General features: G+C 35.9%; 1 protein-coding gene across 1 annotated transcript; it reads right to left on the reverse strand.

Annotated features, from left to right (window-relative positions):
* Positions 1 to 28,178: 28,178 nt before the first annotated feature.
* LOC149207264 (putative disease resistance protein At1g61300) lies at positions 28,179 to 31,113 on the reverse strand. The gene has a single exon (XM_089397986.1). It carries the CDS (start codon positions 31,111 to 31,113, stop codon positions 28,186 to 28,188), a length of 2,928 nt encoding a protein of 975 aa, XP_089254112.1. The 3' UTR covers positions 28,179 to 28,185.
* Between the last annotated feature and the right edge of the window lie 40,976 nt (positions 31,114 to 72,089).

Raw genomic sequence — 72,089 nt, forward strand, 5'->3', positions numbered from 1 at the left:
TATCCTAGCTTGGCGATCATGCGAAAAAATTCATGGAACTGGAGTATTGGTTATATCATTTCTTTCTATAACAGAATGGGAAATCATTCTTCTATATTCATTACAACTGACCAAATTCTTCTTCGAAAAAAGAAAATAACATTTGTAAGAACAAAATATCTAAAAAAACATCAAATTTATATTAATATAACAAAAAGAAATTTACATTTTCTTCATTGTTGCGTTGTCCATGTGATAGTGGTCGAACTTATATTTATTGCGTTTCTTGCAAATTTCTTTGTTGGCCATTATTCAGCTGAACAAAATTCTGTGAAAACACATCAACAAAGACATTCATAAAGCAATATAAATTTAACATTGTCAACCACTAAACCTTTGAAAATAAATATGCATTAAGAACCTGTGCTCAGCTAAGAGGAAAACTATTCTCATATTCTTTAGCTTCAACAATATTCTCTATAGAGCTACGCCGAGAAATATTGGTTCCAACATTTACCAAATCATCAACCATTCTAGCAAGCATATTACTATCACTAAAAACATTATACACAACAACTTCTTCTCTGGAATCTGATTCCCTATCTTCCATTATAATATTTTTTACACCATTTCCATATCCCCCAAGGTTCTCATCTCTATCAAGGGTACCTATGTAAACACAATATTTGAAAACATAGAACATTTGAGAAGATATATGGAAGAAGACCAAAATTTTGAGAGAATCAACAAAAAAGCAAACAAAAGAGCAAAAAATATTATGTTATGTACAGAAGAAAGTTTCTAAACTTATGATTATTGTTATTGTACATTTCATCATTTCTTGAAGTTTGACAAGTTGGTTGTCGACCCTCTTATTCTGGAAGAAATAAAGTTTTGATTGCTTCAAAATCTATTTGTTGGTTACTAATGATTTTGACACTGTCTAAAAAAAGTAAAAAAAGAATAGTAAAAAGTTTAGATGTAGGAGAAAAGAAAATGCAAAAGAAAAAAAAATTGAACTCCCTACATTGTTCCAACAAACACATTACATACAGATTCAATAGGGGTAGCTATATTAACAATATAGTCCCTACCAAGAAACACATGACCCTCTTCACCAACACAATCTCCCAAATTTTCAACAATTTTAGGAAATTCCCCATTCCTACAGTTCTCATGAACCCCAAAAACTGCATTTCTTTCATTTTTTTTCATAGGAAATACCATTGTTGTTCATATGAAGACACTCTTTCGAAACACAATATTCTGAAAAAAATGGAAAAGTTATTGAACCTTAAAAAATATAAGTTCTTCCAGATGATAAACATGTAATGAAACAACAATCAAAACCAAATTTTCACTGCTCTTCATATTTACGATTTACAGGTCCTCCTTCTTCATCATTCACTAAATATCTTTCCTTTTTTTTGATATGCAACTCTTCTCTGTGCTTTAATGGCTTCCTTTTTCTCCTGATACCACTGTCGTTGGTATTCACTTAATCGTTGTAGCAGCACAGGGAGGTATTTCGCACCACTCCTACTTCTTTTTTCACTCAACATCTCTATGATAAATTTAAAGTCAGTTGAAAAGTCGTTTCGCAATTCTGTTTCACATTAATATGTACTCTACAATCTTAAAATAACAAAAAACTAAGAAAAGCGCAGAAAAGAAATATTTGAGAAATTATGTTTCCCACGAGAAACTTGGAACACATACAAAAATGTTCCCCTTACACATAATCGATAGAACAACAAGTTTAAGAAATTAAAAACAAAGAAATACAAACCGCATTCAAAATTTACCATACGTATGTCATTAATATAACTTTAGAATTTGAATTACAATGATTTTAAAAAAATATTTCAAAACATACATAAGGTCTCCTACATTATCAAAAAACAAACATGTTCAAGCCTCAAATGCTAAATCAATACATCCACACGTACTGCACCTATGTGAAGAATACAATATCCATTATGAATAACCAAAAATACATTTCCATTCTTAATGACATCATCAAAATCGTCCACCATTTTTAGATAGAAAAATGAGGCTATCTCCTTAATATAACTTCAAAATGTGAATTACAATGATGTTCAAAAAAAAAAATTAAAAACATTAAACATACATATGGTGTTCAGTAATACACAAAAACATAAAATCTTCATGCCTCGAACACTAATTGAATACATACATATGCAGTGGAGGTATGTCAACAATAGAATCTGCATTAGGAATGAGTGAAAAAAGATTTCCATTTTCAATGACATCATAAAATTATTCAACCATTTGTAGATAGAAGCATGATGCTTCTAGCACGGATAATCCATCAAGAATTGTTGTTTTTCATATTCCACTCAGTAAATCATACAAATTTAATTGTACTCTATACCAACCGAGCATAAGGACCTTTTCTCCAACTATGCGCAAAGGTATGCTACCTGCACATTTAGTATTTATATCCAAAGAGACAGATTCAATAAACGACCATGTGTGTCCCCAATCCTCTTCAAAATATTCCAAACTTTTCTCTTTCGACAGTCAACCAAATTCGAAATTCTCTACCTTTTCAAGCAACCAAACATACGTACCACCGTTATTAACAACACAAACAAGTTGATTCTTATATAACCCTAATGGCATACATTGTATGTCAACAATAGGAACAAACAAATAACCCCAAATATTTATGTTTAATTCGAACCAGTAGATAGTTTAACCATAAGTAGGGTAATCTTCATAATCTTTGTCTAGATATACCCAATAAAACTTTAATTCAAAGAAGATATGATCCTTTGGTGGAGTTACATAACCATATTGAAGCTCTGTCCTCTTCCAAACATTTTTAACACTACTACAAATGAGAAAATGTGAGTCTATGTTTTCACAAACATGTTTCAAAAACACCCATTCATAATTTCCTGGACTGTATTTTTGAAATAAAGAGAAGAATCCTCGCTCCCCAACTTTAAGAAGTCCAACATTTCTAAACGTCTTTGTAAAAGGGTTGACAATGAAATATTTTTTTGTATGCAAATAACTTCCAGGCGTGTTGAAGAGTGTAACACCTTCCTCCCACATCTACCCAAGAAACCATGCCAACCAGGGTAAACTTGAGACGAGAGGCTAATATGATTAGATTTGACCTCCTAGGTGACCTTAAGGAAGTGGAATCGATGGAATATCACACATAGTCATCCAACATCATCAACATAACCCTTAGAAGACAAGTCAACCACTCAAATAGCTTGTCCCTGGGTTCCACTATTTTTTTGGACCTCTTAGGTCATACTTTCTCTCATGCTATGGGAAAGGGAGCAACCAGAGACCTAAATTCGCTCTCATAGTTCTTCTTGCTAGCGATTGTAGACAAAAATTTCCATTTATGTGCCACTGACCCTGGGTATTAAGCCACTTTTTCAGGCCCACAGCCCAGGCCACTGCCCAGAATGGAATGAAAGCTCAAAATCAAGTAAAGTACAGGGAAATAATGAAGCATAAGAAATAAACTCAACAAGACCTTAACCCGACTCCTACTAGCCATGACAACCATTTTGTCAAACATATCATCGACATGTAGCCTACATGTGTAAACAATAGAATTAAGTGTAGGGATCTCATACTTATCTGAGAATCTCTATGAACCATTGTTCCCTCATGCCATTTTCTACATTATCCTCTTTTAGGTCATAGACATATTATCCATTCATATAAAAGTAAAAACATGCTGAGATCCATACATAGTTGTTGTCATAAAATGTGCATATAACCAACATAATAGGAACAGAAATACTATAAACATATCAACCATCAAAATCCATATATACATCAGTACATTTTCACATGAAAATCAAGGGAATTAATTTCTCATTATCCAATGCAATCAACCAACCGGAGATGGGACTACCACATTCCACCCAACCATAGAATGGCTGAGCCAAATTTCTCTTCATCCATTCACCCCCATGCCATATTCCAAGCATGAATGTGGGACTCAAATAAAAATAACTCAACTAGGTAATACCAAAGCTAAACCACCTCACCCTCATCAATAAAAACCAGGCTTTACAGTAATCCATCTCAGATCACTAGGCCAACACAATGAACACATCATAGTCAACTTTACCATGATCTCCACCCAATCACTAGGCCAAAGAACTATCGGTGCCACCAGATTTCTCCACCTACACCCTGAGGAATTTTCCTGTCTCTCAGGCTTTATCGCAATCCAAACCCAGATCACTAGGCCCTAAACAGAGACCTACTCTCTAGGATTTACCTCATATCCCAAACCCAGGATTACTAGGTTCAACAGAGATAAAACAACATTTATGCTTTACCGTATATCCTGCCATTCACCGGCAACGATTCATAGGCCATCTGAGGCAACACAAAATTTGGCTTTACCGCAACCCACAGTCCAGTTCAGGGGTTACTAGGCCATGTGTTCTATCATTTTAGAGATCCACCTCACCAAGATTCGAATCCATTCGACAATCTAGCTCCACAAAACATGACAACCCATCACACCATGGCTATCCAGAAATGGCAAGGCTAGGCTGAAAAACACTGTCACACCTGGCAAAATCCATGCCATGAAAGAAAAGAACCACATACAATGTCATGCATGCCAAATCTAGCAAGGAAAATACACATGCAAGTCGATACCTGCAATGAAGCCTGTTGTAGCTGCTTGATCGTGCCTTTCCTTTCTTGATCTTTGCTTCCTCTTGCCTTATTTTCCTTTCTTGATCCAATGCCAAAGTGTTCCAAGAAAAACTTTAAGCATCCAAGAGTATGAGAGAGAGAGAGATAATAATGAGAATGCTCCAAAACTAAACTGAGAAAAGGTTACCAACTGATCCTCAGAAGCCTTTTTTATGAATGACGCCTCTATTTTCTTCATTTTCCATTATTTTCCTTCATTTTCTTCATCACATGCAACCTGTGACCTTTCACCTCCCTTTTCTCCTAATTTCCATTATTTTCATAAATAATTGTGCCAAAATTGCCATTTTTCCTTTCCAAAGCCTTAGCCATTGCCTTTGCCAATTTCCTTAGCCATAAACAACTGAATGAACACCCCCCAGGATGTCTTGCCCAACATTCAACTTGGAATAAGTGTCCCATGGTTATTGTTTTTAACTTTTATTACATTGAATTTTCATCAGGGCTATTACAGAACACTCCCCCTTGGGGGACACCATCCTCTATGTTCAATCACACATATACCTCAACAACCTACTAAAACAATGCATACTTCTTATGGAGCTTTATAACACATCTATATGTAATGTTTACAATGAAATAATTGATCAAGATAAAAACATCATGACAACATTACAACATGCGGCACAGTGGAGCTTTATAACACAACTCATTACGGTATTTACAATGATCATCTTGTTGAGTGCCAACTCATATAACATCATAACATCATGATAAAATAACCACAATGATAGCATAATAACATGACACCCATATCACATAGTGGAGCTTTATAACATATCTCGTTATGGTATTTACATCCATACAAGTGTACATATAGAAACATCATAAAAAATATAGACACCAAACGTATGCCAGATCATATACCAAAAAATATATCAAAACATATACTAAACACCATGTCTAAGCATATATCAAAACATCATAAAGGAAATAACAAACCATCATAAATAAAATACCAAACCACCATAATAAAATATAAAACCACCATAAGAAAGTACCAAGCCACCATAAACAAATACCAAACCACCATAAGGAAATACCAGTCAACCATAATCAAATATCAAACCACCATGTTAAGTTGCTTTGCCTCAACTGGCAAACAAGGAAGGATGCATGGCCCGCATCTGATCCGCCATCTCCCGTGTAGCTTCATCAGGCCCAAAGTGCTTCCATTGCACTTTACCTTGCTCGATTGCTCGGTTCTTGAGCATGAACACCTTTTTCTACAATATACATTGAGGCTCCTGCTGGAATTCTCCATCTGGTTCCACTTGTAATACAAACCAATCAATCACATGATTAGCATCCTTAACATACTTCTTAAGCAAAGATACATGGAAAACATCATCGACTTTCACTGTCAGAGGTAGTGCAAGTCGAGAGGCTACTGGCCCAATCCTCTCAATGATACTGAAGGGTCCACAAAACCGTGGTGCCAGCGTGGTACATGAGCCAATATGCAAGGAGCTCTTCTTTGGTTTGATGCGCAAGTACACTTGTTCCCCAACCTGCAACTAATTGAACACCCTGTTCCTGTTTGCATAACTCTTCTACCTATCCTATGTTGCCTTAATCTTTTTCTTGATCACCTGCATTTCCCGTTGCATGTATCCTAACATATCTAGTCCAATCAATATCCTACTAAGCAGATCACTCCAACTGATAGGAGTGTTACAACTCCGCCCATACAATGCCTCAAAAGGACTCATCCTCAGTGACTCCTGATAACTGTTGTTTTACGTGAACTCTACCAAAGGGAGATACTCTTCCAACTTCCTACGCTGATGCATCACATACATCCTCAACATGTCTCTAATATCCTATTGAACCTCTATGTCTGTCCATATTTCTATGAATGATAAGTTGTGTTGAAGGCCAAATATGTGCCCAAATCTGCTAATAACTCCTTCCGAAACTTGGAAGTGAACTTCACATAGCTATCTGACACAATCTTCTTTGGAACACCATGTAGTCTAACCACATCTCGAATGAACACCTGTGCCACATCACTAGTTGAGTACGTAGAATTCACTGGAATGAAGTGTGCAACCTTTTTTAACCTATCTGACCATGATTAAATCATGTTGCTTCACCTCTTCGGCAACGCTATAATGAAATACATGGAAATGACCTCCCATTTCCTTTCTGGAATTGCAATCAGCTATAGTTGTCCACCTAGATGTTTGCACTTTTCTTTCACTCGCTGATAGTCGAAACATCTTGCCACGAAATCTGCTACATCCCTCTTCAGATTTAGCCAATAGGAATATCTCTTCACTTTTGTTAGTGTCTTCTGATAACCTGGGTGATTTGAATATGGTTTCGCATGAAACTCTCTAGATATCACCTTCTTGAGCTCACTATTATTCGGTACATATATCCTATCTCGAAACCTGACCAATCCATCTACTATAAGACGATAGTCCATGCCCTGTGCACCTACACCTGTACCTGTATCTCTATTGCCGCCTATACCTGTACCACTAAATGTAATTGTACCTATAACTGTACTTGTGGATGTACCATGACATATATCCTATTGCAACCTGTACACAATCTACTGAGAGCATCTACCACCCTATTTTTCTTAGCCTTGATGTAATTGATCTCGAAGTCCAACTCGCTAATTGTGGCCAAACATCTAGCTTGTCTGGCATTTAGATTCGGCTAGTTAAACAAATACCTCAACCCAATGTGATCACTCATAAGCACAAATATCCTGCCAATAAGATAATCTCTCCACATCTTCAATGCATATATATTTGCTGCTAGCTAAAGATCATGTGTTGGGTAGTTCTACTCATGGTTGTTTACTTTCCAAGACTCATAACATACCACCTGTCCATATTGCATAACGACTCCACCAAGCCCTCTCTTGCAAGCATCTATGTATACCACAAACTCTTTGTCTGAATATGCAATCTATAGTACTGGTGCATGCTTCAATAACTTCTTAAGTTTCTCAAAGCTAGCTTCACACTCCTTTGTCCATTCGAACTACGCAATCTGTGAGAAGTTCCTGATCAACCTCCAATAATAGCCTGCCAGACCCATGAAAGATCTCAAATCATCCACATTCTTAGGAGCTACCCACTCCATGATGGCCTTATCTTCTCTGGATCTACTGCAATTCCCTCCTTAGAGACCATGTCATGCCCAAAGTAGTGTACCTCAGTCTAAAAGAAGATATACTTGCTGAGCTTAGCATACAGCTGATTCTCCCTCAACAATCCCAAAGCTGTTGCTAAATGCTCGGCATGCTCTTCCTCATTTTTAGAATATACCAATGTATCATCAATAAACACAATAACAAAATTATCCAAATATGGACAAACCACACTATTCATCAAACACATGAATGTAGGTGGAGCATTAGTTAAGCCAAATGGAACAACAACAAACTCATAATGCTCATACCTGGTCCTGAACACAGTCTTGTAAATGTCCTCCTCTTTGATGCATACTTGATGGTATCTGGATCGCAAGTCAATCTTCAAGAACATTGTTGCTTTGTTTAGCTGATCAGACAAGTCATCAAACCTCGGCAAAGGGTACCTATTATTGATAGTCACTTTGTTCAACTACCTGTAATCAATGCATAATCTGAGAGTACCATCTTTCTTCCTTACAAACAAGACCGGTGCACCCCATGGTGATAGACATGGCCTAATGTACCCCTTGTACAACATGTCCTTCAACTGAAATTTTAACTCAAACAACATAGGTGTGCTCATCTTGTAAGGTACTTTAGATGCTGGAGCTACCCCTGGCACTAGCACAATAGAAACACATACCTCCTTGTGAGGTGGCAACTCTGTAATGTTTTCAGGAAATACATCCTAAAACTGCTGCAAAACTGGGTACTTATTCAACACATATGCATCCTCAACCTCTTTACCCATATCTCTAGAAATGTGTACTGCAAATAGATTTCACCCCTTCCCGCGGATATGATTTGCTTGCATATCTGTCACCATCCTAACTGATGTGGCTTTCTTCTTACCTTGCAAGACTCTTGGTTCTCCATTGTCATCAACACACTCAATAGATTTGTCATAGAAGTCAACCTTGGTTCTATGTAGATACAACTAATCCATGCCCAATAACATACTGTATGAATCCAAAGGTAAAATATTTAAACGTGTTGCGGTAGGCATACCATTCAAATCAAATGTGCAAACTCTTACCCAATGATGCATTCGCTTCTTTGTACCTATATCCAACTGCACTAACCAAGATTCTACATGCAACTCCTTATTCAAACTACACTTATCCACAAAGTTGGGACTAATTAGATCCAGGGTCAGTCAAAATAGAAATAACTTGATCACAAAGCCTACCATCCATCTCAATGATATATTCTTGGTGTTATGCTTTCACGTTGTCTATTACTAAATAGATACGTGGAATACTCTAACCAACATCCCCAATAGTCTACGCCTCATGTGCATTGTATATCTTAGGCTTTCCACCTTGATGTTACGGACAATCTTTCCTAAGGTGTTCCTCACCACATGTCCAACGCTCCAATTGACTAGTGCACTCACCTCTATGTTTTTTCTACTGCTGTTGTGACCCATGTCCCTGTCTAGCTGCATTAAATCTCTTTTGTGGAGCCAAAGTTTCTTTCCCATTTGCATGTTGAGGCCTTGTCCTCTTAGGCTACCATATACCTCTACCTTTGTCTTTTCCCTTCCATCCATGCTGAGATTCATTCTTAGGATTTGATTGCTCATAGCAATGTTTCAGTTTCCAAATAACTTCCTCAAGTGACCGAGCCTCATCATACTCAATCTGATCTCTAAATGCTAATTGAAAACCACTAACAATATCTGAACTTTAGCCTTCTCATCAGTAATATAGGGTACATACCTCAATAGTTCTAGAAACTTTGCCATGTATTCTTTGTCTTTCATTGATCCCATCTTTAACTCATATAATTCTTTAGCCTTACTCTCATAGTACCTTTCTGACAAGTACTTCTTCCTGAAAGGTCTCTTGAATTCCCACCAAATCAAGTCATCTGTCTTGATGTCTCTAACCCTCTTAACATCTTCCCAGCGGATGTTTTCCTTACCTTTCAAGTTGAAGATAGCTATCTGGGCTTTCATGTTATCTCTGTACTTATGCAACTCAAATAATTTGTTCATACCAAGAATCCAAGCCTCTGCATCTTTCGCCTTCTTCACATATCCATCAAAATTAGGTGGTTTTGCTTTATTTAATTCATTCAGTAAGTACCCTCTGTCATTCCTCCTACAAGGATGATAGCGACGATGATCATGATGTTTATCAGAACCAGAACTAGAATAATAGTTGTACTCATCGCCCCTCCTTTTGGGAGTGTCCAACCACCTACCATCTCTCATTGTATCAGATCTATCTGACCTGTGCCTACCAAGAGATATACTACCATATGCTCCATTAGTCCCATCCTCATGTGCATGGATGATCTGAGGTAGTACTTGTCATTTCAGTTCTCACAAACTTTGAAGAAGTATAGAATTCACCTCTGCCTGCTTTTCTTGTGCCTATATGATCCGACCATTATCTAACTTACAATTTCTTATATATTCCTTCAAGCTTCTCAATGTATCAACCAAATCCGAAGTATGCCACACACCACACTTCTCATCTGATGCATAAGGATATTCTATGTAGTCTACCACCTTACTAGACATTTTTACTTTCTCTTCCTGCAATGCATAATATGTTAGATAAACAAAATCACAATAAACCAACGTACCTTAATATAGCTCGGGTAGGATACCATGTCTGTAAGATCATCAAATCAGTGTGATACATGTATAACATAATCATAACAACATATCAACATACGCAAGTAAGTGTATCAACACATAATCATCACTCTAGTTAGGATCCAACGCTTAATGCAAGGCCATATCAACAATGCATGTTGTGACCTCATGCATGACAACAACCATTACTTCATTGTACACATTGCTACATGCTACTAACAACATGCATAAGCAATGCCTAACCAACTACAAATATGCATAACCGCATGTCGCTGAACATAATCGATGAGTTCTTATGATCAACCTACAATACTGATACATGTAATCAAAATATTCAAACTGTGGCCTAACATATAAGGATGTAAGTAGGCGACATAAAATCAACATGTAAGAAAAAAATATCCATGTGAAATCAGTCACGTACTTGTGAAAAATATGTTCCAAAAATCAACATCAAATTCTTGATGATAACCATACTACAACCCTAATATATCAAGCAATTGCAACAAGTATATAAGTGTAAAAGACACACATGAAACTAACATGCATGCATGACAAACGCATTCAACCCATCTAGTCCGAGAGTTGAACCATTCTCTGATACCACTCTGTAACACACTCCTCCCACATCTACCCAAGTAACCATACCAACCGGGGTAAACATGAGATGAGAGTCTACTATGATCAAATTCGACCTCCTAGGTGACCTTAAGGAAGTGGAATCAACAAGACATCACACAAAGTCATCCAACATCATAAACATAACCCTCAAAAGACAAGTCAGCCGCTCAGACAACCTGTCCCTGGGTCCCACTGTTGTTATGTACCTCTTATTCCATAGTCTCTCTCATGCTATGGGCAAGGGAGTGGCCAAAGACCTAAATTTTCTCTCATAGGCCTGTCTGCCAGCGACTTTGGACCAAACTTGCCAGTTCTGTGCTAGTGACCTTAAGAACTAAGCCATTTTTCAGGCCCAGAGCCCACACTACTGCCTACAATCGAATGAAAGCTCAGAATCAAGTAAAGTACAAGGAAACAATGAAGAAAAATAAATAAACTTAACAAGACCTTAACCAGGCCCCTACTAGCCATGACAAACATTTCATCAAACATATCATCAACATGTAACCTACAGGTATAAATAATAGAATTAAGTGTAGGGATCTCATATTTATTTGAGAATTTCTATGAACCATTGTTCCCTAATGCCATTTGCTGCATTATCCTCTATTAGGTCATAGACACAATATCCTTTCATATACAAGTAAAAACATGTTAAGAGGCATACATAGTTGTTGTCATGAAATGTACATACAACCAACATAATAGGGAAAAAAATACAACAAAACCTATCAACCATCAAAATCCATATATAAATCAGTACATTTTCACATGAAAATCAAGGGAATGAATTTATCATTAACCAACGCAATCAACCAACCGAAGATGGGACAACCACGTTCCACCCGACCATAGAATGGTTGAGCCAAATCTCTCTTCATCCATTCACTCCCGTGCCATATTCCAAGCATGAATGTGGGACTCAAATCAAAAGAACTCAACTAGGGCATACCGAGGCTAAACCGCCTCACCCTCATCAATAGAAACTAGGATTTACCATAATCCATCCTGGATCACTAGGAAAACATAATGAACACATCGTAATCGGCTTTACTGTGATATCCACCTGATTACTAGGCCAAACAAGCATGGATGCCACCGGATCTCGCCACCTACACCGTGAGGAATTTTCTTGTCTCCTAGTCTCTCAGGCTTTACCATAATCCAAACCCAGATCATTAGGCCCTAAACCGAGACCCACTCTCCAGGCTTTACCACATATCCCAAACCCGATAATACTAGGATCAACAAAGAGAAAACCACCTCTAGGCTTTACTATATATCCTTCCATTCACCGGCAAGGATTCGTAGGCCATCTGAGGAAACAAAAAATACGCCTCTACCGCAACCAACAGTTTGGTTCAGGGGTTACTAGAACATGTGTTCTATCATTTCAGAGATCCACCACACTCAGATTCAAATCCCTCTGGCAATCCAGCTCAAACAAACATGAGAACCCCATCACACCATGGCTATCCAGAAATGGCAAGGCTAGGCTGAAAAACATTGTCACACCTGGAAAAACCCATGCCATGATAGAAATGAACCACATGAAATGTCATGCATGCCAAATCTAGCAAGCAAAATACACATGTAAGTCAATACCTGCAATGAAGCTTGTTGTAACTTCTTAATCCTACCTTTCCCTGCTTGATCTTTGCTTCCTCTTGCCTTCTTTGCCTTTCTTGCTCCAATGCCAAAGTGCTCCAAGAAAAACTCAAGTATCCAAGAGTATGAGAGAGAGAGAGAGAATAATGAGATTGCTCCAAACCTAAAATGACAAAAGGTTACAAATTGATCCTCGGAAACGTTTTTATGAATGAGGCCTATATTTTTCATTTTCTATTATTTTCCTTCAATTTCCTCCTCAGATGCAACTTGTGACCTTTCACCTCCTTTTTCTCCTAATTTCCATTATTTTCATAAATAATTGTGCCAAAAATTCCATTTTTCCTTTCCAAAGCCTTAGCCATTGCCTTTGCCAATTTCCTTAGCCATAAACAACCAAATGAACACCCCCTAGGATGTCTTGCCCAACATTCAACTTGGAATAAGTGTCCCTTTCATTCATGTTTATTGTTTTTAACTTTTATTACATAGAATTTTCACCAGGGTTATTACAAAGAGAATCATTGATCCCATTGTACATTCAATTCTGTATGCAGAATAAAGAACCTGAAACACCATAGTCGAGAAGCGACCACCATCGTTAAGGTATGATGCTAGGAAGAAATCATTACGAAAACGAGTGGACAAAGAAATAAATCCTAACTCTTTCTCACAACATTGATCACAAGCCACAATAAAAAGAGAGTTTTCCAAAACAAGACACCATTGTCTACAAACCAACTTAAATTTCATCAACACCAACAAAGGAAGCCCATGAAGGAGAAGCTCGATAATGTCAAAGGGGAGAAATTTCCAAATAGAAGTATGCATACCAAAAGAAATAACTTTAGTTGGCAACAAAGGAAAAGTTGTCTTCTGTATTTCGAAGAAAAGAAGAAAAATGTTAAATGACAATAGGACCAACATTCATTGATTATTTTAATCTGAAAATGGATTAGGAAAACAATCCATTTTCATTTTTACTTGCTTTCTATATACTTCAATATTAGACTAAACAAAATAGTGGAACTTAAAAATCCAAAATGATTGAAATTTATAACCACTGCGCAAAAACGATTTTTTGAAACATTTTTCTCAAAGATGGGCAAGTTAAATATATGATAATTATTGTCATTGTTAATTCAATTATTATATAAAAATAAAATAAAAATAATAATACAAAAGTTCATTATTCCAATATAATACAAAAAACAATAGTTCATTATTTCAGTATTAATAATGAATATAATACAAAAATTCATTATTTGAATATTAATAATCTAATAATACAAAAGTTCAATATTTCAATATTAATAAGGACAAATCCCCCATAGTAAAAAAAATGATTTAGATGAACACATGATACAAAACCTTTTCAATATAATATTAAAACAGACACTAACGATAAATTCATATTTGTGAAATCCAAAGTTTGCAATTTATGAAGTTATCATAAGTTTGACACAAACATAAAAACTTTGTAACTATATTTAAGTTATCATAAGCTCGACATAAATATAAAAACATTGTAACTATACATGTTGAAGGTGGCCTATTTTTTAATGATAACTACTTATTAATAGAAAAATTCATTATTTTAATATAATACAAAAAACAGAAGTTTATTATTTTAATATTAATAATCAACATAATACAAAAGTTCATTATTTCAATATTAATAATCTAATAATACAAAAGTTCATTATTTCAATATTAATAATCTAATAATATAAAAGTGCAATATTTCAATATTAAGGAGGACACATCACCCATTTTAATATTAATAATCAACATAATACAAAAGTTCATTATTTCAATATTAATAATCTAATAATACAAAAGCTCATTATTTCAATATTAGTAATCTAATAATACAAAAGTTTAATATTTCAATATTAAGGACACATCACCCATAGTGAAAACATATGTAACTATACCTTTTAAGGTGACCTATTTTTTAAATGATAACTATTTATTAATAATATAATAATACAAAACTTCATACAAAAGTTCAATATTTCAATATTAAGAAGGACACATCACCCATAGTGAAAACATAATATAGATGACCACATGATACACATTTTCAATATAATATTAAAATGGAGATTAACGATAAATTTATATTTCTCAGAGCGATACTTTGTAAATATATTGAATTTGTCATAAGTTATATTGAATTTATCATAAGCTTGAGAATGTGCTTGTACTTCCTCTCACCCACAAAGGTATAAAAAATGATTATTTATTAAAAGACAAAATTATAATTATAGATATATGTCAAATTAACATATTTCCTCTTCAAATTTATTTTTCTCTAATTTTTTTTTATATTTGTCCCCTTCTAATAATTGTTTAATGTTATCACCACCATAAATTAATGGAGCATCTACCTGCATTTTTAAAACTCAAACTAAAAACAAAAAAGATTTACTAACAATGTTATCTTCAAACATACACACTTCAAGATGTGATTGTTTCCTTAAAAACCCCTTTTAAGTGTTTTTAAGTGTTTTGTTTTCATGCATATCTCTCGGAAGAAATTCCATCTACAACTCACCACATCAACTAATTGGTTCACTCAAACGTGTGAGAATATGGCGTTGAGTATCCATAAAACTAGAGAGCATCCTTTTCAACAAAAAAATAATCTTTTAAATATTTTATTATATCATATGGGGATAGTCTTGGCATGTATTTCTTTCATGTGATCTACCAAAGTAAAGGTGTCCCTTCATAATAACATTTTAATTTAAATATAATTATATTATATTTGAAATTTGAATATAATTAAATAATTATGCAATTAAATAAATATAATTAAATAAAATTTATTTTAATTGTTTGAGTATTTTGAATAAGAAAAAGTATTGTGGGTGATTATATTTCTTTAAAATGTTTGAAAAAATTAAAAGAATTCAACATATTGAGTACACATTTCAAAATGTCTCACATTTACTACATCCTGACACATTTCTCTATGCTTTCAAGTAAAACATTTTGTGAGAGAAATAGTTTTATTGGATATTTATTTATATTATTATATTGAAAAGATAAAAATAATAAAAATAATATATATTTTTAAATAAATTGAACATAAAATAAAATAAAACAAAATGTCTAAATGAAATATACAACTAAGTTAATTTATTTTTAAAAATAACTATAAATTAAAAGTAACATAAAACTTTTTTATGATTTTATTCTTTTTATAGCTTTTTTTACAAATTACCAAAAAACCAATAAAATTTTAATTTAGATTATTTTAATATATTACCAATAATAATGCAATATAATAATATATTAGAATATTCCTTGATGTGATCTACCAAAGTAAAGGTATCCCTTCATAATAACATTTTAATTTAAATATAATTATATTATATTGGTAATTTGAATATAATTAAATAATTATACAATTAAATAAATATAATTAATTAATTATGTAATTAAATAAAAAATATTTTAATTGTTTGAGTATTTTGAATAAGAAAAAAATATAGTTGGTGATTATTCTGCTTTAAAATATTTCAAAAAATTAAAAGAATTCAACAAATTGAGTACATAATCCAAAATGTCTCATATTTACTACATCCCTACACATTTCTCTATGCTTTCAAGCAGAATATTTATAAGAGAAATAATTGTATTGCATGTTTATTTATATTGAAAAGATAAAAATAAGAAAAATTATATAATTTTTTAATCAAATTGAACATAAAATAAAGCAAAACAAATTGTCTAAATGAAATATACAACTAAATTTATTTATTTTTAAAAATAGCTATAAATTAAAAATAAACCAAAACATTTTTTATGATTTTATTCTTTTTATAGTTCCGTTTACAAATTACCAAAAAACCCAATAAATTTTCAATTTAAATTATTTTAATATATTACCAATAATAATCAATATAATATTATTATATTCAAATATTCTTTGATGTGATCTACCAAAGTAAAGGTGCCCCTTCATAATAACATTTTAATTTAAATATAATTATATTATATTTGTAATTTGAATATAATTAAATAATTATGCAATTAAATAAATATGTAATTAAATAAAAATGTTTTTAATTGATGCTTCCAAGTAGAATATTTATAAGAGATATAATTTATAATTATTTAAATTATAAATGGAAGCAGATATTCAAAACATTTATAATTATTTAAATTAAAATTGAAAACAGACATTTGAAAACTATTATTAATACAATACAATATTACAGTAATTACAATATTCAGAACTAAACTATTATTAATTCACTACAATATTACAAATAGGTGCCATGGTTCGAGTCTACTTCAGTTTCTGATTTTTACAGGTAAGAGTTCCGTTATTTGTTCCATTTTATGCCCAATTCTTTTACAAATGAAAGTGTTCTTATAAATGGAGCTTTCCTTGTAGGTCGAGCCATTGTGTAGCAACAAACATCGCTGGTGAAGAAGAACAACGTGCCAATATGAAAACTCCTATCATTCCAGGTTGGTTCTAGAACTAAGGGAAATAGCTTGTTTTCTGTTTACTCTTTTGGGCCTACTAGAGTTGCTAGGTTCGAAGAGGGTTTTACCCAATGTTAATCGTTAGGGATTTTTCCCTTGGATACAGAGTTTTTTGGCACATAGATTTGAGAGTTTTGAAGGAACTGGCCATGACCTTCCTCCAACTGAGTATCTTTTATGCTTGTTTGTTCCTATAGACCCTCAGTGTGTTAACTTCACACCATCCTATTTAAGAGGGAAATAACTACAAGGAAAGGGCCTAATTTTCCTAGGCCTTCTACTATTATATAGTCCACTCTTATGAGGTTGATAATTTAAGAGGTTCACTACTATTTATGATTTATTTTCTGCCTAGATGTAATTAAATTTGGTTACAATTTTTCTTTGGAACAAACTCCAGCCACGAAACTTTTGTGGTTTTGGTTAAAATGTTTACCTCTGAATTTATATGTATAATTTTATGGAAATAATGAACCCTTATTTTTTTTATTCTTACCAGAATTAGAAATAGAAGGACTCTAATCCCTCTGGGGGGCTTTCATATCAGTTTTGGTTTTAGGTTTTAGCTAAGTATATTTTTCTACTTGATGAGATTCAACTTACTGTAATTTCATTCAATTTGTAGTTTAATGATAAATTTACGAGCATATGCCTCCTATTTTGTTTATTTACACCACATTCTTAAGTCCTCACAACATCAAAGCCGTTCTTTCACTTTTTAATGCAATTTCACATGATGTAACTGTCAGTTCCCACTTCTATTTTAGACTTTAACTTGTGAATTAGTTTGCAAATGTTTACATTAAGTACTTCCATAAGTTTTGTTTTCCTAGAACTGTAGAGAGATACTTGCAAGTATTTACTGTTCTTTTCCTTACTCATTGTTCTTCTTAGAAACAATTAAATTAGATAACATGTTTCTTTTCTAGTTAATAATCAATTTTCTTTCCTACTAAATAAGCAATTTGCTTCTCCATTTAATGAATAGTGAACAGGGTTCTTTCAGAACCCTCCCACTTACCTAACTTAGACATATCAACACAAAGAAAATTTCCATTCTATTTTTCACTTTTGTTTTGGTGTTCTATAAATTACTAGTCTGTTTGATTCAACTTAACTTATGTGTTAATAGAAAAATGCTAATTAAAAGCTTGCCAATATGCCCACGTTGGTTCTGGAACTTAATAAGGGAAATAGCTTGTTTTCTGTTTGCTCTTTTGAGCTGATTGGAGTTGCTAGGTTCGAAGAGGGTTTCACACAGTGTTAATCGTTATGGATTTTTTCCCTTGGATACGAATTTTTCTGGCACCATAACTTTGAGGGGTTTGAAGGAACTAGCCACGACCTACCTCCAACTGAGTCTTTTTTACGTTTGTTTGTTCCTAAAGGCCCTCACTGTGTTAACTTCACACTGTCCTATTTCATAGGGAAGGACATCTATAGGGAAAGGGCCTAATTTTCTCAGCGTTCTACTGTTATACAATACACTCTTCTAAGGTTTAGAATTTAAGAGGTTCACTGCTACTGTTTAATTTATTTTTTGCCCCTATGTAATTAAATTTGGCTACAATTTTTCTTTGGAACAGACTCCAACCACGAAACTTCCGTGTTTCTGATTAAAATGTTGACGTGTGAATTTATGTGTACAAGTTTATGGAAAGAATGAACCCTTATTGTGTTTTTTTTAACAAAATTAGAATAGAAGGACTCTAATCCCTCTCACAGGTTTTCATATCAATTTTGTTTTCAGCTAAATATATTTTTTGACTTGATGAGATTCAACTGACTGAAATTTCAGTCGATTTGTAGTTTAATGATCGATTTACAAGGAGAAAATGACTCCTATTTTGTTTGTATAGAGCACAGTCTTAAGTCCTCAAAACACCAGAACCATTTTTTCACTTTTTAATGCAATTTCACATGATTTAACTGTTAGTTCCCACTTATGTTTCTGACTTTGATTTGTGAATTAGTTTGCAAATATTTACAGTACAACCACTTGCAATAAGTTTTGTTTTCCTAGAACTCCCACTTATGTTTCCAACTTTGACTTGTGAATTAGTTTGCAAATATTTATAGTGAGTACTTGCCATAAGTTTTGATTTCCTAGTACTGTACAAAGATACTTGCAAGTATTTATTGTTCTCTTTCTTACTCACTGTTCTTAGAAATTAATTAAATAGGATAGCATGTTGCTTTTCTAGTTAATAATCAGTCTGCTTTCCTATTAAATAAGAAATTTACTTCTCCATTTAATGAATAGGGAACAGGGTTCTTTCTTTCATAACCCTCCCACTTACCTAACTTATACATATCAACACAAAGAAAAATTTTTCTGTGTTTCACTTCTGTTTTGGTGTCCTATAAATTACCAAACTCTCTAATTCAACTTAACTTATTTGTTAACAGAGAAATGCTAATTAATAATACCTCGGGAATTCCATATACTAAATTTATCTGCACTAGGGACACTAGGCACACTATTTGACTCCAACTTAAGATTTCAATTCCGCATTTGGTCGATATTAGAATTTATGAGGCTTCCATAGTTGTTTCTTTAATGTGCATGCTTATTTTTAATGTACATTCTTGTTCCTTTAAAGTAGAGCTGCCTCACGCGGAAACCTCCCACTCTCAGGTCAGAATTCTCCTCATTTGCTTATTTGATCGGTGTCTTTACAATTTTCCCATGAGGGTTTTACTAACTTACGGTTTTAGATGTCCATAACAGGTAAATACACCGTGTTTATTGTTAATTGCATTGGTAAAAGCCACCTCTCTTCAGAGCTTAATTGCTCACGGCGACGCTGTTGACTCTTCCTGGTTGGATTCTTACCTCTGGCATGAATTAAATTATGGGCACCATTATTTGTAAGGTTGAGGATAGAGACTCAGTCTCTTGTTGAGCGTCTAGCTGGCTCAAGTTTATGGCTCTGTTCATTTTGTAATTATTTAGATATGCTTAGTTGATTTAAGGAACTCTGAGCAAGGCCCTTTCTGTATTTTTTTCGGGGAAAATACTTCCGCTCTGAAGTCTGCAGAGGGTTTGTGGTCTTCTGCTAAAAGATTATTGTTTTGTTATGCCGCCACTAAAGTGAACCGACTTATGTCGACTTATATAGAGTGCTTAGTTTATTACTTTAACTTCTATAGGACTTATCCTATCTGTTTATATATATTTGGGAATGGTAATGAATTAAGTTATTCTATACCGTGGTTGCATTCCGCGCTGAGAGGACCCTTGTTTTATTTATGCAAATATTTATTATATTGATTCCTTTCCCGACGAAATTCATTCAAGTTTTAATTTAAGATAATGCTAGGGGTTGAACAGTTACTCTGTTGTAATTTCATGTTTGCGTGGTCGAGTTATGGTTCAACAGTGGTATGTTTACTATCTTTATATTTTTGTCATTAGTAACAAAGTGTGTAAAGTTACACAGGTCATTCTATAGATTCTCGGATAAAGTACATTGTAATTGATTTGCTTCTATATCTGATCAGTTTCGGATAAAGTACATTGTAATTGATTTGCTTCTATATCTGATCAGTTTTCCTTTGATAATCATGAACAGTGAACCATAATTAATGAACAAGCATTCTTTTTCATTTTTGCTATGCCTTATAGTAACTCAAGCATTCTTTTTCATTTTTGCTATGCCTTATAGTAACTCAAGCATTCTTTTTCATTTTTGCTATGCCTTATAGTAACTCTATGGTTATTAGCATAAACTATGTAAAATTTGATAAAAAAAACAGATGCTTCTATATTGTGAAATTATACATTTTCTCAAGATAATTGTCTTTCTAAATATAGTTTTCTATTCCAAAACTTATTCTATGACAGTTCAAGCATAACAAATTATTAAATGTTAATCTCCACAGTCTAGTATTAATTCTAGAAAGAAACTGACTATAATACTTATCTATTCCACCTGCAGTTTCTAATAACTTTAGAAAGTCTCTCCTCCCAGCCATGAACCTGGAAATTACATCCAGGTTCTCCAGCGAGGACTTCACTGTCTAGCCTCAAGTCCTGCACTTAATTTGAGTGTTCATGAGCAATTTCCCACTTGTCACACTTTTTCCTGGAAATTACATCCAGGTTCTCCAGCGAGGACTTCACTGTCTAGCCTCAAGTCCTACACTTAATTTGACTGTTCATGAGCAACTTCCCACTGGTCACACTTTTTCCAGCTCTAGGATAGTTTTCTCTTTTCATCTTTTCCCCCTATATTTCCCTTTCCCAGGGTAGGGGCATAACTGTTTCTTGTAATTGTAGTAAACAGTTTTTTTTAATTAATCATGTTTCCACTTCTAATCACTCACAATTAGGTAACAATTTATTATCTGGCTTTCCAGCCTTGGTAATAACATAATAGAAAATAAATGCAGTAAAACATAAACCAAATTAAATAACCATAGTAAACCCTTTCAAAGAGCAAGGGGTGTTACAAAAACGTTTATTTATTCCACCTTGAGTTGATGGAAGCCAAATATAGTAAGACAATAACATTTAACTTTAATGTGTTCTTTTAACAACAACATATATTTAATTAAAATTATTATAACAACATACATGACGTTTTTCGTATACTCATTAACTAAGTTTGTTTATTCACGATGGAATTCAAATATAATAAGACAATAAGATTTAACTTAAACATGTTCTTTTAACAATAACATACGTTTAATTAAAATTATTATAACAACATAAATTAGTTATATTAATATTAACGTTTGCCTCTATTAATCAACTAACTTTGAGAATGTGTTAACACAGCCACCAACACTTCCACACTAAATTTTGCCCCGGATATTTTCTTTTCCCTTTTTACAACCATGGATTAAGCACTCAGACGAAGAATATGATGGGCATATGCGCTCTTCATCAAATCCATTCGTTGCTTTCCCTTTTCACAGCGATGGATTAAACAGATGAAGAATATGCTAGGGATATGGGCTCTTCATCAAATCCGTACTTTGATTATCAATATAGAACAAAAGTTAACCTACCCTCTTCCAGCAAAAATTCACATATATATACCTATCCCCGAAATATATAAATAAATTTAATATTCTTAAAAAAAAATTATCATATGCACATTTATCAAATTTGAAAGATAATTTTACAAAATAGAAATAAAATATTTCAGATCCACTTATTCATCCATATGGAATTGAAAATTGTTTTGCAATAGAAATGAAGACGCTGTTACACTATGCAATAATTATCCTATTCAATGAGAGATAGAAAAACCGTTACGATACCAATGACAGACATAAAATACATCACAGTCGGTACAAACATATCAATTACTTACAACGTACAGGTTAAAGCGCTTACAGCATGTAGCTTTGATCATCGCCCCAAGGAAAAAAACTGTAAATGCCCAAGACTCTGAAGACTTCTATTCTATGTTCCAGGGGGATTAATGTTTACAAACTAATCCAACATCACTTTTACGGAATTCAAATTGAAGTCAGATATAAAATACATCAGAGTCGGTACAAACATATCAATTACTTAAAACCCACAGGTTAAATCGCTTACAGCATGTGGCTTTGACCATCACCCAAGGGAAAAGACTGTAAATTCCCAAGACTCTGACGACTGCTGTTCCATGTTCCAGGGGATTAATGTTTACCAACTAATCCAACATCACTTTTACGGAATTCAAATTAAAGTCTCTGGTTAACAACATAAAATCTATCAAGGTGGAAATCTATCAGGGTGGAGGAATTGCTTGGCTAAGAGTGACTGGAATTTAGGCACACAAAAATTCAGTAAGTTAGGGTGGAGTAATTGCTTGGATAGCTAAAAGTGGTTGGAATTTGGAAAAAAAACTCAATAAGTCTTGCCACTGCTTTTGAATCATGTTTTTGATGGTGGAAATAAATTCAGCACCATCAAAAATCTCAAAATTACCAAAAACCTTGAAATTCCACCGGGATAATCTGGATTTACAAAATTCTTGGCCATATTTACCAAAATTTACATAATTTCCAGAATTTGCATAATTTCCAGGGAAAAACATAATTAGTTACACCACGGCAATAAAATATAGGAAGAACCGCAATATTGAGAAAGGAGAATAGTAGAGTGAGCAGGTAAGATAAGTACAAACAGATCCTAAACCAGGCTCTTAAAAATAGGGAATCATTGCAAAGAACAGGCTAAAAGGTGCTAAATCATTACCGTAGTGCTGGACTGGCACGATCTGGCAAGTGGCTGAAAGATTGAAGTGGTGGCAACCCCAATCCCAGGACTCCTTAAAGGAGTCTGGTGTTGGGAATTTCTGGTTATTCCAAACAAAATACAGTGGAAAAATCCTCTGTTTCCACTGTTCAGAATTTTCTGATAAATTCCGAAACAACAGAAATATGAACAGAGAGAAATACTCTGTTTTTTGATAATTCAAAAACACAAAACCGAGCATAAAATAATGCTCTACTTTGCCTCAGGATCACCAACTGATCAAAATAACATTCTGGTTTTGACACAGGAAAATACTCTGTTTTTAACTCAGAAAAACAGAAAAATTCGTTTGCTGGAAACGGTGTTTCAGCAACACAGTTTTTTTTCAGTTGCTGAAACAGGTGTTTCAGCAACGGTGTTTCAGCAACAGGAAATTTTGACGTCAAGTATTTTTTGAGTTACGAGCTGTTTCAGCGACTAAAAATTTTGACGAAATAACTTTTGGTGAAACAGAAACGCACAGAAAGGAATTTCTATTTATGAAAATAAACTAACTGATAAAACTAAGTCTTCCTCACATAGAGGGATTTCCACAACTGCTGTTATAAAACATCTTCCTCTTAACAGAGGGATTTACAATCTATGCTAAAGAGCATCTTCCTCTCAACAGAGGGATTCACCAAACTATGTTGAAAAGCATCTTCCTCTTGACAGAGGGATTACATTAGGAACGCTTCAGTTCCACACAACAACTATCTCATAAAATTTCAGCACTGCTGTGCAAAATGGCTTCATTCATGTGAGCTCATGCTGCTGCACATTCTTTCTTAAAAACACAGAAATTACATTCCAGCGCTACTGCGCTATATTGCTAAACTCTTAACACTGCTGTGTGCTGCATTTCCATATTCACTAACAGAAAACTATACTCACGCTGTTGCGTGCTCTCCTCTGCTCTCTATCTTTCTCTATCTTCTACACTGCTGTGTCTACACATATATATAGTGCAGGAAGCGGTCATAACTTATCCATCAACCGCCTCAACTCTTTGACAGAGACTCTGCTGCAATCTGCCGCTCATAATGAACAGATCTGATCTTTTGACATTCTGCTGTGCTGCTTGAGTCGGTTATGTGGAAACCCAAGACTGATAAATGCTGCGGCTGGCTCGAGGCTGGTACTTTCCTTCTCGGCCATGCTTCTTCTTTAATGCTGTTTGGTGAGCTGTTATGGCGCAGAGCCCAGATCTGATCTTCCTCCTCCTTTGGGAACACAAACAAGCAAACGGTGAAAAGATGGTAATAGCGGTGATTTAACAGATCGGGGGAAAAATGTGGGGCGCCGGATAAAGACAAATGAATAAAGTAAAACAGTTGTTGCTGCTGCACAGCAGTTGGAATTAATATTCCAACACTCCCCTTTTAATTTCAACTGCTGGGCGTTCAATCATACCCAGACATTTCAATAAAAACTCAAAACTTTTCTGATCCAATGGTTTGGTCAGAATATCAGCAACCTGCTCCTTCTCTGTTGTCATGGGAGATTTAATTCCATATCTCTTCCTTATAAGAAGATCTTCATCAAAGAATGACTGTCAATACAGTTCAGCAATAATGATAAAAAAAAATTACAGGCTCCCCTTTAGTGTATGCATTATCTTCTTTTGGCAGAATCTTCTCAAAAGAAACTTAGATCGGCTGGAGAGCTCAAGGGACTTTCGGACTGTGTTTTCTTCCTCCTCCATACTTGTGTAACTTTCTTCTTTTGCATGGGTCTAGCTTGCATAGGAGCCCATGTTAAGTTACAATCACGTGCCATATGCCCAATGTTATGACACTTGAAACATTCAACATTGTTCATGAATAAAAATTCATAATTTCTTCTTGTGAAATTATTTCTTGGAGATTGTCGGAGACTGCAACATCTATCTCTATGAGCTGCTCTGCAGTCTTTTGCCATATGACCAAAGTTTGAACAAGCATAACAATAACCAAAAAATGAACTTTGGTACCTGGGAGATGGAGGTTTCCTTGATGTACTTCTAAAGCCTTGCTGCCTTGAGATCCTTTGCTGATAACCATTGCCTCTCGCATCTTTGCCATCAGCTACATTTCTTCTTGGAGCTGGTTTTATGCTTGGAGCAGGATTTCTTCTATTGCAGCCTTCATTTTTCTCCTTGCCTTTGCTGGAACTAGGAGCATCACCATCTCTTTCTGGCTTCTTCACATCTCCTTTGCTTAAGGCATCCTCATACTTGTTTGAGGGTTCACCTACATACCCAAGTCCTGATTTATCATATGGAGATCTGTGATAGCTGAGCATATCATCCAAGGCTTGAGAGCTCTTCATGATTTTGTTCATCCCTTCAACCTTTTTTCTAAGGAGGACAATCTCTTCTTCTAACTTTTCACATTCATCATTCTTCTTTGTAAGTTGTTTCTCAGTTTCTTCCTTGCTACAAGTAGCTTCAGCTGCTACTATTTTAAGAGAGATAATATCTGTCTTCATTTTGGAGATTTCTTCATCTTTTGCTTGACTGCTCTCCATTCTCTTCTCAGCTTCTTGTGCCTGCTTCCTGGCTTCTTGTAATTCAGACTTAAGGGAGGAGACCTCTACCTTGTACTGTCCAATCTCTTCTACAAGTTTGTTCACTCTCTTGTGCCTTTGTTCAAGTTGATTTGACAAGATATCTTCCTGCTTCCTTGCTTTATTCAACTGATTTGTCATGGATATGACTTCTTCATGATGCTTCCTTTTGCTTTGATCAAGTTCCTTCTTAAGCTTGGCGAGCTCTTCATCTCTTTCTTGTACTTGAAGTTTGATGAGGTCAACCTTCTCATTTTCAGCTTCTATGATGGGTTCAGAATTTCCTTCTTGACTGATTGTCGTGGTCAGTGCTCCCTTTGCATGAAGGTCATGAAGTCTGTCCCATATATCCTTTGCTGATGAATATTTTCCTATATTCTTCTTTAAAGAATCAGGCAGCCCATCCAAAATTGTCTTTGCTGCTTTTGCATTGCACTCCTTGGATTCTCTATCCATCTTGCTATCATCAATCACTGATTCCCAAATTTCAATCCCTTGAGACTGTAAGACAGTCCTCATTTTTATTTCCCACATATCAAAATTTCCATTAAGTCTTGAAGCCTCAAATAGAATGCTTTCAAGTTGATTGTCTTCTATTTTGGGAGTAGAGGGAGACACATTCTTAGCAGGATTGGTGACTTTCTTCTTTGACCTTGCCATTTGACTGAGTATTTTAAAATAACTGATTGTTTCTTCAACAGCAACACAAAAGAAATTCTTGAGAAATACCTTATATTTTTCTTGGCTGAGTCTTCACGCTGCTGGAGAAGTTGCTGCTGCAAGAAATCTTCCTTCAGCTTCTTTGACGCCTTCAAAGAGCCTGGTCAAGCTCTGATACCATGTCGGGAATTTCTGGTTATTCCAAACAAAATACAGTGGAAAAATCCTCTGTTTCCACTGTTCAGAATTTTCTGATAAATTCCGAAACAACAGAAATATGAACAGAGAGAAATACTCTGTTTTCTGATAATTCAAAAACACAAAACCGAGCATAAAATAATGCTCTACTTTGCCTCAGGATCACAAACTGATCAAAATAACATTCTGGTTTTGACACAGGAAAATACTCTGTTTTTAACTCAGAAAAACAGAAAAATTCGTTTGCTGGAAACGGTGTTTCAGCAACACAGTTTTTTTTCAGTTGCTGAAACAGGTGTTTCAGCAACGGTGTTTCAGCAACAGGAAATTTTGACGTCAAGTATTTTTTGAGTTACGAGCTGTTTCAGCAACTAAAAATTTTGACGAAATAACTTTTGGTGAAACAGAAACGCACAGAAAGGAATTTCTATTTATGAAAATAAACTAATTGATAAAACTAAGTCTTCCTCACATAGAGGGATTTCCACAACTGCTGTTATAAAACATCTTCCTCTTAACAGAGGGATTTACAATCTATGCTAAAGAGCATCTTCCTCTCAACAGAGGGATTCACCAAACTATGCTGAAAAGCATCTTCCTCTTGACAGAGGGATTACATCAGGAACGCTTCAGTTCCACACAACAACTATCTCATAAAATTTCAGCACTGCTGTGCAAAATGGCTTCATTCATGTGAGCTCATGCTGCTGCACATTCTTTCTTAAAAACACAGAAATTACATTCCAGCGCTGCTGCGCTATATTGCTAAACTCTTAACACTGCTGTGTGCTGCGTTTCCATATTCACTAACAGAAAACTATACTCACGCTGCTGCGTGCTCTCCTCTGCTCTCTATCTTTCTCTATCTTCTACACTGCTGTGTCTACACATATATATAGTGCAGGAAGCGGTCATAACTTATCCATCAACCGCCTCAACTCTCTGACAGAGACTCTGCTGCAATCTGCCGCTCATAATGAACAAATCTGATCTTTTGACATTCTGCTGTGCTGCTTGAGTCGGTTATGTGGAAACCCAAGACTGATAAATGCTGCGGCTGGCTCGAGGCTGGTACTTTCCTTCTCGGCCATGCTTCTTCTTTAATGCTGTTTGGTGAGCTGTTATGGCGCAGAGCCCAGATCTGATCTTCCTCCTCCTTTGGGAACACAAACAAGCAAACGGTGAAAAGATGGTAATAGCGGTGATTTAACAGATCGGGGGAAAAATGTGGGGCGCCGGATAAAGACAAATGAATAAAGTAAAACAGCTGTTGCTGCTGCACAGCAGTTGGAATTAATATTCCAACATCTGGCTGTCTTCTGTGTTGAATCAAGTCTATGACTGAGAAAACCACCCCCGCGCCTTTATGGATCTGTCTCTCCTTAATATGGATACTGTAAGATTGTCCTTTGCGGATTTGAGCCTGCTGTCATTCTCAACATTCTTCTCAGTGGATATTACAAAATTGTCTATTGTCAATTTGATCCTGCGCTCATTAAAAAATTTCCAAATAAGATCACGCTGGACGCTTTCACGCCAGAAGCCGTCCTCCCATTCTGGGCAGCACTCCACCTCTATTTCTTCAAGACTAGTCAGATACTGTAATGCTTGGGGCATTTTCAGCCGGTTGCAGTTCTTCATTCGCAAATGCTTCAACCTGGGCATTGCTCCATCCTCAAGCAAGGGGAAAGTTTCCAAAGCGCTAAAGTCTTCTATGATGAGAGTTTCCAGTTTGGAAAACGCCATGCGTTCTCCAAACCCCCTTGGAAAGTGACTACGCTTACTGTTACGTGACAAGCGTAGCTCTTTCAGATTTGGAATTATTTGTAAACCTTCATACTCTTCATACTCTGTGCTAGAGTTGTCATCTTCTAACAGCAGAAACACGAGGTTTTCAAGTTGAAGAACCCATTTTGGCACTGCGCATTTGCGAAGACGAATGATTTCAAGGCGTTGCATTGATTCCATGTTCTCTGGAAGGTGGAGGAGGCAGGACGGACTGATATTTTTGATGGAGAGAGTCCGCATCTTTGTCATGCCCAAAAAAGTCCCCTTGAGTTCACCCTGTGATGATGATTGAACGTCTAATGTAAGTGATAGGTGTTGCAGACGGGTCAATCCTTTGAGATCCGTCCATTGCAAGGCCGCATCAACCGCTTTTAATTGATCCCCTTTGAATAGTAGAGCGCCTTTCAAGGTCCTTAAATGGACGAGCTTAGATATTCCGGCAGGCAATGACTTCAAACTTGTGCAGCCCTTCACATTGAGATACACCATAGATTTGTGCCCGTCAATCCCGAAATGCATGCTGGTCAGCTGTTGGCACCCGCTAACATCAAGAAATTGGAGATGCTTGAGACCACTCAAGCTGTTGGGCAGCTTTTCTATGTTTGTTTTGGATAAATTTAGGAACTTCAAATGTTTTAAGTTCCCAATAGATGTTGGCACTAACTGGATGGATGTCTGACTTAGATCTAACACAGTCAAATATCTCAGATTATCATAAAAACTTTCAGAAATTCTTTCCAGTTTGATGTTATTGCATAGCAACAGACTCCGGAGTCCTCTACATGCAGGGACGGCCTCGTTGATTGTTGATAGATTATTTTTAATTAATGAAATTCTACGGACACCCTGACACTCATTAGCAGGTAGTTCATTCAATTCGTGTCCAGGCTTTGACAAACTTTTAGTTTCCTTGTGAGATTCGCCCAGAGCTAATTCATGCAATAAATCATGCATTTTACAAGATTGTACCCGCCCATCCCGAACCTGTGAACTCTCTATCACACATCGACCAATAAGTTGGTCTATATAGGAGCGTGCTACCTCGTACACAGCGTCTACTGATTCATGGCTAGAAGTAGAAACAAGTCCTTCAGCAACCCACAGATGCGCTAGGTATTCGGATTTTATTTCAGTATTTGGAGGAAAGGAACAACAGTAAAGAAAACAGGGTTTGAGAGGATCAGGCAATGCCTCGTAGCTTAACCTGAGGGAGGGCATAACACTCTCGGTTATGGGCTCTGCTCCATTTAGACGATCCAAGATGGCTTCCCATTCATTAGGAAGCCTTCTAACGCTTGCCATGGAGGCTCCTATTGTTTTTATAGCCAAAGGTAAGCCAGAAAATTTATGTACAATACCTCGGGCGATGCTGGTGACGCGAGTCATTGGATGCTCTGACGATTTGATGCTGGTGACCCCACTCATTGGATGCTCTAACGACGTAGAAGTACTTCCGTCTAGACCGTTTGGAAAATTGGAATGAATACAGAACAATTTCCAGCTGTCATTCTCCGACAAAAATTCCATATGATGAATTCGACTAGCCTGCATGGCCTGTGCAATTTTGTTATCACGGGTGGTGACAACGACCTTAGTTTTGCTCTCCCGTGGAAACTGCAACCCAATCTTTTCCCAAGCTTTCTTATCCCACACGTCGTCTAAAACAAATAAACAACGTTTCAGTTCTAGATTTTTATTCTTTCCTTCAAAATATTTGTTAATTCTCTCCTTAATTCCCTTTTCACCCCCTTCTGTTTCCTCAGGCAGTTTAATCTGTCTGCATGTCCACAGCAGCAGCTCTTCAACCACAAACTTGGGTGATACTGTAAGCCAAACTAGATGGTCGAAACTGTCTCTGACCTTTTGACCGTTGAATACCTCTTGCACCAGAAGAGTTTTGCCCAATCCTCCCATACCCACAATAGCAATCACTTTAAATCCATCTTCCAATATCCATCCACTGACCTTATCAGTAGCTTGCTTTATTCCCACAGATTGAAATTGAGATAGAAGAGCACTAGATTTTCTTCTCTTATCTTCTTCTGAAGATTCAATATATGCATTGAGTGCTTGAACACCAACAGTAGTAGCGTTGAGGGACGTCAGATATTTGAGATATTTAGCACCCGTGTGTATCATTGTGATTCTTTCCCTCAAATTCCTAATTCTCCGGCCCATTCGGTATCGGAATATTATGTTGAGAAAACCAAACTTGCGTTGCTCGCATTCCTCTACTATGTCGACTGCATCAATGAGAAAATCCTCAAGTCTGTTAAGCCAATTGGTCAGTGAACTCGAATGGGAGGTCCTGGTTGCTCTTGCATCCGTCAACAGGCATTTAATGGAGTTAACCTCCTCACAAATGAATTCAAAACTTTCTTTGAAACTAGTAACTAGCCATACCTCTTCTACAATTTTTTCAGCTAACATAGATGACAATTTGTCTGCAAGCTCCTTAACAATAACTTCCTCCATCTTTGCTCCTCCGATTGCAATCCAGCTACACAGGACCAAGCAGGCAGTCACGTACCCCTTCAACCTCAGCTATAATATCGTTAATGAGCAATTGATAACTGTCCTGCATCGACAATGAAGAATAGGTCCGGGAGGGAATGGTAAAAGAAAGCGCAAAGTGTTTCCGTATTTAACTTTTTCTTTTCCTTTTCCTTTTCCTTTAGCCATTCCCGAGTATGGAACAAAGTTTTTTTCAAATGAAGAGTATGCTAACAAAGTTAAGCTAGTCTATTATTTATTGTCAAGGAAACCTGGAAAGATAAAAAGGGTTAGGTGCATGTGGGGCACTCACATTTCTTTTTTTGATCCGAAAAATTGTCTCGACTTTTGACTCTTTCGAACTGACCTCAGGGCACCTATTTTGGGGTTGGTAACCTATTCTTTATGTACTTTATATGACTGATATATATGATTTTCACGATCAGGTTGATATGATTATTTTTGGGATATATACTTTTCACAATCATATACACTGATATGTGATTTTAACAATGAGGTTAATTTAAATTTTTAAATATATACCATCTTAAAATTTAATAAAAATATATAAATTTAATAGTGTCTATCAAATCTATATACAGATTTATAATAATAATAATAATAATAATAATAATAATAATAACAACAATAACAATAACATAAAATCATAAATTTTAATTAGTACTATTAGATTAAAAATCTCTTAAACATAACGGAATAAAGAACAAGTTACCCACCCCATATCTAGACCATATATAGAGAATTATTATAATTTAAATGAAGATAGGAAACATGTAATATTTCATTATTATTATTTAAAAAAATTTATATGTAATTAATTAAATGATAAATCTGAATTTTTATGAGATATATTTGTTTATTAAATTGTATATATATATATATATAATTAAAATTAAAATTATTTTTTATATTATTATTATTAAAATAATAATTTTAATTTAAAGAATATTTGTAAATAATTATTATTAATTTTTTAATAAAATAATATGTTTTCTAATAATTTTTAACTTTAAGTTATCAGGTAGATTAGACAGACAATGATGGGATATATTATTAAGGCATTTTGTGGAGTGGCCCACATTAAAGATTATTCGAAAATGATGATTTTAACAACTCAAATACCCTTAATTCCTCATTTCAAAAAGCAAAAATTAAATATATAATCATATCAAAACTCACCCAACTTAAAAGAAAATCGTAACTTTAATTTTATATATGAAACTAAATATCACTCCCCATTACCATTTCACTTTATACTCAAAATTTTCTTTTACATCTATTTACATAAAAAAATCTTATATAATATAAAATATTTATTAACTAAGAAACATCATTACTCCATTTTGATCCGCAGTTGTTCTTTATTTTATTCTCTCATGTGCCTTTTATCAAAAGCTACATACAAAAGTGGCATTAGTCATAATTCCTTTGGTAGAAAATGTTCATTATCTTTTCTCCTCGGGGCTTCTATAAATAAAAGCTATGTTATGATAGAGATACCTTTATATATTCTTTCCGTGTGATTTATTTAGAAGATTAGTGTTAAACCATTCTAGAAAAGTGTTACTATATTATTGTTTATTCGTGGAATTAGATTTCTTCGAAATAGAAATGTGTTATTATATCATTATCCACGGATTAAGATTCCTACTTGTTCGGGAGAGTGTATTGTTATTACATTGAGATTCGTACTTGCTATTTTTTCCTTTACCATAAATATTGTTCGTCTTAGTCAAGTCTGGAATTTTATTTTTGTTATTCTCTGTCTAATCGCATTTTACGAGGTGGCTAGTTAGATCATAGGGTTGGGTAAATATTGTTCATTCTAGGCAATTCTCGAATTTTGTTTTTGTTATTCTTCGTCGCTTTTCACCACGGCGCTAGTGTGGCTAGTGAATTGTTTATCTAGTTTTTCGAACTCTTTCACCACGTGGCTAGTGTGGCTAGTGAATTGTTTATCTATTTTTTCGAACTCTTTCATCATGTGGCTAGTGTGGTTAGTGAATTGTTTATCTATTTTTTCGAACTCTTTCAGGTTGATCTAGTTAATTTGGTTGAAGAATCCGGGGTATTGGGACATGTCCATCCCTTCTAAACTCTACATATATTGCCTTGATCTCTAAGAAGCCCATTTCACATACCTTCTCAGACTTTCACCCCATTTCTATTTGCAATCTTGTATACAAAATTATTTCTAAGACCATCGCCAATCGCTTGTGACACTCTCTCTCCACTTTTATCTCCCCACAACAATTCAGATTATTAAAAAATCGACAGATCCAAGATGTCGGTGCCATTGCACAGGAATGCCTACACACTATACACTCCCAGCACATTAATGTGGCCATTATGAAAGTGGACCTTAAAAAAGCTTTCGACTACTTAGATTGGGGCTATTTGCGTTTGATCCTACACAAAGTGGGTATTCAGTGTTTTGCTGCGGAGTGGATTATGGCCTGTGTTTCAAATGTGCAATACACGGTTACTATTAATGGATACCCGACAACTTTCTTTAAGGCCGGGAGGGGACTTTGCCAGGGCTGCTCACTTTCCTCGCTTTTCTTTATCTTGGCATTAGATGCCCTGAGTCTCCATATCTCAAAAGTAGCTGATGATGGAAATTTCCTACCTCTCCACATTGGAAGAAACATTCAGATCTCCCACAGCTTCTTCGTCGATGATGTGCTCATCATGGGAATGCTCAACAGGTTTTCTTGGTTTCACCTCTTCAACATTTTCATTAAATTCAGAAATGCTACTGGACTTATGATGAATCAAAGTAAATCGTCTATTATACATGCTAATGGAAGTAGGGATATCACTGATTATATTGCTAATCTATTTGGGATTACTTCTGAGAACATGTCTGGTCGAATTAAATTTCTTGGTTTCCACATTAAGCCTTGTAATTACAGGGTCTTGGACTGGCAATGGCTTATTGATAGATTTTATAGGAAAATATTAGGTTGGGAATTTCGGTGCCTTTCAATGGGCGATCGATTCATTCTCACTCAGGCCATGATTACCCAGATGGGTGTGTACTGGGCAAATTTATTCCATCTGCTAATATCAATCATCAAGAAGCTGAACCAGATTATTGCACACTTTATCTGGTGTGGTATGCAGCAATGACAAAAATTCCACCTTACTAAACTTGACCATATCTCCTTGTCGAAGAAGCAGGGTGGTTGGGGTATTGTGCACTTAAAAAGATTTGGACATGCCCTCTTGCTCAAATTTTTATGGTGCGGAATCTTCGGTGATGGCATCTGGAATCAAATTATCAAACATAAATCTCTGAAAGACATAGACTACAATGTCTGGTTGTGCAGGGAGCACATCGGCTGCAACTCCGGTTCGGCGGTGTGGCACAGTTTCATGAAAATATATCACCTATTTGTCCCTTTTCTTTCATGGAGACTGGGCACGGGTCATCACATCGCCATTGGGCGGGATTGCATATGGGGACTAGAGGACATCAATGCTCTCTCAGACCCTCTCGTTTCCTGCCTAAATGCTTTGGGCATCTACTTTTGGCAACAAGTCATTTCGACTTGCAACATAACTGCCCCATATGGAAGCACTCTGTGGCACTGGGTCTACAGGGATAGGTTTCTTCGAATTGGGATTCTATTTGTTCACAACTCCAACGATCTTGCATCCACAGAGACTCGGCTAGAGACACCATCATATGGCATGGCAAGATGAAGGCTAACAATATTCTAGTGGCAGATACATACAATCGAATTTGCTGTTTAGAAACCAACCAGACTGCGGTTTTCTGGTTTACTAAATTCTGGAGCCCCCATATTCCTACAAAAGAATCTCTTTTTCTTCGGTTAGTTTGGAGGAATAAAAACCTGCCTTGGGCAAATCTACAAAAAAGGAGTTGGTCTGGACTTGGGTTTTGTGTTTTATGTAGAAATGCGGAAGAGGACAACCTGCATCTGTTCATAACCTACCCCAACGTTACAAAATTTGGAATTCGTTGGATGTCACATTTAGGTTATAGCTCCCATTGTTCTCTGATATTCTAGACTGTCTTGAATGGTGGAGTTCGCAGCATGGCACCAGGGGCTCCATTCCACCCACTGTTCTTCGCGAGATTTGGCGATGGAGGAACAATATTTTATTCAATGAGTACCGTGAATGCTGGGCAGTGGTAATGGAAAAAATTGGAAGCACAATTTCGGTTGATATACAGGCTCGCACATCCAATAAACTACCCAAAAACTCCAAATTTGGCCCGCAGATCTCCTTCCCTATGAGATTTTTTAATGGAGCATCATAATACATCAGTTATGGATGTGGATTCATTATCTGATTCTCGCCAGAGGTTACATATATGGTACACTAGGGGGCAGGAAAGGGCACTAACATGAAGGTTGAGGCCATGACGTTATGCGGACTCCTCTGGTTCATACATTATCTGGATATTCCTACTATCCACGTTTATGGGGACTCAAAGGTCATCATTGACTATGTCTGTGGGAGAGCCAACATCAACAAATCTTCTCTACAGGGCTGGCTACATCAGATCTCTACTCTCTGGCACCCTCTCCTACACTCCTCCATACAACATATCAGCAGGGACTTCAATGTTGAAGCGGACTGCCTCTCCAAAAGAGGCATCATGGAACATCTAGATGGATTCCACATAGAGATTGAGATGGATGAGACAAGGTTCGAGAGTGAGATAATTCCTATAGCAGGATAACTACAACAAGACATACTCTTTTTTTTATTGCAGATTGAATATTCTACTTTTCTTTTTGCTTTACTGGACTGTGAAAATATAGAAATGTATGTTGACACGTCCTAGAATATCATTAGGGGAATTTTGAGGTCTAAAATGGGCCTCCTAAGGAAATTATAAAATAAGAGTGAAAATGATAAAATAATATTAGATTACATCATCAAATTTTAGAGGGAGAAAAGAAAAACTACTTTTTCAACTCATATTTTCAACTTATCTCCCTATGATTTTACTCAAATTTTGAGTGGGAACACTCGTTGGATGCATAATTTGATTCCTCATCCAAGGAGTACGCACGTTGCATACTTTCAATTGACCCTTTTACACGAAAAATGAGAAATACATAAAAAAACGTGATTGCAATAACATTTTTTAATGTATTTCTCACTTTTCATGTAGTACGGTCCATCAAAAGTATGCAACATGGGTACTCCTTGGATGAGGAATTAAATTTCGCATCCAACGAGCACTCCCACTCGAAATTTGAGTAAAACCTTAGGGAGATAAGTTGAAAAAACAGTTTTATTATTTAATTATTTTTTAATCTTTTTATTTTTTTACCCCAAAAATGGTGAATCATCCCCCATGGTTGACATCATCATCCTGAATCCTATTGGTTTTTATTAATTTTATTTTGGTTGTACATTTTTCTTAGGAGGCCCATTTTAGACTTCAAAAGTTCTCTAATGGTTGTGTTGAATATCTTGGAATAACAAAACATTTCTAGAATTAGCTTAGAATTTATATGTATCCTAGTCTGGTTTTAGGGTTCATTTTGATGTATGTCTGCAGATTAGCTCAGAGATAAAACTCTTATCTACTCCTTTTCGATGCAGAGTTTGCAACATATGTAATTTCTATAAATGATCAATATATCGCTTTTATCATCTGAAAAAAAGACGAGGTTCATGTTAAGTTCGAGTCTCTTTTTGTGTTATACTTTTCTAGCTCAACTATTTTTGTGTTATACTTTTCTAGCTCCACTACCTTCGCATTCTGGACCTCATGTCCCTCTATTTAGAAGGCCTGATACCTGTGGGCCTGGGAGATCTTAGTAACTTGGAAGAGCTAATCCTTGACTTCAATTGGTTTGCCAGTAGAGTTCAGGTAAGCATCTGGCGAAGCTCAAGGTCCTGGATTTATCACAGAACTTCCAGCTCGGGCCGACCTTGATTGTTTGTGGCCAAATAAGGAAGAAATTCTAGGGAGAGTAATTGTCGTAAATTTGTTTAAGCTCATTCTGAAGGTCCTTCAAGCTACCTAGTCTGGCAAACCTTTTCCGACACTCTAAACATTCATGGACTTTTTCATTCAAAAAAAACATACTCTTCATTCCTTCTAGCATCTGAACAATGTGGACAACAATTTGGCATTGAATTGAACTATACAGGAATCATCATATTTCTTGCAAAGGCAAGAAGTTGCAAACAACTTTAAGCACAACTCCCTAACTTCTCTGCTTATGAGATTCTCAAGTCCTGCCATGAAATTGACAAAAAATCAGATGTTACTCCTGATCCAGGTGTTGATGCGGAAACTAATTTGAATTCCATTATGAGTTCCTTGTTAAATGTGAAACCAATGAAGACGTCGACGCCGACTGACAACACCATCCGACACAGATCCCCACCCACCTGGAAAGATACTACGTACTACACCGTCCATTTGCTACATTGTGCAGTCATATATTTCACTTGAGATAATTGGAGAATTCTAGAGTTCCCTTATCTATAAATTTGTAATCTCTACCCTGCTTGAGCAATGCAAACCAAAGCAAGGCCAAGGCCTCTGTAGAATGTGAAGAGTGATTTCATTCTACTTTAATAATAGATTTGTGTTTTACATATCTGTCTCTCTGATGAAATTGTGTTGTCTTTGAATTCTTAAGTAAGCCCATTATTTTGCATCATGTCATCTCTGTTAATGTTTTAGTACGTTATACTCTAAAAATTGGTATTGGAGTTGAGCGAGAGCTGTTGGGCCGTGAGAGGAGACCTGTGCATCATCAGTTCAACACACAACACGCTTGGTCTCTTTCACAAATTCATCAACAATTCAATTCCTAGCAGATGTTCTTAGAGTGTCGAGTCTTGGCTGAGGACTTGCAACAGATGCAAGTGTCGTGGGACGTGTTTGTGAGTTGCACACATTTAATCCTATTAAGTGGAGGCGAAGGTTCTGGCTAAAAAAATTCGAGGTACGCTGGTTAAATTCCCATGGGATCGCTATAGAAGGGTGCATTGAAAGGCATTGAATGAATACCCTATTTTGTTAAAAGCCCTTGTATGTTATCATGAATGCCATGAGGGGATATACTCTGTAATTCTGAAATGAATTGAGGATTGTAGTTGCACTAATTTTACTTAATGATAAGAAGTAATAAGGGCAACTAGAAGCATAATATATTGTTATATTAGAAATAGAAATACCATTAAATCAATGATTATATATGTGGAATATGTGGAAAGTTTCATGTAATTGAATTTAAAGAGTGATTTATTCTTCTTTAAGTAAGAAATTATATTATTAAAAAGAAAAAGAAAAAAGGTGTTATATGTGAGAAGAGTTTATAGTTTGTTATATTATTTGTATTAAAGGGAGTTTATTTTGGTCAAGTGATATATTATTATTTTGTGAGCTGACCTTGATTTTTTGGGGTTTGAATTCTATTAAGAATGGAGATAACAACATTAAATGACATGGAGAAGTTGAGCGGGGTTAATTTTTCCTTATAGAGATCATAGACAGAGGATAATTTATTTTAAAATATTATTATTTTCGGATTGAGGGCACAACAAATAAAATCTCATCGATGACGAGTGAAGATTGGAATAAGCTAGATAGAAAGGCAATTGCAACAATCTGCCAATATCTACCAAAGAATGTGTATTTCAATTTGTCCTTAGAAAATACTACAGAAAAATTATGGAAGAAGCTCCATGATCTATATGAGAAGAACATGACATAAAACAAAGTGTTCTTGATGAAGAAGCTTTATAATCTCAAGATGAAGGAGGGTGTTTCAGTTTCCGAGCACTTGAATGAATTCAATATTATTACTAGTAAGCTTGCCTTTGTTAAAATTATTTTAGATGATGAAATTAGAGCTATTTTGTTAATGTGTTCTATGCCAGAGAGTTGGGAAAATTTAATTGTTGCTATGAGCACTTCAACACCTGCAAGAATCCTGAAGTTTGATAATGTCAGCAATAGTTTAATGAATGAGGAGCTGCGGCACAAGTCAATTGTAGAAAACTAGGGAGGAGAAGCTTTAGCTGTGACTAATCGTGGTTGGAGAATTGATCGAGGCCGACAAGGGCGATCGAAATCAAGGAGGGGAAATATCATCTACTTTCATTGTGTCAAACCCGGGCACATGAAGAAAGAATGTCGAGTATGGAAGAAACAACAAAAGGATTAGAGACCAACCAGTACAAACCACAAGTTATCTAATACAAATGTAGGTGAGACTACTGTTGTAGTCACAAATGGTGATGTCTTGTTTACTGTTTTAGTATAGGATTCTTCTTTATATACATCTAGCAGTAGCTTTTATTGGATCCTTGACTCTGGGGTATCTCACCATGTAACCCCATGAAAAGATAGTTTTGTTGCATATAATCCTGGTGATTATGGTAGAGTGCAATTGGGAATAATAATTTTTGTAGTATTGTTGGAGTGGGAGATGTCCAAATCAAGATGAAGGATGGAAAAGATATATTGTTGAAACAAGTCAGGCATGTATCGGATATGTGCATGAGTTTGATCTCTATGGGATGGCTAGATGATGAGGGTTATTCCACAAGCTTTGGAAAAGGAGGCTGGAAAATTAGCAAAGGAGAATTGGTCTTGGCCAGAGGACCCAATACAGGAACATTATACACATTGAAGGCAATGATAAGAAAACAAGATTTTCGTGTTGCCACAAAAGAAGGAAATTTAAAAGATCTGTGGCATAAGCGCTTAGGTCACATTAGTGAGAAGGGATTAAAAATCCTTCTTGGTAAAAATATATTGCCAGGTTTGAAAGCCTACAATCTTGATCTTTGTGAGCTTTATATATATGGTAGACAAAGAAGGATTTCATTCCTTTGAGGTTGTCATGACAGAAAGAAAAATTTGTTAGAATTGATACACTCAGATGTGTTTGGGCCTGTTAACATCAAGACATTAAGAGGAGCATCATATTTTGTAACATTTATAGATGATGCATCTAGGAAGGTTTGGGCTTAGCCTATGAAAATAAAAATTGAAGTTTTTGAAATATCTCAAAAGTTCCATGTTGTTGTTGAAAGATAGACTATCAAATTGCTCAAATGCTTGAGAACAGATAATGGTGGAGAATATTGTTCAAATGCATTCAAGGAACATTATCACAAGTTTGGCATAAAGCATGAGAAGATTGTGCTTGGTACTCAACAAAATGGTGTCGCAGAAAGGATGAATCACACCATTATGGAGAAAGTGAGAAGTATGTTGTCCAATTATGTTTAGAGAAGCATTTTTGGGCAGAAGCTGTAGGGACAGCTTGCTATCTTATGAATCGATATCCAAGTACAAACTTGGATGGCAACATCCCTAAAGAAGTTTGGACTGGTAAGAAGTTGAATTATTCTCATTTAAAAATATTTGGATGTGAAGAATTTGTACATGTTCCCAAAGAAAATAGAACTAAGCCAGATGATAAATATATGAAATGCATTTTTCTGGGATATGCGAATGAAGAATTTGGTTATCGTCTTTGGGATCCAGTCAAACATAAAATTATTAGAAGCAGTGATGTTATATTTAACAAGTCATAAATGTTTAAGAGGATTGTAGGTGAGTTGGAGGTCAAGAAATTTATTGACAGGTTTGAAGAGCAGCATGATGACATCCCACCAATGCAAGAAAATGGACAGCAAATTCAAGAGCACGAAGGACAACAAGTGGAAAGAGATGAACGTCAAGAAGAAGGAATCTTGCAGGAACCTTTACAGGAGATATAACCTGATAATGCACCACCACAGTTGGTTCGAAGATTTTCTAGGTCTCATAAGCCTTCACAAAGGTATCCTCCTTCAAACTATATATTATTGACTAATGAAGGTGAGCTTGATTTTTTTGAGGAATCTTGTAAAGTTGAGCATAGTAAAGAGTGGAAGAAAGTAATGGAGGAAGAATGAACTCTTTGCTGTGAAATAAAACTTGGGAGTTGGTAAATCTCCTAAAGGGTAGAAAGGCTCTACAAAACAAATGGGTTTCCAAGATTAAGAATGAATGTGATGAAAATGAGAGGTATAAAGAAAGCCTCGTGGCGAAAGGATTTGCCCAAAAGGAAGGTATTGACTTCACTAAAATTTTCTCACCTGTTGTTAAAATGACATCCATTAGAGTCATTCTTGGTCTTGTTTCTTCTTTAGAATTAGAATGTGAATAGCTAGATTTAAAAACCTCTTTCCTTCATGATGAATTGGAGGAAGAAATTTATATGGAGCAGCGAGAAGGCTTCATAGAAAAAGGCAAGGAAGAGCTATTTTGTATGTTGAAGAAAAGCCTCTATGGGTTGAAATGCACACCTCGACAATGGTACAAGAAATTTGATTCATTCATGTCGGAACATGGTTTTCACATGTTGAAAGTTGACCATTGTGTCTATATCAAGAGGTTTGATCAAGGAAAGCAAGATTCCTTATGCTTTAACAATTGACAACTTTTTGTATGCCATGGTATGAACATGACCAGACATTGCATATTTAGTGGGACTAGTGAGCAAGTTTCTTATCAATCCAGGCAAACAACATTGTTAATAAGTGAAATGGATTTTAAGGTATCTCAAGCATACTAATTATTATTGTTTATGTTTTGGTCATAATGAGAATGTGCTTGAAGGATTTATAGATGAAGATATGGCTAGAGATATGGACACCAGAAATTCCATTATGGGTTATTTGTATACATCTGCAGGAGCAACAATATCTTGGGTGTTTAGGCTATAAAGAATAGTAGCACTTTCTACAACAGAGGAAGAGTACATAGCTGCAACAGAAGCTTCTAAAGAAATGTTGTGGATGCAGTGATTCCTAGGAGAGATAGGAATAAAGCAGTACAAGTATGTGCTATATTGTGATGGCTAGAGTGTCATTCACTTGGTGAAAAACCTAGCATTTCACTGAAAAACCAAGAACATTGACTTAAGGTACCATTGGATCTGACATGTGTTGGAGGAAGGACAATTATCCTTGGAAAATATCCATACAGATAAGAACCCCGCTGATATGCTCACTAAGATTCTACCAAGAAATAAACATGAGTTATGTAGAGGCATGGTAGGACTTGGTGTGACTTGATTCAAGATTCTTCATTTGGTTTCAAGTGGGAGAATGTTAAATGTGAAACCAATGAATATGGCGGCACCAACTAACAAGCCATCTGACGCCAACCGCCACCCACACTTAAAGATACCACCTACTACACTGTCCATTTGCTGCATTGTGCAGACATGTATTCCACATGAGAGAATTGGATAATTCTAGAGCTTCCCTCATCTATAAATTTGTAATCTCTCCACTTCATGAGCAATGCAAGCCAAAGCAAGGCCAAGGCCTCTATGGAATGTGAAGTGTGATTTCATTCTCCATTAGTAATATTTGTGTTTTACAGATTTGTCTCTCTAATGAAATTGTGTTGTCTTTGAATTCTTAAGTAAGCCCACTATTTTGCATTTTGTTGCCTCTGTTTATGTTTCGCTGTGCTATACTCTAATATTCCTCGGTTTCACTTCCTTTCATTTGTTCAAACATCTGTGAAATCATAAACTGGTTAGACAAAACCAGTTAAAATCGATCATCTCTTTTTAACAAAATAAAACACTAATGCATTTATGGGTTTAACTTACTTCCATCTGTTCAAATATTTGTCAAATCATAAACTTGTTCGACAAAACAAGTTGGAATGAGTCATAATTTTTTGAATAGAAGGAAGCATTAATGCATCCCTCTTTGGAAAAAGGCAAACCCATTAGTTTCCTCCTCTCAATTAAATTATTTTTTTGGCATCGTGGTTTTCATAATCCTATTCTGAGTTACCCAAGAATAGCATGAAAAATCCAAAGGCTAGTGTTGTGGCAGGGCTCCAAAATCTTAAACCTCGGTGGGGGCAAAAAAAAGAAAGTCCACCAATGGAACCCGCCCGCTTGGCTATCTTGAGTGGTATTTGGAGAGGGGGATTCTATAAGTTCACTTGAAATAGAATGGCACCAACAACTTCCATGGAAGTCAAATTTCACAGACAACGTTCTGAATAGAGATAGGCTCCATAGGTATGCCAATAGACCCGCCATTTCTATGATCCTCAAACTATTCATGTTAAGCTGAGTCTAACTCGATTTAGTTTCTTCACAAAGAAGAAATGTCCCAACCGTAAATTGAAGGCACTACACTACTCTAGGTTCTTTCCTCATAAAGTATTCTTCACAACAACAAAACAAATAAGCAAAATAAAAAATAAAAACCATTACTCTTCAATGACAGGCCAAAAATTACAAGATAGTCAATAAAAAAATGGGGCACGATGAAAACAAGCACAAAGGGTATTTTTTTTGCAAGTTAAAAATCCCTAAAATAAAAAAACACTATGGTCAGCAAACTCTACACGCCTCCAATTCGAACCCAACACTAAACGACTGTCGTAATTTTCCGAACTCTGAATGGAGCTCCTAAGAATGTCGTAGAGAAGTGACTTCCATTTATGCATTTGAATTAGCCAACTGGCCAGAAAGCCATCGTTATGCCTGTACCAGGTCAAAAACCTTGAGGAGGTGAAGAAAAATGAGCCTACAGACATCAAATGAGGGTGTTTTGTATAAATATTTTAGTATTATTATTTCAATCTGGGGAGGCCACACGCTGGTCCAATGGACCTCATGCAAGTCCCATGCTTGCATATAGGTTCACGGTAAATAAAACATTATGTAATTATATTTTGTTAATCTTGGGTCATTTTATCTTTATGTTACATTCATTTAATTTAATATATTTTTATTTTATTATTTTACTTTCACTTAATCAGGGTTTATTAATTCATTATTTAATTAAATTATAGATTTTTTAAATAATTACTTTAATTTAATGTAATGTTAAATGTTAATTAGATTAATAAATTATTAATTAAAGATTATTATTACTTTTGATAAATTATAATTAATTTAATGTTAATTAATTAAAAAAATATAATAGTTATTAATTACATATTAATGAATTAATTAAATATTAATATAAGGTTAATTCCAATGATGTTGTTGGTAATTTGGAAGTGGTTTGAATTTTTTTTTTTTTTTTTTTGGTTGGAAATACCACCATTTTTGTTGGGTTACTTGAATTTTGAAACAATTAGGTATTAGTTAGTGTAAAGAAATAGAGGAGTTAAGAATCACTGCCATCTTGGAAGACTACGTATTCGACAATGCAATGAGATACTATAATTGCTAGGTGTGGAACATCCAATATTTTTGGAGTGGTTGGATGTGTCTCGATGTCCTAAAATCATGTGGGATGTGATAGTAATAGAACATACTAAATCTAGGATTAAGTTGATCCACTTTAAAAAAAATCAAGTGGGATGTGGTAGTAATAGAACATACTAAATCTAGGATTAAGTTGATCCACTTTTAAATATACATCATCTGAAGAAAATCTTTGGCATTGGGGAAACGAAAGTTGTCATCCTAACTAAATTTGTTGTCGTATTTATGGCACTTGGTTGATTCTTTAGTTTCTACTTTGCGATAAGACTAACATTTTCTGCGAGGGTCATTCATTGAATCCATTTTACCTCAATGCAACACATGCTACACTAAATTTTGCATTCCCTATAAACCTTTGCACCTTTAAGAGAAATGGCTAATTATATCATTATCATCAAATTATGATTTTTACTTGAAAATGTATATTTATTTTCTCCTTCCAAAATATTGATATTTTTTTTTTCTGTGTAAATACTAATTCTATTAAAAAAGAGAAAATTTATGTACAAGGAGGTCGAGACCTCAGAGGGGGCAGATGCCAGCCCTCAGCCAGAGATTCAGAGACATACATTTCATGCTTTCTGCTATTTTCAAATTACAGACTTCAAAAGATTTTGTGTTAGACCATGACCCCCTGAGATATTTCTGTTCTGATTCTAACATGACATAGCTAACATCTTTAGAGATTTTACTAAGACGCATGCTATCATGCCCGCCATGAACAAAAAGACAAAATGGTACCCATCAAACCCATAGTTGTAACTGCAAACAGAGAGCAGGTTGGCTAGCGCCACGAGCTTAAACAAGAACATAAACCAGACACAGGACCAGAGACTTGGAAACGAAGACACATAGCAAAAACTACACAGAGCAAAGGCAAGAGTGCCACCCGTCGGTGATGAACCGGCCTTAGTCTGCATGCTGCGGAGAGTCAGGCATGTCCTTATCCACCTGGCTAGACGAAGCGACCCAGGTGACGAAGCCATTGTCATCATTTCCTTCAATGCCGCCTTCAGGAGTAGTCACCAGGTTGAGAATGCAGCCTGCACGATGAGACGGTCCATAGGCCAGAATCTCGTTCTGAGTTGAGTCGGCCGGATGCAGAGGCGCTTCAGAAACAGGGGTGTCATCCTGCATATTGTCAGCGTTAGACACCACCCCGGCCCTTTCCCCTTGAAGGACACTATCTTCCTGAGATTGAGAGGAAGTAGTGTGAGCTGAGCTGGTAGGATTACTCTCTTCCTCAGCGAGAATGACTGTGATGCTGGCCGTCAATACAGGCCTGTTGAGCCTACTGTGGAAGGTGAACCTGGTAGTCTGAAATGAATTGTGCGGAAGAGGCCCAGCTTGACCCGGGGGCGGAGATGAAGGGGAGGCCGACGCAATGGGTATGACATTCTGCGGAGCAGGCCGAGAGGTTCTTCCTCTGTTCCCAGTGTTACTTCCTCTGCGCGGGACTCCTCGACGGCGAGGCATACTTTGAATGACAGGCCGACTGAGAAAGGGAAGAAGGCGGAGCTGACGGGAGAGAATCTGAGCGCAGAGGAGCCCAACAACACCAGTTAACCAGGCGAGCTTCCTAACAAGTTGAGCCAGGCAAGGGTGCGGGAAGAACCCCGAGCAGAGGTGAAACAAACTAGTGACAATGGCGTGAATTAGATATGAAGCCATACATAAACCCTTACACAAAAGCTCTTGAACGCTCATAAATGCTGAATTGTGTGACCAACATACCGTTTTGCAGAAGATTAAATTCATGTGCCTTTGAAGTTATCTGCCAGCCCGAGGCGCATGCTATGGGGGTCGTCCGCCAGTCAAGTGCAGGGCCAGCTACCTGCTCTGTGCGACCCCTCACAAATAACATTTATTAACACCCGCATCCGGGTCAAAATATTGATATTTAATAATAATAAAAATTAGAATTAATAAAGACACATTAAACCGTCGTTACTCCGTAGCAACATTGTTGTCGTATAACTAATGGGAAGCCAAATGTGATTTCCATTGTATATTTGTATTCTTCCTAACGTATCGTGTATAATATTTGATAGAAAAGAGTATTAATTATTAGTGTCCAATAAAATTTAAACGTTAATAAAATCTAAAGGTTAATACCCTAACTGTGATGTGATGTAATATAATTAAAAACTAAAATATAACATGATAATATAATTTTAATATTTTTTTATTTACATTTATATGAAGTTAAAAGGGTTAAATTTTTCATGTAAACATTTATTATATTGTGTATCCTCTGTAAGAATTAATATTGACCAAACTTTTTTGAGTTGAATTTTTTTTTGAGTGTAAATATTTATATTTTGAGATATTTGATTATTCTTAACACTCGATAAATTTGAACTTTTTTTCTCCATTAATTATATCTAATTTTTTGTGCTTATAAAATTTTGATGTGATGGATTTGCAAGAGAAAGTTTAAAGAAATTCAGTCACAAAAACCTAAACTCTGAAACATTTAATAAATTTAAGAATTAAGATGAATCTACACTGTTTCCAACCAAAGGCAACCATGCCAAAATTATATTCTCAATAAAAATTAATCCCAAATCTCTAGCCAATAGAATCCACCAAACCCTCTTCCGCCCCCACTAATCAAGAACACATGAATTTGGAGGAAAAACTTGACAAGGTCGAGCTTTAGTTTTTTCTATAGGATTTTTTCCTATAAAACCCATCATATCCACAAGAATATATTTCACATGTCTCATTTCCTCGTATAAGCCAATCTAATGCAGCCCTTGTAAATTGGTAATACCTTTCACTAGTAAATGAAGCTCAAAGTCTGTTGTAGATGTAGACGTATTAAATGTCGTATCATCACCTAGCACTAAAAGAAGCAATGGGATCATGTTAAGAAGAGATTCAATTTTGAAGGCATGTTTAACAACTGCAATGAAGAAAGAGTTTTCAGTACCAATGATTAATATGTAGAAATTATTGTGTAGATTTGCAACTTTCGATGAAGTTTTAATCAAAATCACAAGACACAAACCTACTCCACTACTATGTAGAAAGTAATTCACAAACTATAACAAAAATTCAAACATGAAATAAGAAATCACACACATGCAAATAGTATTTTTCCTTGGGTGTTATGAAACCAGCTCACAAAAAGATAGAAAAGATAGATAAATGCCTTAGAATTTAGCCTCTTCAAGGGGGCAACCTCCTTTACATTACATAAATGAACAATTCTTGGATGATACAAATGACAAGACCTCCTTTCTATATATAGGAATCTAAGGGGTCGTAATATAATCAGAGCCGACATAACAATAATAATGTAAGGGCACAATAAAAACAATAGTGGGATTTTATGGGGCACAATAGTAACAATATGGGGACTACATGGGTACAACAATATAATAAGGGGGTTGTACTAATAACAATAAGGGGTTACACTAGTAGTATAGGGCCTAACATGCCCCTCTCCTTCAAAAAGTGTTGTCCTCAATGCTTGAGTAGTTCTTGATGCTTCTGTATAAAATTCTTGTCCTCCCATGTGGAATCTTCAGCGGGTAAGTTCTTCCACTTGATGAGATACTCTGAAATTGATCAATTTTGTAGCTGTCGAGTTCTTGTTTCTGTGGCTGCTCCAGGTTCCAATATGATTTTTCCTTCCTCTTCAAGTTCTGGCAATATTGTTTGAATTGGGATCTTCTGCAACTTTTGAATGAGTGGCCACACTTCTTCGTACTTCTTCCATTCATCCCTTGTTTTGTTTATCTAATCTAGTTGGATAATAGAAATGGCGCACAAAAATGGTTCCATATCCTCATCCTTTCTTGAGAGTGCATCTGCCATGACATTTTGCTTCCCTTTTTTGTAGATGATTTCAAAGTCATAACCCAACATCTTTGTGACCCATTTTTGTTGCTCTTTAGAGGATAATCTTTGTTCTAAAAGGTATTTAATACTATCATGATACGTTTTTACCTTGAAGTGCCTTCCCATTAGGTAAGGTCGTCATTTGTCAAGTGCATGTAGTATTGCCAACATTTCCTTCTCATAAATAGCTTTCTTGAGGGAAATTTGTTTGTATGTATGTAACCATAAAAATATCCAATCGCTTACATCAAAACTTCCTTCATTGCAATGATGATCTACCTGTTGTTTCATTTTATATTTCACCAAAGTGGCGTTATCATTTAAAAGTTGGAGAACTTGTTGTTGATGCTCGATGTGATCTTTCATTGCTTGAACCTTTTTCTTCTTGATATGTCCTTCTATCTTGAGAGTTTGAGGAGTGGTAATTTCTTCCAATGCTTTACAAGATATGGCCGGATTCATTTCTTGATGCTCGATGTGATCATTCACTTCTTGAACATTTTTCTTCTTGATATGTCCTTCTATCTTGATAGTTTGAGGAGTAGTAATTTTGGCCAATGCATTACAAGATATGGTTGGATTCATTTCTTCTTTCTCGATGTGATCTTTCACTTCTTGAACCTTTTTCTTCTTGATATGTCATTCTATCTTGAGAGTTTGAGTGGTAATTCTTGCCAATGCTTTACAAGATATGGTCAGATTCATTTCTTCTTTCTTTGGGGTTGGGTCCTGGCGTATATCCTCTTCTTTTGATTTTTCTTTATTCTTTTCTTCCTCCTCTTCATACTCTATGTAAAATAACTTCTTCTCAGCACACTTATGACCTTTAGTGCATTTTCTATCACAATTGTAACAAAGCCCTTTTTCTCATTTTTCTTCCAATTGTTGTGGTGTAAGCCTTGTAGGTTGTGGAAGGCTAGGAGAAGAAACACTTCCATAATTATAGTCATGAGTGACATGGGATTCCTTGTTTCCATAATTTCACTTTCAATTTTTCTTGCCAACCCGAATGCCTACTCCAATGAATCAGGTTCCCAAAAACGAATCTCATGTTGAGTGTTATCCTTTAAAGTCCCTATGAAGACATCAATCCTTTGCTTCTTTGGAATATAATTTACCCTTATATTCAATTTTTTAAAGTCCTCAATGTGCTCTTCCATTGAACTCTTTTGTTTGAGATTTATCAATTGGCTAAAGAAGGAGTTTCTCTTTGTATCCTCATAATGTGCTATCATTTCCTCCATGAAAATTGACCACGTAACAAGTGTTTTACGAGAACACAACCCTTTATACCATAAAAATTAATCTGGTTTTGAATATGAAGATGCAATACGTACCTTTTTTAATAGTTGCACCTCATGTAGATCGAAATATTGCTCCATCTATAGTATCCAATTTACTGGATCATTTCCATCAAAATTCCTCATATCACCTTTTCTTGATTTCAGGAGCTCGATCTTGAAATGACTGTAACTCTGTACTTTCAAATCTCAAAGTTCTAAAATGTCTCCTGAAGTAGCCCTTTGAATCCTCTTTCTAACCCCACAAGTCTGATTAGAATTTGATTCTCCAAGAAAGGGTTATGGCCAATCTCCTAAGATGACCAGATTATATAATGTTTCAGTAGAGAGAACTTGTACAACATGCCACGCGTCACTATTTTGACCTTCGAATCTAAAAACTATGCACAGAAAACTACAGTCCATCCTCTTTTTGTAATTTCTTACGAAATTTCATTTTGTTGCTCAGAGAGAAAGTTATGACGAGTTTCCCACGGTGACTTGTTTGGAATGTAATTGAGGGGTTTGCAAAAACCCTAACTTCCTCAGAATATATCTCCGAAAATATAGCGAGACAGGATCTGAAATTCGGAGCCGAGGTTTAGATTGATTTCGTCTCAAATGAGTTTTTGTTGTAGCTTCTGAAACTTTGTAGCGAAAGAGTTATAGCGAAAATCCCACGATGACATGTTTGGAGCAGCGAAACCCTAGAATCCAAAGCTTTGATACCAAATGTTATGAAACCAGCTCACAAAAAGATAGAAAAGATAAATCAACGCCTTATAATTCAGCCTCTTTGAGGGGGCAACCTCCTTTACATTACATAAATGAACAATTCTTGGATGATACAAATGACAATACCTCCTTTCTATATATAGGAGTCTAAGGGGTCTTAATATAATCAGAGCTGACATAACAATAATAATGTAAGGGCACAATAATAACAATAGTGGGCTTCTATGGGGCACAATAGTAACAATATGGGGATTACATGGGTACAACAATATATAAGGGGGTTGTACTAATAACAATAAGGGGTTACACTAGTAGTATAGGGCCTAACATCGGGAAAGAAATCTGCTAAAACCCCAATGCCTACTTGCATTAATCTGATGACTAGAGATGTTTTACAATTGTTTTGCTCAATTGAGCACACCCTTCAAGTGAATAACCTATCTCTATGCTCACTGAGAAGCTCTGACCCAAACTTAGTCAATTTCAGCCTCTGCTTGAGCCCCTATTTCCTTGCACAATTCCTTGAGAAATTAGCCCCTATTATTTAGGAATTTCTCCAAAATAGATTGCGTAATTCCCAAGGTTGATCATAAGGTTGCTTGCAACACCTGTACACTCCATAATAATCTACAACTGATGTTACACTGCCTTGTAATATCCACCTCAACTAGGTAACTCAAATTCTCTGTATGCACTAGCTATTTTGGGCTGATTGACTAGTTAACTAGATGATCACCGAGTTTGACTGAAGTCTCACTGCACAATTGACGTTCCAATGGTTCCTCCAATAGTTAGAACTAGTTTAACTGAAAACAAATTGAGATAACTGACTTTGGTTGCTACACATTAGAAATCACACATTCTTAACTGAACTCTAACTCCTCCAACTCGAATTTATTGAGTAGACTAGGTGACACAAGCCATGTCACACAAGTTAACTAAATCCAGGTTATCTCTTGATGTGGAAATTAAAATTTTCTCAATTTAATCAAGAAAAATTCAAATTGAGAATTTGTTGCTTTATTTTTGAACATGATAAATATTCCATAGTTCTACATCTATGCTTTTATTAGTACATATTCTTTAATGGGTGTTTTGGCTTCATTTTTTTAAGACATATTTTGTGATTAGTTATCTCTTTGTAAGTTATCTAATTCATAACATGGTTTGATGTGTTAATCCATTTATTCATGTGATTCATTATCATTGTTTGTCATATCATACTCTTGCACTACCCTTGTTTGTTCATCACTTTTAACATTGAGAAGATGCAAGATTGTGTTTTGTTAAATATTTTACTCCATACACATTCCATGTAATATAAAATAAAACACTAAATAGAATGCACAAAAAGAAGAAACATTATCACTTGTTGCTAAAATTAAGTGCATGAGAAGAAAGAACTTATAGTTGTGTGCTCAAATAAATGTAGCATGAGGAATGAATTGTTTTTTCAATGAAATCAATGCTCCTAAGAAAGGAAACCTAGAAATTCATGCTTAAATTGAGACACCATGAGAAATATCATATTAATTTTGATGTTTAAATCAATGTAATTTAAAAATGAATATAATCACTCTATATCGAAATAAATGCACCTAAACAAAGAATTAAGGAACATGATGTTGAAACCAATACACTATAAGAAAGGTCATATTCATTTGATATTTAAGTTTATATAAATAATAGTTACAAATTCATATCCACAAATATCCTGGCAATACCTCACAAGGAAACAAAAGGGATTCATTTTCACATTTATTGAAGTCATCCCTAGTAAACCCATCAATATTGAATACTAGATCCAAACTAGGGATATTTGAACAATGACTTGTTGGAACAAAACTAACCAAATTCCCAACATCATTAACAAAAACTAGTTGTGCTAATCCCTTGGGATTTACACACACATACACCAATAATAAAAATAATAATGATAATAATGGAAAATCACTTGTGGAGGATGAAAACACTTTCCCATAAACATAATACATAATTTTCATCCTTAGATCAATATTGTACGTGTATATGATGTATCCTTAAAATATAGATGAAGTAGTATGTAAATAGGCACATCGAATGACAATAAAAGACTCCATAATAGGCTATAGAAGGAGAAGGATAAAATAATTGGGACCTTTGATCCTGCAAGAGCGGAGAGAGTGAAAGATTTGCAACTATGTGGGAAATAGTATATTATATTATTAGCTTGCTTCCTTTTTACTTGACTTCATTGATGTTTTGGATAGGATTATTATATTATTTTTCATCTATCTAAGTGATTTTAGAGTGGAAAAATTGCAAGAATAAACACGGAGAAGCAATTTTATTGATGGGGCCCTGTTTGGATAATTGGGAACTTAAACCTTTAAAAGTCATTTTGAGTTTATAATGATGTGTTTTTGGGGGTAAAACATTCCTTCTTAAGTTCCAAACCCTGTCACAATATTTTTCACTCGAAGACCTTATCAACACTGCAAGAATTTCTTTAATCAAAATTCAGATGAAAAATTTATGCCTCTCACAAATTGATCTATCATGATTCACAACCATGGTTCAAGGGGATGCCACATCAATTGTCATTACTCATGCAAAAGGGGATATCCATGTAGGGATATGAAGAAGATCTTAGAAGGGTCAAATTTTTAACTCTAGTTGAGAGTTCAAGGAGTGAAGCTTAACTCCCAATTGGCTATCATGCTATTTGTAACAAACCACCCCACTTGATCCAGTGGGATGGATGCTACTTGATAATCAAATTCCTCTTGTCTTATGTGAGCAGAATGGGATAAATATATGGTGTTTTTTTTTTGTGTGTTATACAACCCTCCTCATCAATTTTTTCCTCTAGGGACTTTAATTTAGTATCTTAGTAATTATGATATTTCCCCATCTTTCATATACTTGAGCACACCGGCCAAATCCCTAATTTGCTTCAACTTATCTATCTTTACATAAGTATTTCACTTCCACACACACATAATCAATCAATCCCATGCTTCGTCACCTATATGATATGGTCCTTGTGCCTCTACACCATGGTCGCAATAAAAATTGACCACACTGCTTCCTTTGGTGATCCCTGCCAATGTGACATAACTAGCGTGTGGGTCATAGACAGATCCCTGTACATTTAAACAATGAAACCATCACATGCTTATTTTGATAGGGTATCATACTTGAGGTTTATGAGATGGGTCACCCATCAGAATGGGGGGTAAGGTAATACCACCAATTAAAGGATTGACGGCGCACAATAATTTCGACAAGGTCAAGCCTATTCTGAAATCCACCATAGCCACCCCCTGGAAGTGGGTTTTGGTTCTGATGAAACCTCTAGTTCACGTATAATGACAAAAAGAGGTCCATTCCTCTGGCCTCCTCCCTAGGGCCAATAGTGACTAGCTAGGACTCCCACACTTGGTTTCCACTAGCACATGTCAGCCACTTCTCCTCGGTCCCATTATCACGCCATTCCCTAAATTACTCTTTCACACACCTCTGAGATGGAACCTCCGAGCCATGTGGAGATTGTGGGCCATTCCCTTCGCATCTCATTGCTTCGTATTGTCCCAAGTAGTTACAGCACCATGTCATCCTGACACTTATTATCATGGCACTCTCCTTCATCCTTTCCCTTATATCTCCAGGATAAGGCCTCTGGGACACGTCATCCCAATCTTGACCTCCTGGTGACTCCTTGTAGCTACTTCATTTTATTCAACCTAGGTGGGTCCCTCCAGGACACATCATCCTGACATTATCACCTTGGCACTTCACAATAACCTACCCTTAGAACTTATAGGGTAATGGCTTGCAGGATGAGCTATCCTAGGGGCCCCATTCCTAGCCAATGGGGACACCCTCCACCTTCGAGGTGTAGGCCTCGTTGGCCCAATGACTCATCAGCCCTACCACTCCTTTATGTTTCTAATTAATTTTTTTGGGGTATGACCTCTGATCCACTTGGCCAATGGGTCATACATCTGCATGGCTCTTGCTTTTGATTGGTGCACAAAAGTGGCACCACCAAAATGTCCTAAGTTGACTCAGCCTGCTTCCTTCCTTTTCTGCTCTTGTGAATGCTCTGGAGTTGAACCATCATGCGAATCTTGTAGGTGGGTCCTTCCTACACTAATATTATCACCCCTGGCTTATTATGTCAAGGCCAACCTATCTTGACCTCACGTCATCTCGTGCTTCTCTGCAGTTCCCCTTTTAAAAATTATGGGATCTTTGTACTACGAGATGAGTTACCATGTGGGCACCACTTCCAACCAATAGCGTAAATGTTAGGCCTATGATCTAGGTGGATATTGGTGGCCACCGGCCTATTACACTTGGGCTCCCACCATTCTTTCTTTCAGTTTTTCAGTCTCCTTAATTGTAGCACAGTTTACTATTTTTGGTAGTTTTTCGGGTCTTGAACTTCTAGAGCCGTTTTGAGGCCCTAAACGATGTTTTTGGGAAAACTACTAGTGGCATATAAGAATTTTCAACTCAATATTCGCTATTAGTAGTTGTAATCCTAGGATATATCTTTCTAACGAGGTACTATATTCATCAAACGGAGATCGTATGCCAAAGTTACGACCGCAGGAAGTTGATGTACCAACTTACCCCAATGGGGCCCATAGTTTGGTGTTTCATCTCCTAGGGTTAGGTTTTTGGATGTTTAAGGATTTCCATTTTTTCTCAATAATAAATAAGCCTTCGAGCCTCATTGTAACACAGTTCAAAGGCATGTAGCCAGCACATCTCTTCTCAGAGATAAGCTACCATCACTCGAGCTAGTCTTATTTCTATTCTGTGTGTAAGCATATTTCAGTATTTGATATTAATGAAATGAAGTGTTATTTCTGCTGCATCTTAGTATTTATGATTATATCTACAATTTGTTGTGTTCCTGTTTAAATCCAGATAAGCCTATGTGCATGCCCACGCATCCCAACTTACGTCACCCTGCCTACGCATGTCCGCGCTAGTGATATTTTGGTTGCCCTCTGCTAAGGACTTCCAATGAACTCCTCAAGGGCCTCCACCTCTCTTGCTACAAGCCAGGAGGTCCATGCTCCAAAGAAAGCCTGCAAGAATATCTATGGTGCCACTCAGGGGTTTTGAGGGCATTTGGTTGTTAGTTGTGACACACAACGATCAACATCCGTTCCCCTAAAAGGAGGGTGCATATTCCTAAAAATGCAAGGCAAGAGAAGCCTTCATGTAAATATTACATGTTAATAGAGTTAAAGAAGGAGATAATCCTCAACAACAACCCATTTCCATAGTAAGTTGAAATAATGGCTCAATAGCAACACCTTCATCTCATTATCCACATACCCTTTCAAGTAGGTAGTCTCCAATGTAATCAGTATACTTTGTAATAACAGGAGATGTATATTAAATATTGTCTTTCATATTTCAGGTTTCTACGATCTTCATACTTGTGTAAATCATCTTCCGTATTCATCTCGCATTAGGTTTGTTGTTATGATCGACGTTTCGAACCAGCAATGGTGGTTCATCATCAGGATGAGAAAGATTTATGGAAGACTCATCTATTATATAGATTAGATGTTTGTGATGCACAGCCAATAGTAATCATCTCTGCATCTTTTTAAGAACGTAAGATCATTCTTCCTTTTCATTAAGAGCAGTCTGTATCATTCAAATATGCGAACTTTTTCCATTATATCCCTTCCGTATTGGGTGAGTATTTCATATTTTAGGTTTTTTCAATCTTCATACATGTGTAAATCATCTTTCGGATTCATCTCACATTAGGTTTGTTGTTATGATCGACGTTTCGAACTAGCAACAATGGTTCATCATCAGGATGAGAAATATTTATGGAAGACTGGTCTAATATTTAGATTAGATGTTTGTGATGCACAGCCGACAATAATCATCTCTGCATCTTTCTAAGAATGTAAGGTCAATCTTCCTTTTCATTAAGAGTAGTCTATATCGTTCAAATCTGCGAACTTTTTCCATTATATCCCTCCCGTATTGGATGAGTATTTCATATTTCAGGTTTCTGCGATCTTCATACTTGTGTAAATCATCTTCCGGATTCATCTCACATTAGGTTTGTTGTTATGATCGACGTTTCGAACTAGCAACGGTGGTTTATCATCAGGATGAGAAAGATTTATGGAAGACTGATCTATTATTTAGATTAGATGTTTGTGATGCACAGCTGATAGTAATCATCTCTACACCTTTTTAATAATGTAAGATCAGTCTTCCTTTTCATTAAGAGCAGTTTGTATCATTCAAATATGTGAACTTTTTCCATTATATCCCTTCCGTATTGGGTGAGTATTTCATATTTCAGGTTTCTACGATCTCCATACTTGTGTAAATCATTTTCCAAATTCATCTCCCATTAGGTTTGTTGTTATGGTTGACGTTTTGAACCAGCAATGGTGGTTCATCATCAGGATGAGAAAGATTTATGGAAGACTCGTCTATTATTTAGATTAGATGTTTGTGATGCACAACCGACAATAATCATCTCTACATCTTTTTAAGAATTTAATATCAGTCTTCCTTTTCATTAAGAGCAGTCTGTATCATTCAAATCTACGAACTTTTTCATTATATCCCTTTCGTATTGGGTGAGTATTTCATATTTCAGGTTTTTGTGATCTTCATACTTGTGTAAATCATCTTCTGGATTCATCTCGCATTAGGTTTGTTGTTATGATCGATGTTTCGAACCAGCAACGGTGGTTCATCATTAGGATGAGAAAGATTTATCGAAGACTGGACTATTATTTAGATTAGATGTTTGTCATGCAAGGCTGACAATAATCATCTCTGCATCTTTTTAAGAATGTAAGATCAGTCTTCCTTTTCATTAAGAGCAGTCTGTATCGTTCAAATCTGCGAACTTTTTCCATTATATCCCTTCTATATTGGGTGAGTATTTCATATTTTAGTTTTCTACGATCTTCATACTTGTGTAAATCATCTTCGGGATTCATCTTGCATTAGGTTTTTTGTTATGATCGACATTTCAAACCAGCAATGGTGGTTCATCATTAGGATGAGAAATATTTATGGAAGACTGGTCTATTATTTAGATTAGATGTTTGTGATGCACAACCGACAGTAATCATCTCTGCGTCTTTTTAAGAATGTACGGTTAGTCTTCCTTTTCATTAAGAGCAGTCTGTATCATTCAAATATGCGAACTTTTTCCATTATATCCCTTCCCTATTGGGTGAGTATTTCATATTTCGGGTTTCTACGATCTTCATACTTGTGTAAATAATCTTCCGGATTCATCTCGCATTACGTTTGTTGTTATGATCGACGTTTCGAACCAGCAACAGTGGTTTATCATCAGGATGAGAAAGATTTATGGAAGATTGGCCTCTTATTTAGACTAGATGTTTGTGATGCACAACCGACAGTAATCATATCTGCATCTTTTTAAGAATGTAAGATCAGTCTTCCTTTTCATTAAGAGTAGTCTGTATCGTTCAAATATGTGAAATTTTTCCATTATATCCCTTCCGTATTGGGTGAGTATTTCATATTTCAGGTTTCTGCGATCTTCATACTTGTGTAAATCATCTTCTGGATTCATATCGCATTAGTTTTGTTGTTATGATCGACATTTCGAACCAGCAATGGTGGTTCATCATCAGGATGAGAAATATTTATGGAAGACTCATCTATTATTTAGATTAGATGTTTGTGATGCAGAACCGACAATAATCATCTCTGCATCTTTTTAAGAATGTAAGATCAGTCTTCCTTTTCATTAAGAGCAATCTGTATCGTTCAAATCTGCAAATTTTTCCATTATATCCCTTCCGTATTGGGTGAGTATTTCATATTTCTGGTTTTTGTGATCTTCATACTTGTGTAAATCATCTTCAGAATTCATCTTGCATTAAGTTTGTTGTTATGATCAATGTTTCGAACTACCAACGGTGGTCTGATGAGAAAGATTTATGGAAGACTGGCCTATTATTTAGATTAGATGTTTGTGATGCACAGCTGACAGTAATCATCTCTGCATCTTTTTATGAATGTAAGATCAGTATTCCTTTTCATTAAGAGCAGTTTGTATCATTCAAATCTGCGAACTTTTTCCATTATATCCCTTATGTATTGGGTGAGTATTTCATATTTCAAGTTTCTGCGATCTTCATACTTGTGTAAATCATCTTTCAGGTTCATCTCGCATTAGGTTTGTTGTTATGATCGATATTTTGAACCAACAACGGTGGTTCATCATCAGGATGAGAAAGATTTATGGAAGATTGGTCTATTATTTAGATTATATGCTTATGATGCACAACCAACAGTAATCATCTCTACATATTTTTAAGAATGTAAGATCAGTCTTCCTTTTCATTAAGAGTAGTCTATATCATTCAAATCTACAAACTTTTTCCATTATATCCCTTCCGTATTGGGTGAGTATTTCATATTTCAGGTTTCTGTGATCTTCATTCTTGTGTAAATCATCTTCTAGATTCATCTCGCATTAGGTTTGTTGTTATGATTGACGTTTCAAACCAGCAATGGTGGTTCATCATCAGGATGAGAAAGATTTATGGAAGACCGGTCTATTATTTAGATTAGATATTTGTGATGCACATCCGACAGTAATCATCTCTGCATCTTTTTAAGAATGTAAGATCAGTCTTCCTTTTCATTAAGAGCAGTGTGTATCATTCAAATCTGCAAACTTTTTCCATTATATCCCTTTCATATTGGGTGAGTATTTCATATTTTAGGTTTCTGTGATCTTCATACTTGTGTAAATCATCTTCGGGATTCATCTCGCATTAGGTTTTTTGTTATGATCGACGTTTCGAACCAGCAATGGTGGTTCATCATCACGATGAGAAATATTTATGGAAGATTGGTCTTCCATAATATACTAGTCTTCCATAAATCTTTCTCATCCTGATGATGAACCACTATTGCTGGTTCGAAACGTCGATCATAACAAAAAACCTAATGCAAGATGAATCTGGAAGATGATTTACACAAATATTGTCTTGTTTGATTATGGTTCTTATGAACCATTATGAAGCTGTTAAAAATTGTTAATTTTATTTTTCATTAGGTATATCAATAGCACAGTCATGTATTTCATAAGACATACCATTTCAAACCAAAAATGTATTATACTCTTGTTCATCACATTTATTAGCACCATTTCAGTCTAGAAATGCAAACAGAGGCTCATTACAGTTATAACCACCATTTCAATCCATAAATGCAAACAAATGTTCATTAAAATTGTAAATACATAAAAATACGTATCTTGGAATGTGTTAGGAAACTGAGTCTAGGACAAGGACTCTCCACCCAGCCATAGACAATTTTAGCCAAGTTCACTTGCAGCTGTCACCCCCAAGCCAGATTCCAGAGACCGAGGGGCTTTCTTAAAACATTGGAACACCAACTGCTAGCTGAAACAGGGACTCTAGAGGACCTCCCTCCTCCACCCACTAGCCAGTCAACAGTCAAATAATATACAGGGAATATAGAGACCAACTTTCTCCATCCTCCAGCTATGCAATGGTAGCCAATCAACACATACAAGGAATTGAGAGGCTTGTTGCCTCCACCCAAAGTACATAGGAAACTCGAAGGATTCATCTCCAAAAGCACACATAGGGAATCCAAAGGCCAATTGACTAAACCCAAGAGTGTCAAGGGAGTCTAAAGAAGTAATTCTCAATGCTAAATATAGTTTCCACCCACTCTAGGGAATCCATAACCCATTGCAAAATCACACCAAGAAAAGCTTCAAAGGTCCTCCCTCTAGGAATCCAAGGGCACAATCCTTCACCCACACCATCAAGGGAATCAAGAGAAAGTGTTGGGTCCCTATAATACTAGTGATTACCCCATTACTATTGTAGTTATACCCCTTATTAATATTGTTTCTCCCATAATTCTTAACAAAATTGCGATAATACCCTGTCAACCCAAGAAATCCTCGCAGATGCTTTATGGATGTGGGGATTTTCCATTCCTTAATGGCTTTAATTTTGTTAGGGTCTACCTTAACTCCTTCATGAGATACAATATGACCCAAATATTCCACCTTCTGGACTCCAAAGAAACATTTGGATCTTTTTGCATATAATTGTTTCTCTTCCAATAGTTGTAGCACCTTGTCAACATGTTCAACATGATCCTTCCAGGACTTGCTGTAGATTAGTATATCATCAAAAAATACTAACACAAATTTTCTAAGGAATGGTTTGAAAATTGAATTCATCAAACCTTGAAATGTTGAAGGTGCACTGGTAAGGCCAAAAGGCATGACCAAAAATTCATGATGACCCTCATGAGTTCTAAATGCTGTTTTCGGAATGTCTACAACAAGATTCCAGTACGTCTGATACATTTAGCTGGAAAAATGATTCGTTATGGTACAAAGATCACTTATACCTCTGTAAGAATTCCCAGCTAAAACAAAAGATTCTTATGGAATTGCACACTTCTCCCTTAGGAGGGCACTCAAGATTTCTAAAAACTTACCACAGGGTTAAGAAGGAATTTTTTTGGGATGGCCTTAAATCAGATATTCAAAAGTTTGTGGCGGAATGTTTGGTTTGCCAACAAAATAAAGTGGAAACAATTAAGACACCGGGTCTATTACAACCTTTATCCATTCCAAGCCAACGTTGGGAGGAGGTTTCAATGGATTTTATCACAGGTTTACCCAAGTCTGAGGGAAAAAGTGTCATCATGGTGGTAGTTGACAGACTTACCAAGTATGCACACTTTTGTGCATTATCACATCCATTTAAAGCCAGTACAGTTTCTACTGCATTTATGGAAACAATTCAAAAGCTACATGGAAACCCAAAGATTATTGTAAGTGACAGAGATACCATTTTCACGGGAAATTTTTGGACATAATTATTTTCTTGTCTTGGTACTCAGTTAGCTCATAGCTCATCTTATCATCCTCAATTTGATGGGCAAACTGAGATAGTAAACAAATGTTTGGAAGGATATCTTCGTTGCTTTGTATCTGATAAACAGACACAATGGGTCAAATGGTTGCCTCTGGCTGAATGGTGGTATAACACTTCCTTCCATACAACAACAAAAATGACCCCATTTATGGCACTTTATGGGTATCAACCACCATCCATCACATCATATTTAAGAGAAAATTCCAAGGTTCAGGCAGTGGAACATCACATCGAACATCAACAACAAGTCCTCCAACTCTTAAAGGATAACCTTGTGTTGGCACAGAATAGAATGAAACAACAGGCAGATCAACATCGCAGTGAAAGAAGTTTTGATGTAGGTGATTGGGTATTCCTACGGCTACAACCATATAAGCAAATGTCCCTCAAGCAAGCTAAGAAGGATAATAAATTATCACCAAAGTATTATGGTGCGTACAAGGTGTTGCAAAAGATTGGTACTATGGCATACAAATTGGAGCTTCCTACCACTTTTCGATTGCACCCAGTTTTCCATGTTTCATGTTTAAAGAAGGTTATAGGCGACAAGCTCCCAGTTCAAACAATATTGCCAGAACTTGATGAGGAAGGAAAAATTATATTGGAACTGGAAGCAGTCATAGAAACAAGAACTTGATAGCTATGAAATCGATCAATTTCAGAGTATCTTATCAAGTGGAAGAACTTATCTGCTGAAGATTCCACATGGGAGGATGAGAATTTTATGTAGAAGTATCTAGAACTACTCAAGCGTTGAGGACAAAACTTTTTTGAAGGCGAGGGGCATGTTGGGTCCCTATAATACTAGTGATTACCCCATTACTATTGTAGTTATACCCCTTATTAATATTATTGTGCCCCTATTGCCCCCATATTGTTATTACTGTGCCCCATAGAATCCCTCTATTCTTATTTTTGTGGCTTTATATTATTATTGTTAGGTCGGCTGGATTATTTTGTGACTCCTTAGACTCCTATATATAGAAAGGAGGTTTTGTCATTTGAATCATCCAAGAATTGTTCATTTATGTAATGTAAAGGAGGTTGCCCCCTCGAAGAGGCTGAATTCTAAGGCGTTGATCTATCTTTTCTATCTTTTCTTGAGCTGGTTTCATAACAGAAAACCAACTCCACCCTTTGGATTTATTGGGGCTTCAGAGGTATTGTTCCTCACCAAGACAAACCATATTCATGTCAGTCATGCCAACCAAACTATTGTCATTGTCTTCTTTTATGTTCAACAAATAATTTTTCTTCTCATCTCTCTCGCTATGTTCTCTACTGAATGTTGCTCGAATGGGGTGAATTTGTCTCCATGAAATAATGATGGAGTGAATAATTCCCTCCTTGACATTTAACACCCTCTTTCCCCTGCTTTTTTCTCTTATGCATTGGTATTTACTTCCCTCTCCTTGCTGCCTTGCAATATCTTCCAAAACAACATGGTCTTGATCCTTCTCTTTCATTACCATTAATTTCATAATCAATCCATTAAAAGCATATACCAACCAACCTTTAGTAGTTTTTGAAAATAGTTCATATTTCCTGCACAAGGAAATGCCATACCTCCCAATAAAGAAACCTCCTCATGTCTAGCATCCATGTCGCTTTTGACTCAAACATTATTTTAAATATATTTTGTAAAATATTTTACATTGCATTTTCATGATGAAACCTAGGTTGGAGTTGTCACAGACCCCTCCACGTTGAGTGAACATCGCCCTCAGTGTTGTTCTACTCATATGAAACACAAGGAAATAAGAAAGGAAATTTTGCTCTCATGGAGTCAACCATTTCCCATGTGGCTTCCTTTGGCCCAAAGTGTCTCCACTACACTTTGACTTGCTTTGTGGCTCAATTTCAAAGCATGAGACTCCTATGGTCTATAATGCATAATGGATCTAGTTGGAAATCTCCCTATGGTTCCACCTATAGCACAAACCATTCAATCACATGATTAGAATCTTGTACGTATATTTTAAGAAAAGAAACATGGAAAACATCAAGAACTTTAACTAATGGTGGTAAATCCAACCTGTAGGCCATTGGTCCAATCCTTTCAACGATATAAAAAGGTCCATAATACCATGGTGCCAACTTGTAACATGACCCAATCCTTAAGGAAATACTCTTGGGTTTGATCCTTAAAAAAACATGTTCCCCAACTTGGAACTCTTTATGCATCCTATGGTGGTCTGCATAGCTTTTCTTTCTATCTTGTGCCACTTTCAGTTTTTGCTTGATTATTTGAATTTGTAGCTCCATTTCTTTGAGCATATCAGGACCAACAAGGACCATATTCACTAGATCATTCTAGCTAATAGTAGTATTGTATCTCCTCCCATACAGTGCCTCAAATGGACTCATCTTTATGGATTATTGGTATCCATTATTATATGCAAACTATAAAAGTGGTGAGTACTCCTCCCACTTCTTAGGCTAATGCATTAGATACATCCTCAACATGTCCTCGAGGATCTTATTTGTCCTATCTATTTTCCCATTTGTTTTTGGATGATATGTTGTAATGAATGGAAATTCTACCCCAAAACCTACAAACAATTCCTTCCAAAGCCTTGAAGTGAACTTAGCATCTCGATCTGAAATAATTTTCTTGGGTACATGATGTAGTCTCATAATATCCTTTATGAATATTTGTGCCACCTCACTAGCCGAGTTAGTGGACATGATTGATTTCCACAAAGTGAGGCGCATTGCTCAATCTATCAATAACTAGCATGATTGCATCATGTTTATGAGAGTTTCTAAGCAAACTTGTAATGAAATCCATAGAAATTAACTCCCATTTCCATTCCAAAATGGGAATACGATGCAATAATCCTACTAGATGCTTGCATTCATCCTTCAATTGCTGACATTCCATGAATTTAGCCATGAAATCAACCACTTCCCTCTTCAAATTCAGGCAATAGTAGAAGTTTTTAATGGTCGTGAGGGTATTTTTGATACACTCGATGGCCTGAATAAGGCTGAACATGGAACTCTTTCATTATAAGTCTCTTTAATTCATCATTGTTTGGCATGCAAATTTTGTTTTTGAACTTGATCAGGCCATCATCGGTGAGATGATATTCCTCATCCCCACCATCCTATAGCAACTTTTATTTCATTTGCTAATATGTTTCATCATGTTTTCATGCGGTCTTAACCCTTTTTATCAAGTCCATTTTATAAGAGCTTATAGTTGTGAGGTGATTCACTTGAATCCTCCTAATAAGTGCATCTGCAAATCTATTTTTCTTTCCTTTGATGTACTTGATTTCAAATTCAATCTCACTAAGTATGGCCATCCATATTGCCTACCTAGTGTTCAACTTGGGTTGCTCAAACAAATATTTGAGCCCACTATGGTATGTCATACGTGTAAATTTTCGTTCAAGGAGGTAATGCCTCCACATTTTCAAAGCATGAATAATAGCAGACAACTCTATATCATGAGTCACATAATGTATGTCATGTTCATTCAATTTCCTGGAATCATAACATACTACCCACCCTTCCTACATCAAGACTCTATTGATCCCTTCCTTGCAGCCATTTGTTCACACCACAAAATATTTATTAGGGCATGCAATCCTCAACACTGGTGCATTTGTGAGAAATTATTTTAGTTTCTCAAAACTTGTTACACATTGAGCTGTCCACACAAATATCATTCCTTTTCTTTGCAAATATGTAATAGGATGGCCTATCTTGGATATGTTTTTGACAAATCTCCTATAATAACCTACCAATCCAATGAATGATCTAATCTCACTCACATTCTTCGACTTTGATCTTTTTAAGATCAACTAATATCCCTTCCTTGGAGAAAATATGCCTAAATAGAGTATCTGTGACTAAAAAGAGTTACATTTGCTGGGATTTTCATAAAGCATGTTCTCCCTCAGCAATTGTAGCACTACAACCATATGCTTTTCATGCTCTTCCCCTATCCTTGAGTGCACTAATATGTCATCAACAATCATAATGAAAAACTTGTCCAAATAAGGACACAACACACTATTTATTAAACACATGAACATGGAATGGGCAATAGTAAGCCCAAAGGGTACCACTACAAACTCATAGTTCCCATACCTTGTCCTAAGAGTATTATTGTGAATATCCTCATCCTTGGTCCTTACTTGATGATACCTTGACCTCAAGTCAATCATGGAGAACATTGTTGCTTCCTTCAACTGATTAAAGAGATCATCAATCCTTGGAATTGGGTACCTATTATTTATGGTTACCTTGTTTAATTTCTTGTAGTCAATGCATAATTTAAGGGTTCCATCCTTATTCTTTACAAACTATATAAGTGCTACCCATGGAGACACACTCGAACTTGTCTAAACCTTTCCCAACATCTCTTTTAGCTACAATTTTAGGTCAAACAACTAAATGGTACTCACAAGATATGGTGCCTTGGATGCTCATGCCTTTTGAGGTTCCAAATCAATAGGAAAATATACCTCTCTATGAGGAGGTGATCCAGGAACCTCCATTAGAAAAACATCTACATACTACTGCAAAACCGTGTACCCTTTTAGTAGTTCACTTTCCTCACCCTCAACATCACTGTGAGCCTTCTCATCCCATGATATTTTCACTACAAACAATATGAATCCCTTCATGCAGTTGCACTTGATGTAATCAACCTTACTGAAGTAGAATTTTTCCTGCCCTACACAACTCTTCTTTCTCCTTTCTCACCTAAGCATTCAGTTTCCTTTTCATAACAATCCACTTTAGTTCTATGCAAGTATAACTAGTACATGCCCAATAATATAATGTATGAACCTAATGGAAATATATTAAGATGAGATTTCGTAGGGGTGCCATTGAGATCAAATGTACATGATCTCACCCAATGATTAATCCTTCTTTTGGTTTTGGTTTCCAAATGAACTGACCATGGTTCTTCATGCAATTCCTTGCATTTATCAACAAGATTTGGGTTGATATAACTATAATTAAACCTAGATAAATTAAAATGGAAACAATTTGATTACACAAATTACCTTCCATCTCAATGATGGATGCCTGGTGGTCTGCCTGACAACTGTTTATGACTGCATAGATCCTGGGAAAACTTTGAGCTACATCACCCACTGTGTAAGCCTCTTAGGTATTGTAAATCTTTGGTCCAGTGGTGTGATTATGTGGACAATCTATTTTCCTGTGGCTTTCAGCACAAGTCCAACACTTTAGTTTCTCACAACCTTCAAGCTTAAACTTCCCTATTGCTAGTTGCTAAAAATTTCTTTTAACAACAACATTAGGTTTCTGCTGAAATTTCTTTGCAGGGCTTGGATGCTTACCTTCCCTCTTTGCTAACCTTTTCTTAGGATAATTCTTCTCAGTTTCAACATTGTTCTTTGCATTCTAGTTATTTGCAATTTCTAGCCTAATTTTTTCTTGCTCATAGTAGTGCCTCAAATTTGTAATAAAATCCTTCAGAGTTGGTGATTCCAAAACCTCAACTTTATCTTTGAATGTCATAGGCAACCCCCTAATAAATATTTGGATCTTGGCTTTCTCATATTTGAGATATGGCACATACCTCAATAGTTGTAAGAACTTGGTGACATATTCATCATTTATTAATTGCCCCACCTTGATTTAAAATAACTCTTTTTCCTTGCCATTATAATAACCCTTAGACAAGTATTTATCTCTACAGATGTTTTCAAATTCCTCCCAATTCAAACCCTTCTCAGTAATGCCTCTAACATTTTTCAGTTCTTCCCACCATATGTCTACTTTTCCCTTCAAGTTGTAGGTGGCAATTCTGAATTTCATATTTTCAGATTAGCCTTGAATTCTAAAAAAAATCATCATGCCAAGCACCCAAGCTTCCACCTCTTCTAATTTCTTCATTTCCCCATCAAATGTGGGTGGCTTGGCTTTCTTGAATTCCTTTGGAATATTATCCTTTTCCTTACTTCATGAATGATGATGATGGTGATGATGGTGCCTTCTGGTGGGAGAACTAGATGGTATACTAGAATTATGCACATGCGTGTTGGTTCCTCCTCTTGCGGTGCTCAATGGTGAATTTCCCTTCACAGTATCGTCACCTTTTGGCCAATGCCTTTTCCTATACCTACTACCACCTACCCCATTTGTATTTTCTTCTGACTCGTGAAGGCTCTTTCTATCTCTATGACTGGCCCTCATCTCAGGTTGCCTTTGTCTCTGCATATCTAAGAGACTTTTCAAGATGAATGCATTTATCTCATCTTTTCTCTCTTGAGTTCTTACCAGCATTCCATTATATTCCTTGAATCTTGTAACATGCCCCTCCCAAATTTACTTGCCTTTACAAGCCCTCTGAGTAAATGTGAAGCCGAGTGCCACTATGACATGACTTGAACTCCTAGTTCTAGTTAAGGAAGTGGGGCCTACATCCGATACTTACTGACCTTCCTTAGGAACCACATATCACTCAAAGGCTGAAAAACCACCTATGTGACCAATCCCTAAGCTAGAACCTTTTTTATCTGACCTCGACCTATAATCGCACCCTTGAAACTACTTCCATGTGATTATGAGGCTCAAACTGCACTCATAAGCCCAGATGATAGTGGTTATGACATAAATTCCTCAATTTAGTGCCTACGATCCCAAGATCTAAGCCATGTTTCTAGGCTAGCCTCTAAACCATTGCCCAAAACTTCCTGTAACTTTCGAGAATCACATTTCTCATGACGACAATGCTAAACATTCAAACTTGAAGCCAAAAAATCACCCATATTGACTAGAACACACTAGAAATTTCATCAAACAGATGGTAAACATGTAAGCTACAAGTCATGAATGCATATTTGAGTGTAAATCTCTGCTCTTTAGTTGGAAATCACCAAGAATGTCTAATTCCTTCTCAAGTAGCTACAAAAATACTTGTTAGCCCATGCATTCATTAATTGATCATTAACTTATAAAAGCATATTAAGATCCATAGATAGAGCACATCTTAGATCAAGATTATAACCAACATATAACCATAATATTAACCATGATAGAACAACCATCAAAACAACATAATAATAGGTATAAATTCTCCTAAGTCACAATAGGAAAAAAACTCTTATTAACATATACAAAATCCAACCAAGTCAAGGATTTCCACGTACCACTTGATCATAGATTGAGTTTAACCAAATATTTCTTTTAGCTAATCACCCGCATGCCATATTCAAACCATGAATGTGATATATCATGGGATAAGAAAAGACATAAACAACCAAGGGAAGCGAGAGGTTAAACCACCTCCACCCTCAAACCACCACGATCTCACAAAAACCAGTCAAGAGATCATAAAATCAAAACAAGCTTGGATGACTCAAAATTTCTTCACCACACCTTGAGGAATTTTCTTATCTCCTCCCACCTATTGAGGGATTCTCAGAGAAAACCATTCCACCCCAATCCTTTGGAAATTTCTTGAGAACACCTCACCCGGTTCCAAAACCTTCCAACAATCCAAATCTCAACCAATAAATAATTCACATCACACCATGACTATCTAGGAAACGGAAAGTCAAGGCTAAAACCACTGTCAAATATGGAAAAACCCATGCCAATGACAAAAAATGAACCACATAAAGAAATGCATTTACCATTCATTCACACCTCAACTATGAAATCACATGTGCAACTTGTTACTTTCAAAATTTTCTTATTGAAGATGTTGATCCAATTCTCCTTGCTTTCCTTTCTTGTCTTTTTCTTTCAATTTTCCTACCTTTTATTGATTGCTTGATTTCTCCTCTTGGTTCTCTCTCTCTCTCTTGCTCACTTGACCCAAGCTAAAGCTAACAAAATTTGTGAACCCTTTTTGTTATTGATGTCTCTTTTTCTTCATTTTCCTTAATTTTGCTTCTAATTTCCCTCTCATGCAGATCTATGTCTCTTCACCTTCCTTTTCTCCTATTTTCATTTATTTCTAATAAATAAATGCCAATTAATTCCTCTTTTCCTTTTCCAATGACTTTTCCAATTTCCTTAGCCATTAATAAATTGAAAGTGATGCCCACTATAGTGCTTTTCCCAACATTCAACTTGAAATACATGTCCCATGACCTTGGTCTTATTTTTCCTTTGTTAACCTTTATTCCATGAAATTTTAACTTGGGGCACTTACAACCCCGCCCCCCCCCCCCCCCCCCCCCTTTAGGGGAACAAAATCCTTAGTGTTCTATGACACCTATGACCAAAAAATCGCTAAAAACAAAAACATACTACCTATGGAGCTTTATAAAGCAACTCATTGCAGTATTTACAATGAACAACAACTACAAACCATGACCAACATGACAAACATGAAAATAATACATCTTATTGGATATTTATAACATAATACATCATGGTACTTACAACCATATACATATATACATACATATACCAAAAGTCATTTTCTTGACACAATAAATAATGAAGGATACAAAGCCCAAATCTGATCAACCATCTCCCATGTAGCTTCATTAGGACCAAAGTGCTTCTACTGCACTTTAACTTGCTCAATTTCTCATTTATGGAGCATGATATGTTTCCAACGCAATATGTATTATGGTTCTAGCTGAAATTCTCCCTCTAGTTCCACTTGTAATACAGACTAGTCAATCACATGATCAACATCCTACACATATCTCTTAAGTAATGAAACACGGAAAACATCATGGACTTTCACTATCATAAGCAGATCAATTCGGTAGGCTACTAGTCCACTCCTTTCAAAGATCTCAAAGGGTCTGCAAAACCAAGGTGCTAGCTTAGCACATGACCCAATCCTCAAGGAGCTCCTCTTGGGCTTGATGTGCAAGTACACATTCTCCCCAACCCACAAATCCTTAAATACCTTGTTCTATATGCATAACTCTTCTGCATGTCTTGTGTTTCCTTCAAATTCCTCTTAATAACCTACATTTTTTGTTTTGTATTTGCCAACATGTCTGGTCCAATCAACATCCTATTCACTAGATCACTCCATGTGATAGGTGTATTACAAATCCACCTATAAATAACCTAAAATTGACTCATATTCAAGGACTCATGATACCCATTATTATATGCCAAATATACAAGTGGAAGATAATACTCCCGCTCCTACTGTTGATGCATGACATACATCCTCAACATTTCCTCAAGAATCTTGTTGACCCTCTTTGTCTATCCATCTATCTGCAGATGATAAGTTGTAATGATAGCCAACTTTATCCCCAAAACTGCAAAGAACTCTTTCCAAAACCTAGAAGTGAGCTTGACATCTCTATTTGATATGATCTTCTTAGGAGGACCATGCAACCTGACTATATTCGAGATGAAAATATGAGCTATCTCACTAGCTAAATTCATAGACTTAACTGTAATGAAGTGAGCTATCTTATTTAACTTGTCAACCACAGCTGTGATGGAATCATGCTGCTTCGATGTCCTCAGTAAACCTATAATGAATTCCATGGAAATGACCTTCCATTTCCACTTCAGAATGAGAATCAATTGTAATAAACTACCTGGATGCTTACACTTTTCTTTTACCTGATGAAAATCTAATCATCTCACAACAAACTCAGCCACCTATTTCTTCATGTTTGTCCAATGGTAGAACTTCTTAATTGTTTTCAATGTCTTCTGATATCCTGGGCGACCTGAATACAACTTGACATTAAACTCCCTCAAGACAAGATTCTTGAGCTCACTATTCTTGTGATATTCTTGGTACATAAATCCTATTCTTGAATCTCACTAAGCCATCTGTTGTGAGATGATACTCCTCATCCTTATCACCTTCACCCTGTTGTTGTAACATGTGTCTCAACTGCTGATTCCTGTTATCATGTTGTCTTGGCTGCAAAATACTCTCCTACAAATATTTCCCATAAGAACTCATTGTTTCAATATGATTCACTTGCACTCTTCTACTAAGAGCATCTGCAACCTTGTTCTCCTTTCCCTTAATGTACATGATCTCGAAATAAAACTTAATGAGAGTGTCCAACTATCTATCTTGCTTGGCATTCATATTAGGTTGGTCAAACATGTACCTCAGCCCAATATGATCACTCATCATAATAAAACTCCCTCCAAGAAAATAATGTGTCTACATCTTCAAGGCATGAATGATAGCCTGCAACTCAAGATCATACATTACATAGTTCTTCTCATGCTCTTTCAACTTCCTTGACTCATAATATACCACTTGTCCTTCATGTGTCGGGACTCCACTAATTCCCCTCTTGCAAGAATCTGTACATACCAAGAACTATTTATATGGATAAGCAATCTTTAAAACCAGAGGATTTTTAAGCATTTGATTCAATAACTCAAAACTAGTTTCACACTCCTCAGTCCATTCAAACATCTTTCCTTTTCATTGCAAGGATGTAAGAGGATATGGAATCTGTGACAAGTTCTTAATGAACCTCTTGTAATAACCTATGAATCCCATGGATGATCTTACCTCATCCACATTCTTAGGAGCTTGCCACTCCATCATATATCTAATCTTTTCCTGGTCCACTTCTATACCTTCCTTGGAAACAACATGTCCCAACTAATGAACTTGTGTCTAAAAGAAACTGCACTTACTAAGATTTGCAACAACTGATGCTCTCTCAACAATCTCAACATTGCTACCAGGTTCTATGCATTCTTTCCTCATTCTTAGAATATATCAATATATCACCAATGAACACTATCAAAAACGTTTCCAAATAAGGATGCAACACAATATTCATCAAACACATCAAAGTAGCTAGAGCGTTATTAAGACAAAACAAAACCACTATAAAATCATAATTTCCATACCTGGTATGAAATAAAGTCTTGTAGGTGTCCTCTTC

Source organism: Pinus tabuliformis, chromosome 1_2, assembly GCF_031772625.1.
Source record: "Pinus tabuliformis cultivar Carrire ecotype Pingquan chromosome 1_2, CPIR1, whole genome shotgun sequence".
Classification (NCBI taxonomy): Eukaryota; Viridiplantae; Streptophyta; class Pinopsida; order Pinales; family Pinaceae; genus Pinus; species Pinus tabuliformis.

What these genes read in the sequence shown, in the direction of transcription:
- LOC149207264 (XM_089397986.1), bottom strand. Translation starts at nt 31,113, where the DNA reads ATGGAGGAAGTTATTGTTAAGGAGCTTGCAGACAAATTGTCATCTATG.